Genomic DNA, 72,089 nt, shown 5'->3' on the forward strand with positions numbered 1-72,089 from the left:
TGGAGGGTTCGAGCCCCGTGTAGGGCTCTGTGCTGACAGTTCAGAGCCGGGAGCCTGCTTGGATTGTGTCTGGCCCTCCCCTGCTCATACTCCCTCCCTCAAAAGTAAATAAACATCAAAGAGAATCTAAACAAAGCCGAAATACACTCTGATTTTGTTTTGTTTTTGTTTTCGAATGAATAAGTGCACAGGCTGTGAGGGTCCCCGGAAAGAGCAGGCTGAAGCAGAAACAGCCATGCACTTTCCCACATCCCTGGATCTGTGCTCCTCCTTCCCCGCCTTCTTCATGTTCTGTGTAAAAGAAAGTTTTTAAATACTTTAAGTTCCTTGGGCACTTAATAGTTATCCTGTTGTGATAATTAATGCAATCGAACTATCCAAGTTGAGTACACAAGTCTTCTCAGAATTTTAATCAGTAAAATATATCTTGAATAATCTCTGTCCATAATACATCACGTGTAGTACGTAATGCTACATATAATATATGATGTTATATAAAATACAATATTTTTGTTATTATATGGAATACAAAAATAAAATGTAGCATATGTTCCCAAATACAAACTCAAACCGGAGGAATTGGTAAAAGATGAGAAAATGAAAATAAAGTCATCAAAAATTATTTTTTAAATGTTTACTTATTTATTTTGAGAGAGAGAGAGAGGGAGACAGCAGGAGGGGCAGAAAGAGAGGGAGAGAGAGAGTCCCAGGCAGGCTCTGCATTGTCAGCGTAGAGCCCGATGGAGGGCCTGAACTCGAGCTGCGAGATCATGGCCTGAGCTGAAACCAAGAGTCAGATACTTAATCGACTAAGCCAGCCAGGCGCCCCAAGTCACACAAAATTCTTATTAGAAAAATAAATAAATAATCCCTATCTTTAATGAATCAGAAGTGAACTTAGTAATTTCTATAATTATTTTTATCAAATAATTGGAGAAGGTATACAGGAACATGTTTAATTAGATAGCAACTCTACTAAACAAGGTTACCTATCTAATTATTGCAATTCATAGAAAAATATCCTCATTTTAAATTATATTTAATGGTAAGTTCACCTAGTGCCTAGAGCAACATAATGGAATATAAATAATTCTGCACCATTTTTCAAGAACATGATGTCTTCGCTTCAGCCCGGACGTTAGATTTCCGTATGACTTGGCCATAATTGTAAATTAGGTTGTTACTGTTTCCTTGTGTGTGTTTGCGTGTGTGTGTGTGTGTGTGTGTGTGTGTGTGTGTCTGCGCGTTGAGACTCCCTGACTCCTTAGGGATGTGGATAAACTTGAACTAAGTCTCTAATAATTTCCTGGAATCCCTGCACCTCTCTGACTCCACGTTTGCATTTCTATTGGGCTATTCCACCGGCACAAAGTCCTAGATTTGTGACTTTGTATTCAGTTAGGAAACTATATTTCTTGGGAAATCCTAACACCGTCCTCATTTCTCAGAGTAACAACTTTCCTGACACCGTGAGGACGCAGCGAGTAGGAGCACAAGGTTCCTTTCCTATCTGCCCTGCGCCCATTGTGCCTCTGTGTCCCCCAACACTTGCTCTGGTGCAATTCTTCGGCCACTCAGAGGCTCCTGAAAAGTGTGGAGTCCTGCCTCAGACCGTGACGCCTTCTTGCAAGGGCTGTGGCACTGGTGGCTCACCCTTCTTAACTTCGTTGGGATTCTTGCGATGCACTTTCCCCCAAATTCGTACTTTAAAATAAATTATTTTAGGGGCACCTGAGTGGCTCAGTCACTTAAGGATCCAACTCTTGGTTTCAGCTCAGGTCACAATCTCATGGTTTGTGAGTTCAAGCCCCGCATAGGGCTCTGCGCTGACAGTAGAGAGCCTGCTTGGGATTCTCTCTCTCTCCCTCTCTCTGGCCCTGCTGTAGTCTCTCCCTCTCTCTTTCTCAAAATATATACATAAACTGGCAAAATAATTTCAATCACTACGAGTGGATTTGCCTGAAAAATGAACACTTAAACAACTGCAAAGTCTTGAGCATTACCTTTTCTTCTTCCTCTTCTTCCCCTTCCTCTTCTTCTTCTTCTTCTTATTCCATGGAGGTATTTGTGAAGGATAAGTTTGGAGTCATCATTTCGTATGGTCTGTACTGAAGATTCTGGAGCCAGGCCTGGATGTGTGCGCTCGTCTGTATTCCTTTTCTGACACGAACTCCACGAGTTTAAGAAAGGTCGCATCTGTGGTTTAGGTTTTTCTTCTATACGATGTGGATGACGGAATATCTTACAGGGCTGCTATACGGCAGTTAGTTACAGCATGAAAAGCACCTCGTGAGATACCTGTCACATATCAAGCACGACGGAAGTGTGAACTCGAGTTTGACAGGGTCATAAACTAGCCGTCAGAAACATTAAACTTTGTGGCTGATCACAAAGTTGTTGCATGCGGCATGTTTCTTAAGGGCTGTTACCTCCCTCAGCCCCAAAGAGTTGCGCCTGATTTTATGCACTCGTAAAGCCTTTTGGGTTTTGTTTCTCTTTCCAGTAAAATTAAGGAGTAAATACTCTTTTCTTTTGTTATTCCCTTGAATCTAAGACCACGTTATGCACAGAAATCGTTGGAGATGGTGAGCGAATGAGACTATGTTTGTTCCTGCCATTCCCATAAGTTTACCTCTTTCAGTTCCTCCTTTATATCTGAAGTCTCGATGTCATCTATAAAATCTAGATTTCTAGGGGCGCCTGGGTGGCTCAGTCGGTTGAGCGTCCGACTTCGGCTCAGGTCATGATCTCACGGTCTGTGGGTTCGAGCCCCGCGTCGGGCTCTGTGCTGAGGCTCAGAGCCTGTGCTCAGAGCCTGGAGCCTGCTTCGGATTCTGTGTCTCCCTCTCTCTCTGACCCTCCCGGGTTCATGCTCTGTCTCTCTCTGTCTCAAAAATAAACATTAAAAAAATAATAAAATAAAATAAAATCTAGATTTCTATATCCAACTAGGGGCTTAATTCTACCTAGCTTTCTCAAAGACAGCTTGAAATTGACATTGACTACATTCCATCCTCCTCTATTACCAATTTACCTCCTCAAAGGAAAGAAGGAATCCCCTAGAACAAGATCTTTTTCCTTTACTTCACGTCTAGCTCAGTGCCGAATTGCATTGTGTCTTCTGCTAATGATTCTATTGTGAAGCTTTTCATGAAATTGTGTGGTGACCGGGGTGACAGAATAAGAATCACCTGGAATTTCAACTGTTAAACAAACCATGTATATTTGCATTTATGTTTGTATTGCATAAAAATTAGGTTGCTTTAAAATTTATTTTGCCAAAATATTGTGTTGTATGTTCCCCATGTATTATTAACTATTATTTTAAAAACACTTTCCTTTCGGGTATACATGCAATTTATGTTTATTGTAAAAATATAGGGGAGCCTGGGTGGCTTAGTCGGTTAAGTGTCTGACTCTTGATTTCGGCTCAGGTCACGATCTCACAGTTGTAAGAGGGAGCCCTGCATCAGGCTCTGTGCTGGGTGTAGAGGCTGCTTCAGATTCTCTCCCTCCCCCCCTGCACTCCCCCACTCATGCTTGCTAAATAAATAAATGCCATACAATATACTTTAAAGAATAAAATTACAATTTACCCATTAGCCCAAAGGTAATGATGATTAAAATCTTGGGATACGTTATCCAGTTTTACAAATGCACATATATTAACATAGTTATAGCTTTCTACATATGCCTATCTATGCGCAAAATCGTGACCCTGGAGGTGATCCCACCAGAATTGTGGGCCTCACGGATGGTTGACCCTCTGTGGGAAAATAAGAAGTCAGGTGAGGCTGCTCTATAAAGGTCAAAAGCCACTTACTTGTATCATCTCTCTATGTAATGCGTCCCAGTGGTTAATAGTGTTAATTTTTAGTAAATATTTCCTTATCTCTTATATAAATTCCCCAAATTAGAAGTTAAGTTTATTACCTGTGTTTTCAGTCCTTTGTAAGTATGCAAAACTGATGCTCACCACATCTTTCACAGAAGTTGTTCACTTATTTAAAAGCCATTATCATGTTCCTCTCAGCTGTCTAATGTTCATAGAACCTTACCTTATAGCCCCATGTGCCTCTGTCTTTAATCAATAGGGTTTTCCTGCAAATTCACTATGTTTTTTTAAAATTTTTTATGTCTTTATTTTATTTTGAGACAGAGAGACAGAGTGCAAACAGGGGGTGGGGCAGAGAGAGAGGGAGACACAGAATCCAAAGCAGGCTCCAGGCTCTGTGCTGTCAGCACAGGGCCCGACGTGGGGCTCGAACCCAGGACCTGAGATCATGACCTGAGCTGAAGTTGGACGCTGAACCGACTGAGCCACCCAGGCGCCCCTGCAAATTCACTATCTAATTAACGTATGGAATTCCATAGGGGACCCAGTACTCTGCTAAGAGCTTGACCCATACAAAATATTTGATTCCTTAACTGCAGAGGGAAAGAATGTCAAACCTTAGAGGAAGTTGAGATTTGCTGCCTTGCTGTTGCATAGGACAGCATTCAAACCTCTCTGCCTCAGGACAAACGATGGGTACTCACGGGCACTTTCAGTGGATAAGGACAGAGACAAAGATGTTGAAAAAGGATACACTGTTCTGCATTTACATTTTGGGGTGTGGCTAGCAGGCACCCAGTACAGTCCCAAATTAATCCTACCCAGTGATTCACAGAGGTCCTGTCCTTACCTGTCAACTTTCCTTTGAAAGATAAATGAACACATGATAAATGAATAAATAGTGAATAAAGCATCTCCTCATCATTAATCATACTAAAAATAGTGGCAGGCATAGTAGATGTTGTTTTGGATAGGAGCCAGATCACAAAAATGGCACTGAAGATTTAGCTTCTTAAATATTTCCTTATATTGTCAAACATAACTTTTAGAAATGAAATTTATACTCACCTAGCCTTCAGAAACTTTAGTGACAGAAATAATGCTGAGAAATTCTTATGTTAAGACGTGATAATTTGACAGTGAATCAATAAACTATTATGGTATTTGATCCTAAGTTTTATAAGATACATAAATATACAAATATACAATATATCTACATATATATCTCCAAGAAAGTAAATATCTGATTAAAGAAAGAAAGAAGTGTCCTAGGAAATCTGTTTCTAAGCCAAAGCTCTTTTGTATTTTTTAAGGTGCCTGATTTTAAAACCTTCTATAGATCCTCAATTTGTTAAAACAAGGCAACTTTTATGTTCCCTTATGCATATTAAGAATATGTGTTATCTTGAAGAAAGGGATTTTTTTTTCTCAAAGCCAAGCCTACACTGGATTGTTTTCCAATGTCTTTTCATAGTTCTACATCAGACATACTATCCAAGCTCAAGTTTAGGAAAGGGAAGCTTCCCTATTCCCGACTTCCCCCTATGTCTCATTGGGTATTGGTAGGTGATAATGTCTGAAGTAAACTGTAGGAAGTATTAGTCACTACCACTGACTAAAACAGAGAAAAATACTATTTGGGATCGGAGGGATGAACAGTTTTGTCCAGCCAGCCCTCTTTTGCCCACAGAGAGAACGGGAGAATCCCAACAGGGGGAAACACTGGTCAGACAGGACCGCGGAGAAGCCACCTAGCGTTCCTTGGTTGCTCAGCCTTCCTTTCCCCCATATAATGTAACGTGGCTGTATGACAGAGTAGCCACCTTATTCAATTCCAGAGATCCGATGACCTGATGGTGTGCATTTCTCTTAGCGTGGCTCAAGAATGAATGTAACTGCTTCGAAAAATGACTCGGACCATGTAATATAGAGAAGACAAAATACCTACAATGAAAACTGCCAGTTACCAAAGGCGAGCGGGGGAAATAACATATTCTGTAGCCACAATTTGCTGAAACGTGGTAACAAAGCGTTGATGCCCTGGTATGCAATCAAGCGATTCCTTTTGTACCAGATCTGTCTGTCCCTGGATTATCCCCCACATGTGCCCCCAGAGTAAATTGGGGGCACTTTCTCCTTTATGAAATACACTGTGAGAGAGATTTGACTCCCTCAAGTCAGGTTTAGAGGACTCAGGGATTTCTCTTGGAAGCTGGCTTCCAACCACACACTCTGGGTTTACACTGCCTGGGTTTCTGGGGTCTTAGCCCTCCTTGTGTAGCGCTAAAGCTATTCCGCAGCCCGTCTGCATACGTCCCCCTATCAACAAGTCCTTTTTTTTTTTTTAACATTTAAATTGTTCTTAAAGATCAAAAGAAACACTATAATTCATTGCATGTCGAAATCGTACGAAGCTCAAATTTCAGCGTCTCTAGAAAGTTTTATTGGAACACGGTCAAGGTCAGTCACCTGCTTACCATCTATGGCTGCTCTCTCACCACGGGGCAGAAAGGAGTTCCTTGCGACACAGCCCTACCGCCACAAAAGTCCCAACCATTTACTGTCTGCCTCTTGACAAAAACAGCTTATCACTCCTGCCCTAGATGCCAGCGTGGGGCTTCCTGCCATTTAACAGCTGTTTTTTAGACTTCTGTTTATCTCCATAGCCCTCGTCTTATGCACTAATACTGGAAAAGCAACAAACCAACCAACCAACAACAACAAAACCTGTCTTCTAAAGAACTGGGGCATTTCATTTACCACCAGAAGACATCTCAGTAGGTTTCCTTCTCTTCTTTTAGTTTACATATTTATTTGGAGAGAGAGAGAGAGAGAGAGAGAGAGAGAGAATGAACCTCAAACAGACTCTGCACCACCAGCACAGAACCTGATGCGCGCTTGAACTCAGGCACCTTGAGATCATGACCCGAGCTAAAACCAAGAGTGGGACCCTTAACCGACTGAGCCGCCCAGGGGTCCCTCAGTAGGTTTGTTTTTGTTTTTGTTTTTGTTTTTGTTTTTGTTTTTGTTTTCCCCACGCAGAGAGGGGACAGGATAGACAAGTGACAGCAGTCTGGTAAGTCCTTAGCTTCTCCTTGGTCCTAAGATCTTCCCTGTTTTCCCGCCTCTAGGCACTAATGAGGGAGGAGGGTTCACTGTTCCTTTTAACCAAGCTCATCATTATATAAAGCTTAGCCATCCTGGATCTCACCCAGATCAAAAGGCTTCTTTTATCATGACTGTATTGTATTTTTTTTCTCTTTGCTTTCAGATATGTCGACATAGATGGACCATAGCTTCTCTGCTGTAAAACTTCATTAAATGTTGCAAGAAGCAGTCAACATATTTCAAAGTATTGACATAATGTGACCAAGTCTCCCAAAGCTTCACATTTGGTATGCGAAAATATGAGTCTCGAGTCACTGCAGGTGATAACTGCTAACAGTTTTGCTAATGTTTAACAAGCTTGCTAACTTCCCAGTTGAGGACAAATCAAGAATATGCCCTATAACGTGCTTTCACTCAGACCACCTCACATCTCAGTGTCTCTTTTTATTCTTCTTTTTCATGTGCCAACAGTCATATTAGTGTGGAATCCTTGGGCACCAAGTACAGAATCTGAACTCAGGTTAAGCAAAACTATGACTGTATTGGCACATGGAATCCGGAAACCCGGGAGTGGAGTTAGCATTGACTTATGCAAGGATTCAAATGATATGATCAAAATTGTCTCTCCCTTAATACCTCAGTTCTGTATTTTTTAAATGTTGTTTTCGTTTGTATATTAGAAATCTGATTGATTTGCTCCTAATTACCCATCATCAATACCTTGCACCCAAACCAGGTGGAGATGAGTTTCTTCCCCAAAGGGAAAGCATCCAGAAAGAAATAATGTTTTACAAGGCAATTTGGAAGTATGCTTTGAAATTTAAAATAAGCATCCAAACTGAGATTATTGACATCACGTGAATCAGGAAGTGGAGGTGAGAAGAAAATTGCATAGATGCAAGAAGGTCTAAAAAGAGATGATCACTCTTGAGTATAAATTAAATAAATTTCCATTAGTGGGAATTGTCAAATGGATACATTTAATAAAAAATGGCACTCTCAAAATATGAGTACGAAGCAGGCACTTAAAATATGTATTTACGTATTTAAATTAGGTATAATTATGTAGAGTAAAAATAATTACAGTATAATATCTACAGGTTGCTATTATTTATTTATGTACAACAAATTATATATTTCTGAGTTATATATGTATTTTAAGGCAAAGAAAATGGTAGCAGATACTAAAAAATGATAATGTTAATTTTCTCAAGGATACCATTTTGGCATTTTTGTCTTAGGCTTGTCTCTGAAGTCAAAGCTATTATGACAATGATGTATTCATGCATAAGCTATGCAATTAAAATAAATAACTCTTTAAAATTACAAATTATACATTACAAATTAGGGATTTTATTTCTGGAAAATCTGAGAAAATCTCTCAAAAATTACTGGGACCTGAGATTTCATTACAATGCCTGGTTGTAAATTTCATATCTATAAAATCAATAAGTTTCTCTACAAAAAGTACAAATAAAAGGTTGGAAGATAGGAAGTTCATGAAGTTCAAATTTATAATAGCAATGAAAAAGAAATAATACCTGAAATAAAATGAAATGAAAGTTATGGACCTATATAGGGAAAATCATAAACTGCTCCTTAGGTACCAGACAAAAGGTCAACAAAATGTGAAAAATATTCACAACATATGTAATAAAAGGGAAACGCCTTACAATAGATCGAGGTCTTACAAGTCAATACATAAAAGACCCCTATGTGTTCCTTTAAAAATGACATTCGAAGGGCACCTGGGTGGCTCAGTCGGTTGAGTGTCCAACTTCAGCGCAGGTCATGATCTCACGGTTCTGAGTTTGAACTCCGAATCGGGCTCACTGTTGTCAGCCCAGGGCTCACTTTGGATCCTCTGTCCCCCTCCGTCTTTGCCCTTCCCACACTGGCGATCTCTCTTTCTTAAAAATAAATGTTTAAAAAATGATATTAACCCCCCAAAATAATAAATAAGTGCTCTAGACACGTGTGAAAATATGCACAATTATACGGACTAATAAGTGACATTCAAAGAAGAGCATAGAAGTTCCCAGGTGGTTTTACAGATCAAAATGTTTATAACTCTTGAAAGAACGCAAAAACAATATGGCAGTGCACTGCTGATGTGGACGGACTAGAAACACATCCAACTGCACTGCAGGGAATATTGTAGTAGCCACCATCATTTCAGTCACACGGTTCCAAAACCCAGTTGTTCTATTGCCGGGAATCTATTCTAAAGATATACTCACAACAGTATAAAAGCAAAGTATTTTCTGACACATTATTTGTGATAGAAACAATCAGGAAACCCTCCAACATCTATCAACATAGCATTGGATAAATAAGTTATGCACATCAAGGCAACAATATTTAGAATGAAATTAAGCTACAGGTAGCACAAGGTAGAGTGTGTGTGTGTGTGTGTGTGTGTGTGTGTGTGTGAGAGAGAGAGAGAGAGAGAGAGAGAGAGAGGGAGAGAGAGAGAGGGAGGCCTTTGAAAAGATGAATAAGAAATTCCAGAGTGCCTCAGAATTGTGTCATTGGTGAGGTACGGGAGTAAAATTATATGTGTCATTTTATAACCATTTGCGGTATTTGGAAAAAATGAATTTTAAAATGCATACTGAAAACAGGAGTGCCTGGGTGGCTCAGTCAGTTAAGCGTCTCACCGCGGCCCAGGTCATGATCTTGCGGTTCATGGTCCGAGCCCCGTGTCTGGTTCTGTGCTGACATCTCAGAGCTTGGGAGCTTGGAGCCTTCTTCAGATTCTGTGTCTCCGTCTCCCTCTGCCCCTCCCTGACTCATGCCCTGTCTCTCACTCTCTTTCTCTCCCTCTCTCTCTTTCTCTCTCCCACTCAAAAATAAATAAACTTTAAAATGCTTACCAAAAACCTTTTAGTTTACGTAGCAAGATTATTGTCAACGTGGGATTATAAAATTTGAGGGGTTCAATTATTCACTATCTGTAAATTAAAATGGTCAGAATTGGGGCGCCTGGGTGGCGCAGTCGGTTAAGCGTCCGACTTCAGCCAGGTCACGATCTCGCGCTCCGTGAGTTCGAGCCCCGCGTCGGGCTCTGGGCTGATGGCTCAGAGCCTGGAGCCTGTTTCCAATTCTGTGTCTCCCTCTCTCTCTGCCCCTCCCCCGTTCATGCTCTGTCTCTCTCTGTCCCAAAAATAAATAAATGTTGAAAAAAAAAATTTTTTTAAAAAATAAAATGGTCAGAATTATTTTCTAAAGAGAATTCTGGCCAGGCTTCCAGACTTATTCTCGCATCTTAATTTTAATAAGACATTATTATTCTTGTGATCAGTTCCACTATCACATAGGAAAACAACATATTAGATGCCCATTAAGAGCACAGATTTAGGACTCAAACAAACCTGGATTTATTTCTATGTTTACTAGATGTGTGACCTCTGTCTATATAATATATAAGAGAATCAGTTTTTCACCTATAAATTAAAAACACAGAACTTCATCTCAGGGAGCTCTCACGCAGGAATCAATGATTCAATATATGTACAACACTTATCATGGCATCCGACGGCACACGTATTCAAAAATGGGTATTAATATTCTTCATTGGAGTTTTTACACTTAACGTTGAACTCTGACCACTAAACCTCAAGAACTTGAAAGATGATAAACATCTCATGCTCATTGATGCTAATTTAGCTTTCAGTAAGTCAGCTGAAACAGCGATAATTCTAGAAAGCTCTTGACAATACGTGTGCTTTATTTATTCCTTGAAATGCGCCACGGAGGTAATTCAAGGATCTCCACTGGAGAATCAAAGAAAATGACTGGGAATAGTAACACACGAACTTTCACCACTGCAGTGTTTTTTATTTGCTTTATGTATCGCAGTAACTTTTATTAGAAAAAAATGTTCTATCAGAAAAAATGGAAACTTTGGGGGAAAAACATTTTTATATTTACCTTGATTAAATCACAGAAGCAGAAAGATGGCTACTTAACATTCGCATCTCCTGCACTTATTCCAGAAGCTTACATTGAGAGATGCTCTAAAAACAGATGTTTTTGACTTCAGTAAACACTGTATAATTTATGGGGGTCCTTGAAAGAAACTCTGTCGTGTCTCATGATAGCAATAGCCCTATATTGAAGGGATGCTGTAAAATCAGATGCTTCCAAATCAGGAATAACTTTGGAGCTCGTGAGTTACGGACATAGTGACTTGTATGATGGACACCACTTCCTTCTCCAGGTTGGCTTCTAGAGAGCAGAAAGCCAACTTCATGGCCTGCTCACAGCAAACGTGAAAGGATTTCACAAATTGATTTTTGTATTAGTCTCATTTGGGGATCCATTTTATGAGTCCCTAACTTTGTATATGTCTTCTCTTTCCCGCCTGCTTCTATTCTAGGATACCTTAATGCATTTTATGTATCTATAGTTTCAACAAATATTCATCGATCTTCTACTAATGGGCCAAGACCAGGAATGGGCGCTAGGAATGGGGTGGATTACAAAGTATGTGACCTTGCCAATAGGAAATGTATTTTCCATGTCCGCTTCCTTTAAAAGGCAATATACTAATTAATTAGCTAATAAAAACTGGTCTTGGTAGAAAGGGCGGTAAATCCGTATCCGGAATAAGTGCCCATTTCAGGGAGGAAGAACCACGGTGATCCCTTGATGGAAAAGGTCTGACAGAATCATCCTGCCAACCAGAGGCCGGCCTGAAGGCATGGAGGCAGACCTAAGGCAGCGATCCCTTCCATCCGCCCACGAGGGGCCTCCAGCCCTGGCTGGAGTCAGATCAACTCTGGAGATGGGAATGATGTGATTGCGTGAACACTTAGCATCCGAGCACCCTGCCAGCTTTGTCCATAACCCATTGTGGAGGCATGACTGCACAAAGATGCTGACTCACAGCCATCAAGGGCATCTTGTCTAGCAGATATTTGGGAGCCTGACCCCACCCTCTCCTGGCCTGCTCAGCCTCTGCTGAGAAATCCACTTACAGCCTAAGGGGGGGATTCCATTGTATGTGAGGAATGTTTTTTTTTGTGTGTGTGTGTGTGTGTGTGTGTGTGTGTGTGTGTGTGTGTGTGTGTTTCACTTGCTGCTTTTAAGGTTTTCTCTTTGTCTTTGATTTTAGGCGTTTTATAATATGTCTTGGAGAAGATGGTTTGGGGTTGAAACTGTTTGGAAACCTGTGAGTTTCATGGATTTGCACATCCAAATCTCTCCAGATTTGGGAAGCTCTCAGCCATTATGCCTTTAAATAGCCTTCTGACACTTTCTCCTGATTTTCTCCTTTTGGAACTCCAGTAATACCTGGATTGTTTCTTTAAATGGTATCCTGTGGTTCATGTGGTCTTTCTGCAGACCACAGAGTAGCGAGTAGGACCTTTGTTCCTCTGATGTCCTCCGACAGCCCTGGCAACTCTCCTCCCCAAGACCCACTGCCTCCGGATGTGCCTCACTCTACAACTCTCTGGATGAGGCCAGAAAGAAGTGGGCTTCTTTGACAGCACCCGGCACAGCTGGGAAAGCCTGGCGCTCACTCACATGTCACTTTCCCCCATGGGAGAAAGCACAGGTCAGGAAGGTCTCTCCTGGCCCCAAGCCATGTGGACTGTGAGAGAGGTGATCTGGGTAAATGGAACTGTTCCTCTCTCCCTCTATAGTGTTTCCAGTCTTAGGTCTTTCCCGCTCAAACAGTTTGCTGGAACTTCTCCACTGGACTCCCCAACTGCCAGGCAAGTTCTCGTGCCTGTGGGTAATCATCTGAATTGGTGTTAGTCCACCATGTCAAGAGCATTACCACATATCTATATTTTACAGTAAAGCAAGCTGAAATGTATTACTTGTGATACAAATAAGAACTCTGAGATGACCCTTGAGATCCCTATTCCCTGGTGTACCCAGCTATAAAATCCCACCCCCCCCCCCCGCAAATGTAGTTAACACCTGTGAATATACAGCAATATTTATTCCCATGATAATGTTACATACTGTCTCAGCAGACTAAGGTGAGGTATTTTCCTGATGGCCTTGAAAAACCAAGCTGCCCGCCACGTTGTGAGGGACACCATAGTGGGCACTAAATGCAGCCTCTAGGAGCTGACAGGTTGCCAGCCAAGAACACAAGGACCTCAGTCCTACAGCCACAAGGAAATTAATTCTGCTGACAACCAGGGAGCATGGTTGAAGATTTTTCTTTGACTTGAGCCTCCAGAAAAGCACAAAGTTGGTCAACACCTTTATTTTTTTATTTTATTTTATTATTTTACTTTGTATTCATTTTTTTTTTTGAAAGAGAGAGAGAGAGAGAGAGAGAGCAAGTGGGGGAAGGGCAGAAAGAGAGGGAGGCACAGAATCCGAAGCAGGCTCCAGGCTCCGAGCTGTCTGCACAGAGCGCGGCGGGGGGCCCTAACTCACAAACTGTGAGATCATGACCTGAGCCGGAGTCAGATTCTTAATCAACTGAGCCACCCAGGCACCCGAGATCAACACCTTTAGTTAAGCCTTGGGAGGCCCTGGCTCATGGAAATTGGGAGATGATACAGAGTGATGTTTTAAGCCATAGTTTGTTACCAACCAATAGAAAGCTAAAACCCAGCTCATGTATTTTCACATAGGAGGAAGAAAGAATATTCCCTCTTGATGGTGCCATGATACAGCCAATTATCCCGGAAAAGCGAACCAGAAGACAAATGCTGAGCTTAAAGGCACATGTGGACGGAACACACACAAGAGGAAGTGCTAAAAGCGTGGGTGCAAATGCCAGGGACGCAGATACAGACAGTGTGAGTGCGGAATGTGCCCTTCGAAACCACGGAGGCCAGTCTTCTCATTTCACAGCTGCAGGACGGAATAGTTCATTCCATGCCAGAGGCGATGCCAGCCGGGGCAATATGTTAACTGCGGCAGCTCGATGGTGTCCGAATGTCAACCCAGTCTCAGCACCAGCTCTGTTCCCGCTGCCCGGAAAGAGCTGAAGACGAATTACTTCCTCCCTGTCTTTGTTATTTACTCTCATGCCTTTCCTTCAAGTTAGAAGAGTGAGAGCAAACAAATACAAAGACTTCTACACTATGAACCCAGGGGTCTTTGTATTTTCCTCTGATCTTAATACCATTAATACATGCCGCTAAATCTGTCACTTAATATCAAAGGATAGCTCGGATATACACGTTGCGAGACCCCTGCATTAAACGAATCGTGATAATATTGTTTATCCTCTGCGAATTCCATCTAAGAATATTGTTTTGGCTTCCTTGATTATACTGGCATGAAACGTCAAGTAGCTTCTTGAAAACGTTATTGAAGAAATTAACGCAGGTTTACCAGGAATAAGTCTCATTTTCCATCAGTCACATCAGGCCAGATCTAAGTGAGAATTTCCTATTCATTTCAAAGAGAAATACCAACCGTGATCATTTCTATGTGGCTCTAAATAAGACATGCACATTATCATTAAGAGTCTGAAATCAAAAGGATAAGATCTAAAGTCATGTTGGAGCAGGGTTGTGAATAATGAAACATATAAGCATGATGAATATTTTTAATTTGATATCATGAAACGGGAGATCAAATCAAACGTTATCCAATTAAAAGCAGTCATTCTAGTTTTTTTATGATGAAGGAAAGAACCTCTCCAAACCTCTCCAGCATCTTGCCTGACTCATTGACATAGGCAACGATTTCACGTCTTACTGACACTGGAAATTTGAACGATTGAAGTCCTGATGTATTTTTAGAAATAAAAAATGTCCCTGGAATAAAACCTCACAGCTTCATAATATTTGTATGTCCTTGGGAAAACAAATGTTCTAGACAGAACTAATAAAAGTACTAAAAATAGACCAAACTATCGAAAGGACAAAAATCAGCCAGTATCAGCAAAATATTCTTGCTGTGTGTGCTCAAAGTAATGTCTATTTGTCCTCAGCAACACTGGCAAAGCCATTACATAAAAAATAATTAGGGAAATCTAAGTGGGGAAAACATCTGCTAAAAATATTTACTATAAAATAAGGATGAGGATTCTATACAAGTAAGGAATGCGCAAACATTATCATTTGATATTATTTATTTTACTTTTCCTAACCAATGACACAATATTTACCAACATTAACAGTTTTCACGCTGATAAAGGGGTTGATAAAGGGGTTTTCACCCTGATATTTCTATGTTAGAAAATCAACCGCAGAAACAAACCATCACACTACCCCACAGTCTTAATTTCTATTTACGACAGAAAACAAGAGGCACGTTGATTTTTTTTAGCCGCAAAGGTAGAGAAGAAATGAATAGAAAGCAATTATGCATGTTGGGACAGCCTAAGTAAGGTATGAAAACTGACTAACTTTTTTTTTCTCAATTCCTATGATCTCTTGTCCGGCTAAACAAGAGAAAAGGAAGACAGCATACATGGTGTCTGCCAGAGTTGAATAATCCAGGAAAAAGGTCCTGCTGTTCAGAGCTTTCTAGAAAGTGCTTACATATCTACCAGAGTCAGGACCACAAGCCAGAGGGAGGGGCACAACCCACGAGGGACAGGAACTGAACAGCAGTGTGACATCAATGGACCTTGGGTCTAGTCCTGACCTACAACTTCAGAATTCATGATTGATGGATATCATGACTTTGTTAAATTAACTTTTGTTAAGTGGAGCACAGGGAGCCAGATGGTGAGCTGCGATTCAACGAAGGACCACCGAGAAATTGAAATAGAGAAGTTAGTTACTCATAGGTCCTCGAGGATTGACACGGCACCCCTTAAGGAACCACACCTGGAGGTCAAGACGGGGCACAGGTGGAGAGCAACAGGGACTGAAGCACGTGCCTTTGTTAGGGTCCACGGGTGGAGTCCTGTGAGGTTCCTGAGCTGAGGAACGATGGATCGATTCAGACCATGAAGAGCAGAGTTTGGGTAAGCAAGCCCACAGGGGTCTTAACTAAGGAGTGCACAAGGCAAAGGCCCTGGAAGGAAGGGAAGGTTGTCGATGCCAGGGCTGTTGAGAAGTCATGGCAGGAGGTGCAGGCGTGACTCGGTCGATTGAGTATCCCGACTCTTGATTTCAGCTCAGGTCATGATCCCAGAGTCCTGGGATCAGCTCTGTGCTGAGTTGGGAGCCTGCCTGAGATTCTCTCTCTCTCTCTGCCCCTCTTCTCCACTCATGCACTTTCTTTCTCTCTCTCTCTCTCTGTCTCTCATTAAAAAAGAAGGAGAAGAAGTCATGGCAAGAACTTACATTTGCTTGTGACTCTGCAGGCTGCTGCTATTTTAAGGACCTGCAAGCTGCTTGGCCAAATAAAATGGACAAGGGGGCAGGAATGTCATGGAGAAGCTTAGGTAAACTCTTCACGAGAGAGCACCTCCCTGGCTGGTGTCATTAGAGTTCTGGGTCCTAAGCTTTAAAGTTGCAGCTATACATGTGACAGAAATTGATGCATTGGTTTTCTGGGGCTACCATAACAACTTCCAGAAACTACGTGGTTTAAAACAGCAGGAATTTATTCTCTTACAGTCCTGGAGACCAGAAGTCTGAAATCAAGGCATCAGTAGGATTAATTCTTTCTGAATGCTGCGAGGAGCAATCTGTTCCATGCCTATTAGCTCCTGGTGGTTTCATGGCCATCCTTGGCATTCCTTGGCTTGTAGATGCATCGCTACCTTCTCACATGGTATCCTGTTCTCTGTGTGTCTTCATCCAGCCCTTTTGTAAGCACCACTGTCCTTAGATTTAGGGCTCACCCAACCCAGTACGACTTTTCTTAAGCATCACCTCTGCAAAGACTCTATATCTAAATAAGGTCACATTCTGAGGTCCCAGATGGACCTGAATTTGGGAGAGACACTATTTGGCCCAAGAGAGTTTTCTGGCCCTTCAAAACTTCAAATTAATTTAGAACTAATTCTGAATCCAAAATCACATCTAAATGTCAACTCAAAAAATTCCAAATCTCATCATCTAAATCATTTAAATCAAGTATGGGAGAGACTCTGGATATGATCCACCCTAAAGAAATACTTTCTCCATCTGTAGACGCATGAAACTCGAAAATGAGTTATCTCCTTCCAAACTGTCACAACGGGACAGGTATAGGATACATATTCCCATTCAGTAAGTGAGGAAACGCAAAAATAAATAAATAAATAAATAAATAAATAAATAAATAAATAAATAAAGGAGTCACTCATACAAAGCAAGTCTAAAACTCAGCAGGGCAATTTTCTCCGGGTTTCAAGGCCTGATAGTGATTCCCTGTGGCTTGATCTGCCCACTGGGCCCATGAAACCCCAATCAGACTCTGCTCTGGGTTCAAGAAAGTCCTGCTCCCAGGCCCCTGAGAAGGCTGCTTCCTTTATTTCATCCTCTTTCCCTTACAGTCCAAGCTGGAAGTGGTTTTGCTGATTCACCATTTAAACATCGTGTTGGTCTGTGATATCAAGGGAGTTCCACAAGATAGATCCTTCTTTGGTAACCTCATCTCTATTCTTGGCTTCTGCTGTGGTGGTTGATTGGATCTGTGAGTCAGAAACCTACTCTGTTTAGCAAAAGTCTGTCCAACCTTGATGTTCTCCCTAAAGCATGCTTTCTCCTTTTTTTTTTCAATACAGCTAGACTGAGAATTTTCCAAATCATCAAGTTCTGGTTCCTTCTTGCCTATCATATCTTTCCTCAGTTTTTCCCACCTCCTCACAGTTTACTATAAGCACCAAGGAGAAATTAAGCCACACCTTCCATATTATGCTTGAAAATCTCCTCAGCTAAGTATCCAAGTTCATTAAGTATCAGTTCTATTTTCCACCCAATAGTAGAAGACAATTTATCTAAGTTCTCTGCCCCTTTATCATAAGGATCACCTTTCATTCAGTGTCTGATAGCATACCCTTCATTTCTTTTTAAGATCTCACCAGAAGCACCTTTAATGATTCTATTTGTTCGTGACAGTGTATGGATTCTCTAGCCGGGTGACACTTTCTCTATTGTCCGCTTCACTTCCTTCTAAGTCATCACCAGATGTGTCTTTATCTTCCATGTCTCTACCAACAGTCTGTGAGGTTTTTTTTATGCACCTAAAAATTCTTCCAATGTTTACCCATACTGCAATTGAACAGCCACTCCCACATTTATAGGTATTTGTTACCACAGCATCCCACTTCCTGATACTAAAAATCTACTAGTTTCCTTGGAGTGTCATAGTGAATTACCATACACTAGTGGCTTAAAACAACCTAAATTTACTCTCTCACAGTTCTGTTACTAGGGGTTCAAAATCAATATGTTGACAGGGTCAGGGACACCTACCTGGGTGGTTCAGTGGGTTAAGCATCTGACTCTTGATCTCAGCTTGGGTCATGATGTCACAGTTCATGAGTTCAAGCCCCACCCAGAGCTCAGAGCCTGCTTGGGATTCTGTCTCTTCCCCTCCCTTGCTCTCTCTCTCACTCTCTCAAAATAAATAAGTAAACTTAAAATAATAAATATTTATTAAATATATTAAATATTAAATCTTTCCAAAAAAATATGTTGACAGGGTTAGTACCTTCAGGACCCACAGGAATAATCTGTTTACATTTCTCTCTCATCTTCTGGTCACATCCAACAATTCTTAGACCTCTATCTTCACATGCCTTCTTCCCATGAGTATGTCTCTTCCCAAGACTTTCTCATAAGGACAATGTTCATTAGATTTTAGGGCCCACCCTTCTGGCATGACCTCATCTTAACATAGATAATCACATCTACAATTATTCAAAGCAGTACCATTGACATTCAGCACGCTTATGGCCCCTCAGAGTTTGGGCTGTGGACTTACCAACCTCTTCACTGTTGCTACTAGGGACATGGAATCGAGCCTTTTGAATGAGTTCTGCTGTGGGCAAGAATCTTCAGCCTGTGAATGGATCATCTTAAATATTTGACTATAGTAAGTTTCTGAGGAACACTGATTTACAGGAGGCCAGAGGGCTGAGAATCCAACATGCTGGAGTCATAGACAAGTGAATTATTCCACCCTTCCCCTATAGATGGAGCGTCATCATCTCTCATTTCGTGAAAATCAATCAAGTTGTAAAATCACACTCACTAATATTTTCCCAAATCTGAAATACATACATACATACATATATACATAAATAAATAAATAAATAAATAAATAAAGTATTACAAAAATTATGGTAATTTTAAAAAATAAATGTTTTCATGGCTAATGGAAGAAAGATAGAAATATGAGACCAAAGTACTGTATTGATTAATCATCTCACGTGTAACATTTGTGGTGTGTATGGGGATGCATGTATGCGTAGATGAGTGTTAAAATTAATGAGGTTTGACAATTATTTTTATTACCTAACCAAAATTGTCTGAAGTTAGAATAAGTATAGTTATACCAATGATTAGATCACCTTCTAAACCATGGTGTGTTGGGAAGAAAATTTGAAGAATATCATTTTAATAAGGAGAGAAGATTCATCATCTATTTTGATGGTCTTGTTTAGTTCATCTCTTCTGCTGATATACTAGAGGGTCAGGTATCTGGTGGCCCCGGTCCGTGGCATCGGAGCATTTGATGACAACTCCCACTATTGATAGTTATTTATCACGTACTAATCATGAGTGAATAATCATGTATCATGTATTGGGATTTGGTGATGAGGAGAGGGATACATACACAATCTCTGTATGGATAACCCTGGAGACATGATATTTGTGACTAATTAAACAAATAAATAAATAAAATACGTTATTATTAAACTTGTACTTTCGAGTGATGGGTTTAAAAGGAACTATCATGGGAAACAACCTTCAGTTCCCAGATTTAATTTATTTCCATTGTAAATGTGAGATCCTGCCTTCCATTTTATAGACCCATGAGAGCTTCTCAGCGAAAGCCGGTTAGCAGGAGCCAAAAGGGAAGGTCTTTTATTAAACCAAATCACTTAATTACCTCTCCCAACCTGGGGTCATTATGAGCTAGACAGACAGCAAACTTAATGAGAAAGACGGCGAATATGCTTCGAAGGTGCATTCAGGTCAACTTCCCAGGTAAAGTGATTCATTTCCATAAAGACTGAGGATTAATTGAATAGGAAGAAAGCATTACGAAGTGGACAATTTCCAGGATTTTTGAGTGGTGTGAAAAGTGTAACTTTATTATTATATGAAACTACGACTTCATTATTGTCTTCAGAATAACGTATTTTGAACGTGACACGTTATCAGAATATTTGACATACTCATGTTCTTATCAAAATACTTTCTAATAATTATCTCTGATTCCCTACCTAAGTATGTTACTTATGATTTATTTACTTTAGCTCAATTTGAGCTATATCACATATAGTTATGTATGCGGTGTGTGTGTGTGTGTGTGTATGTGTGTGTACCAGAAAATAAGCTAGTATCAGGGTACGAATCCTACATTTAAGATCTTTTTTCAGAAAAAAGAATTTTCAACAAAAGGTAGTAAGCACATCATCTAGTAGGTATTCATTAAATCATAGAATATACAGAGTATGCTATCAATAAGCTTGTGATTCTTAGCATGATAAATACTGCAACTCGTTAGTGTTAAATAACTATATTATTGAAAAACATTTTGGCATTCTTAAGAATCTATAATAATTATTTACATCTGACATCTGAAGAATGGTTACTGAATATTCCCAACCTAATTTTACCCTTGGATTGATGAATAAATTTCAGTGATAAATTCCAAACGATACATACAAATGTTTTCTTAATAACAAAATAATTATAGCTTTTAGGAAAAACATAGAAAATGGCAGAAATACATGGATCATAGATACATAGATATACATTTAGAGAGATATCCATGCACTCTAAGTATAATATTACTTGTTAAAGTGTTTATTTTTAAGTACTTAGCGCTATACGATGTTTGTAGACTGGGCTCAGACTTGCTCCAGATATCATCCCTAGCATCACATAAAATAGCGTCGACTCATTTATTGGTTAATTTTCAAATAAGCCAATCTATACCCACTTTTTAATATTATGCTTTTATACCAAAGCCTTGCCGCCTTGAATTTTATTAAGCTTATTTTTTTTCATCGTAATTCTAGTGTAATTAATCTACAGTGTTATATATTAGTTTCAGGTGTACAACATAGTGATTCAACATTACCCCGTGCTCATCACCACGAGTATACTCCTAATCCCCTTCATCTATTTCACCCACCCCCTGCCCAACTCCCCTCTGGCAACCATCTGTCTGTTCCCTATAGTTAAAGAGTCTGGTTTTTGGTTTGCCTCTTCCCCCCCACCCCTTTGTTCATTTGTCGTGTTTCTTTAATTCCACTTTTAAAGAATCAATACCATTGGGGCTCCTGGGTGGCTTAGTCAGTTAAGCATCCGACTTTGGCTCAGGTCATGATCTCTCGGTTTGTGGGTCCAAGCCCCACATCGGGTTCTGTGCGGACAGCTCGGAGCCTGGAGCCTGCTTCGGATTCTGTGTCTCCCTCTCTCTCTGCCCCTCCCCTGCTCACAGTCTGTCTCTCTCTGTCTCTCAAGAATAAATAAACGTTAAAAAAAAAAAGAATCAATACCATCCACAGTTTTAAGTAAACATGGACACACACACACACACACACACACACACACACACATGCACTCCTACACGCACTTTTCTTGCTTTGTCGCACGTATAAAGAGGAACACACCTAACGAGAGACAGATAGAGAAAACCGAGACACGTGCTATTGGTACGCGTGTGCATGGATAGATGGATGTGTGTATCATACACTTGGTAGAAGTCTGTGTCCTAGATTTCTCGTCCCCCTCGTCACAGCCCTCCCCTTCCCCTGAAACGCTCCACCTTGCTCTGTAGCAAATGCTCCATGCAACCCCCTCTCCACACCACGTCCTGATCCTCTGGGGTGACCCAGTTCTTCCTGTGGGTTTACTGCACTCCCTCAGGCAGAGTTACTGAGCCTCTCCTCTGTGGTCAATTAGCATTTTGTTCTGCCTTATCTCGCATCACTAACAGTATTTTCACACAATGGACCCTGTATATGTCTGTTTACACTGCTAAACTACCGATTTCTTTAGAAGAAAAAGATCACGTACCTCATTTTATCTTTATAACCAGCAGTTTGAGAGATAATTGGTAGCTGCTGGACACAAGCTTCGTTGAAAGTATGCATAGAGAAATTGTGTTGTGCGTGGTTTTGGTTCTCCTAGTGAAATGTAGAACGTACACGATGGTATCATTGTCCATAACAGAATTAATTGACCAAGCTAAATACACGATGGATCGTTATCATTTCTTTGCAGCCAGTGTGGCCTGGAGCCAAGGAATGGACTGTTTCATCAGATGCGGCTACTGACTTGAAGTCAACCTGAGTAACCAGCAGATAAAAAGGTCCTGTATTCACTACCCATTAAAAAATTATTATCCAAGTGTGAATCACAGATTGCAGGTAAGTAGTGCTTTTTCAATATATTATTTAGGTCACCCTAGATTGTGGGAAAACACCGTACAATATACAACAGGAGCTCTCCAGACTCTCCCTCGGAAATCCCAAAGTTGGCAAGTAAGATTTATCACCCAGGGAGGTCGCATCTCCTAGTTTCGGATGAAGGTAAGCCTCGGTTTAATGTTTGGCTCCACCAAGCGCCAGCCGAGTGACCTTGTGTACGCGACTTACCTTCTCTCAGCCATGGGTTCTTTAAATCAAACACAAGTACAACAACGCCTGCTTCAAAACTGTGCAGGGAAGAACCCAAGTTTTTATGGGCACCCGGCGTAATGCTACCGCGTTGAATAGATTTTCTAAAAACTCCCTATCTGCTATTTAAAAAGAAATTCCCTTGGGTCGCCTGGGTGGCGCAGTCGGTTAAGCGTCCGACTTCAGCCAGGTCACGATCTCGTGGTCGGTGAGTTCGAGCCCCGCGTCAGGCTCTGGGCTGATGGCTCGCAGCCTGGAGCCTGTTTCCGATTCTGTGTCTCCCTCTCTCTCTGCCCCTCCCCCGTTCATGCTCTGTCTCTCTCTGTCCCAAAAAAAATAAATAAACGTTGAAAAAAAATAAAAAAAAATAATAAAAAGAAATTCCCTTAATCTGAGAAATGTTTTTGTATCGAGGTCTAAATGCGGATTCCTCTGGTCGTGAAGACGTTTCTGATGGTTTCAGAGAAACTCTTGGCAGGGCGATGCACTCCTGCACTGTGTTATCACAATAGGAAAACACTGGATGCACAAAATTAAAGTTCAGGTTAATCAAAATATTGCTTGACAAAGCAAATAATTGAATTGCACTTACAGTGCACTGTGGTAGACAGTAATTAACATGCAGCATCTCCGACATTTGAGTACAACTTCCAATTTCCATTTTAACATCATAGAATGCTGTCTACACATTTTTTAATGGTGCCCATGATAATAATATATTCTCTTTTTAATCATATTCCACGTTGCACGAAATGAAGCTTGCAATTTTCCCAGGTGCTTACCAAATTACTACTGCAAGCTAATTCTCAACCCCCAAGTTAGGAGTTTCAACAGAGAGCACATTAACAGCCTGCTTATGTCCTTCCTGTACAACAGAAGGTAAGTTAATATGTGCCTCAATTATATCCAGTTTGTGCATTTATAGCACCCTGCGGGCAGCAGTAAGAAAGCTGTAAATGTACTTATCCTGCTTTTTTAATGGTCTACTATATTACAGTAGAGAAAGACTAGAAAAGTAGAAAGGAGCAGAGGAAAAGAAGTATAAGGTGCTAGCGAAAGACATAGAAAAAAACACGTATGACGGGGGCTCAACAAGAAATGCCTAATAAGATCGTGGATTTCAAAGATTTTCAACTACATTTCTATGTGTATTGATATACACATTTAATACATGAAATGTACATATATATGCCCTATGCTTCATTTTATACATCTTTGTTTAGTTTGACCAAATGATCAAGAGTATCTCACTTGCCAATAATAGTCTACAAAATCAAATCACGTAAGAAAGATGTATTGTCTCTACCAAGAAATAGACCTTAGGACGCTCGTAACTTCTGTAGGCCTATCCATGAATCCCTATAAATTCAAGATCAACCTGTTTCCCTTCGCTTCTCAATCACCTTAAGCAGCTAGGCTGATTTGCTATAAGGAGTTTGAATTTACAAATTAGAGGTCAAAAATACTGAAAACATTGTCCCGCATATGCGTATGAGTCATGAATTTACAGATCTACGAGATGACTTAGAAACCTATTCAGAAATGACAAGTTAAGAACAACAGTTTCTCCATCTTTCCTCTGGAATTCATATTTAGTGATCTTATCGACACAGTGAAATTTCAAAACCAAGCAGATAGAAAGGCCATGTAAGTAATCTATGTTCCGAACCCTTTTCTGTTTTCATTACGTAATACAATAGGAAATAAAAATTAAATGTAATTCACAAAACTTAACACATTTTTTAAATGCTAGCCTTGTATATCTTAGGATACAACTGATGACGAGAGTTTCTAAGTTAAAAATACAGAACACACATAAAGCTTTGATCACATTCTCTTCGTTATTGTATTTCCAAGATGATGAAAAACATTAAAATTGTTTGCCAAAGATAATTAATTAATTTTTAAATTTTCTACGACCACATGAAAACTAGGTGCCAAAGAAATAATACTCCAAGCACTCAGCATTTAACTGCTTCTCCTGCTCACACAACTTTTGTGGGTTCCTTTTTCTTCTCTTTTGTGTACATTTGATGGAAATTGACACAATTTGAAAACCTCTCTTTTCTATTAGCTTACGAGTATTTTCCAATCCTGATGTTGAGCAGGGACAAGGCAAAACTATCGCCCTTCCTTACTTTGTTTATGAACTCAGTACTTGTTACTTATGACCTCTGAAATTTTATTGACTTGAGCAGCTCTCCGGGATAGGAATTGAGAGCACAGTATATAACAGTGGTGCCCACTGAACCAAAGATGTGCCTGATGTACTTGAGAGGTCAAACCACTTCCTGATTCCCAGTAGATATTGGGTCAAATTATAAGGCATGTAAGTAACAGACTTTCTGGGTTCACTGGGAACTTAGAAGTTATTTCTGTCTCTGTTGTTCTCTTCAGTTTTTGTTAAGTCATGAAAGACTGTTATTTCTGAATTACTTATTTCTAAATCTAAGAGATTAATTACTCTCTCCTTAAAACTCTCCTATGGCCCACCATTACATTAAAGTGAAGATCAAATATTTGCATGGATACGTGCATAAATTTCTATTTTTGCCTTTCTTTCTGGACACATACTCTTGTCACTGTCCAACACAAACCTTACAGGTTCGCCACACTGAATGCCATATAGTCTCCCTTCTACATCCTTGTCCCTCATTCATACCCTTATGAAAACATCACTGGTCTGTTTCAGTGACTCCTCTTATGCACAACAGGTTTCTCCATCTAGAAGATTCTCAGGTATGTTTTAAGTCCAGCTAAGGTGCTGACTTCTTAGTAAATTTCCCCTTGATGCATTCTCAAAGCAAAGCTCTTTATTCTTTGTGTGTAACTTCTTTCACTGAATATGATTGCTAAATTGAACATTTGTCCCCAAAACTAGAGTGTGCCATATTTTCTCTTTGTCCTCAGGCAGGGAGCCTTGAGCAACAAAAAGCGATCAATATGGACATGAATGTGGTGTAAGCATCTTCAACAACTGCAAGCCATTATTGCCTAGGACACATAAGCTTTAAAGTCTAATTCGCTCCTATGCATATGTGGTCTTTAAACATCACGTGCGTAGTTCAATCTTTATGGTTGTTAAAATAAGTGGAAATTACCCAAGCTGATGATGGTTGTTGGAAAATCAACCAGCGCGTGAAGAAAACCCGAGAAAGCCAGGACGGAAGCCTCCCCCGCATGTGCACCTGTGAGAAGGAAGATGGTGCTGTGACAGGAATGCTTCCCATGCCTCGTCTGTGCTTTATGGGATGTTTCCATATCGAGGAACTGTCATCCACAAATCTTAGGTACTATTGATTTGTCAACATATATGAGATACAGCAATATGAGAATTGACCTATATGCAGTGGGCCATCTACATTCCAAAAGACAAATAGGTATCAAAAACACACTTTACATCTGTGAAAAACCTTCACGCTCGCTATATGCCCCCATGGAGGTAATCACTAAGACCCCTTTTAAATAAAGAACTCCATTAACAATTCATTGAACGTTGAGATGCCAATCAGGTACTTTTGCAACTCCTTGAGTTAAATCAAAGGTTTTGTTTTTTCGTTTAAGAAAATTGTAGGCGCACGTAGGGTTGCTAGGTACTATTTCTCTGTTGCTGGCATCTGTTTTGACTTATAGGTGCCCAACCTTTGCTGGATGTTAAATATCGACTATCAATTACACGGTTATCTACAGGCATGTTTTTTTCCTACATATAGGTTGAAACAAATGGATTTCCCCTCTAGGGTAAAATGCAGGCCTGACTCAAAATTTCCAAGAGAAGAGCACATCATTAACTAGCATTTAAAGCCTAGCATAGAGTTTCCCATACTTTCTCAGTTCAAGGTGCTCTTAAGTGTATCAGTATTTTTTTTATGGCAACCCTCAGCCCAAGTAAATACTTAATAGGTCCATTATTAAGTAGGTAGGTCTAAACAACTTAACAATCATTTATATGGTAGCTATTTGAAAAAATAACAATACCCGTGGGTCAAAGAAAAAAAAATAGTGTTAATTCATGCTTAAGCCACCACAGTTAAAGACTCATGGGATGTGTATGCCTGATGGGTCCAGCACAACACCTTAAATCATGGAATCAGATTAGGCACCCACCTTTCCAGCTTCAACTGACTTTCCCATACTGCAACATAGCAACCACCAAAAACTCATGTGCACCAAAAAGACATCGTTGAAAGGAGAATTGCACAATGGAATACTACTCAGGTACGTAAAAGAATGAAATCTTGCCATTTGCAACAACACGGATGGAACTGGAGGGTATTATGCTCAGTGAAATAAGTCAGAAAAAGACAGGTATCACATGATTCCACTCATATGTGGAATTTGAGAAACTTAACAGATGATCGCAGTTGAAGAGTGTGAAAAATAAGATAAAAACAGAGAGGGACACAAACCATAAGAGACTCGTAAATAACAGAGAACAAACTGAGGTTGAGGGGGTTGGGGGGTGGGAGGTGGATGGGTGGGGAAATGGGTGACGGGCATCGAGGAGGGCACTTGTTGGGATGAGCACTGGGTGTTGTATGTAAGAGATGAATCACTGGGTCCTACTCCTGAAGCCAAGATTACACTGTATGTTAACTAACTTGAGAATAAATTAAAAAATAATATAAAATATATACCAATTTCAAAAAAAGTGTGTTTTCTAGCTAGTAATTTGTGCTGTGTCCAACAGGTGTACCTGGCTTGTCCCCCAAAATTTAAAGTAGGTCTGTAGCCCCGTGAGTTTGTGGCAGGATCCCTCAGAACATTTTCCCCCTTTGGGCAGCCATGAATCTGTGACACTTTTTATCCATCTAATACGTATTTATCAAATAAGTATTTGCAGTATGATAGATTACATTATTCTAGCAATATTTGCTACTTACCCCCATCGGGCCTAGTCTTGTGGGAGAATTATACTTCCCCCCCAAGTCATACTGAGATTGGTCATGACACTTGCTTTTGGCAATAAAACGCGTGTGTAAAATGACTTTTACTTCCAGTCAGAGCTTTGATTCCACCTGATTCTGACATGACCTCTGCCATGACATGGCATGTTCTAGATAGGACCTCTACCTTCAACCTTAGGAAGACCCAGGGCAAAACCATAGCCAGCCTTCAATCCATGTGAACACGAGTGTATACTAACTTTAATTTTGCAAGTTACTAAAATTTGGGGGCAATTTATCACTATAACTTAACTTAACCAAAGCTAATTAGCTTAACCAAAGCTAATTTCAATCATCAAGAGATTTTCAATTAATACCTACTAAGACTTACTCCCGCATTTTCAGATTTTAGAAAAGCAATGTAATGAACAGATAGAATATTTATTTTCCTTCGTTTCCACCAGATTTTTCCTCTGTTTTTCAATTTAAAAATGCTCGAATACATTGTTTCCATAGAACACGGAATCGATATTGTCATCAGGTTTCATAAATATATTATATATGCATACACGTACGCATGTGCGTTTAGATGAATCATCCAAACGCTGGTCTATTTGCCAATTTATTCAACAGACGTTACTGAGAACGTACTCTACAACCAGGAAAACATTTTCAAACGTTTCTTTTTATCCAACTATGGCAGAAGTGACTGCACATACCCTGTGTATACAGTGCCCTGTATATAAAGGCACCTATATTAAGGTTTTGGGAAAGTTATTCTCTACAGGTAAACTTGCTTTCTGTTTCGGATGATAAAAATGGCTTCACAGTTCTCATCTCTGTGTCATCTCAAATGCTTGCTTTTATTACTTACACACATCCAGTTCTGTAAATGTGCTGAACTGAACTCACTAATTTTTACCTTAGCTGTCAAAAATACAGATGAGAATTTATTCGTTTAATAAGCTTGCTATCTATTCACTCTGTTGGTATCTCGAGATTTCTTCTTTTACATTTTCTTTCTTTGTGTTAAGGCAATGCCAATATTTTGGAAGAAGACACAATATAAATTATATACAAACTGTGACTCTTTTTTAGAATCGTTATCTCCTTCAGCCAGGTCATTACCAGCTAAGAACCTGTATTATTTGTTGCATTCTACGTACCTGAGTGATGCAAAATTCTTGGCGAACACAACACCACGGCAATAACAAAGTAAAGTAATAAAAAGCGATAATGTAATAATCCTTTTGTGCAACACTCCTCTCCTTCCTCCACCTAATTTACAAACTTTACAAAGTGAAGGCCACCCATATAAGCCCGGCCTGTGTGACACAAGGCCACATACCGTGACACTAAGTAAATGCTTTTCTCTAGAATCTTCCTGTAAATTTGACTTTTAAAATGAAATCGAATTTAAATAATAGGAAATGCAATATTCCTATTATTTCCATTTTCCCTAATTTGGAAGCAGGACTTATTTTCACTCGCTTCTAAAAAACCTTTAATGGAGACTAAGCTTTTGTACCGGGGCTGAATGTAACTGGAGAGGCAGACTCAGCGGAGAAATGCCACTCTCTATCAGTGTCCCACTTTCAATTCTGACTATAAATAAATCATATTCACAAAAAACGTTCTCTGACTAAAAAATTATTTTGGGGGCGCCTGGGTGACTCAGCCAGTTAAGCGTCCGGCTCTTGATTTCGGCTCAGGCCAGGACCTCACTGGGTTCCCTGGATCGAGCCCCGGGTCGGGCTCTGCGCTGACACACGGAACCGCCTTAGGATTCTCTGTCTCTTCTTCCCTCTCTCTGCCCCTTCCCCACTTACACACTCTCTCAAAATAAAGAAATAAACTTAAAAATTGTTTTATAGTACTGAGATATAAAGTAGAACCAGAAATCTAAGGGAAATAATAAAGACACACACGTGGGCACATATACGTATATGTGCAATGCAAAGAAATTTGTGAGTACATAGAAATTAAGCAAATCAATTTTTTTTCATATCATCAGTTTTGTTTCCAACCATATCTGGGTGGAGGAAATACAATTTTGTTGGTGCAAAGGAAGGATAACAGAGGAGGAGCATGAAGCATTGTGTAACTTATATTAACGAAAGACTTGTACTTTCCGAAGAGGAAAATATGTCTTCTGTAATATCTCAATCCTCTTTTTTTTTCTTTTTCTTTTCTTTTTTTCATAGCTGGCTAGTTATACTGCAGAGGAAAGAAAAAAAAAAATGTGAAACCACCAAATTTCCCACACAAGGCAATAGCCTCAGTCAACCTTAGCCATATTGCTAACCTCCTATATATCTTGCTTCCTTTGTGAGGATTGATTCTTTACTTGTGATATCACGATAATTTCTAAACTTATAATAAGATAGCATGACGGCAGTCTAAAGAATGAATAGATAATATAGCATAAGGAAGCTCTAAATGGAATGATTTTTCAGGGTTTCCTGGGAGATGTCAGCACTAGGTCTTTAAAATAGCATTTTATAATGTCAAAAAAGAGGTTTTTTTTCCCCCCACACTAGTTTTGTCATAGAGTGGCATTAAAAAACAAATTAAAAATGTATGCCGAGCTCGAAAATACTTTTGAATAGCAATTATGTCACTTAGGTGTACCTGCCCATCCATCTGCTTGTCAGAAACCAAACAATGTATTCTTTTAAAGACTCGTCTTTGGATTTCTGCCTCAGGTGCTTACGAAATAATCGCTGACGTTTGAGGATGTGTGCGTTATTTAGGTAATGAAGATGTTAACTCGAAAAAATTCTTCCTACTAAAACGGTTCATGACGATTTTGACGCAACTGAGGTTTTGTTACCATTGGTTTCTATAAATTTAATCCGCATCTACGGTTCATTGTTTGGTTTTCCTATACCATGGAGATACTGGGCATGTTATCAGAATTATCAGAATAAACGACTAGAAATCTAAATCAACATCTGCACCCTAAATGACTCGGTGGGATGACACACGGCTCGAAATATTTCTTAATATTAGAAACCCAGCAAAGGAGACATCAAATTTGTCAGCAGAACTGCAGAGATGACTCTATCAATAACCCATGGCACTTTTGTATTCCCCATCTGAGGCTATTATACAGCTTTGGATGATAGCCCACTTCAACTTCATCATATGATCCGCTGGGACAGAAACTCATAACTGGCTTTCAACACAGAGCCTTCATATAAAAGGTAATAACCACAGCCAGTCAGTATAGAGAGGGATTATAGGAATGCAGCAATGTAACCGAAGTTGGGGGAAAAGCAGTTTGACATAAACCTGACAAAAACAGGCCCAGAAGGACGACTTCTTAAATGTTAAAAGCAAAAAAGAAATGGGCATCTTTGAAACACATGCTTTGGAGAGTTTGAAAATGGCGTTCTTTGAGGAGCTCTGGCGACTCGCGTTGAAACGACCTGTACGATCCCCACACGCCTCCCCAAACACACACACACATGCACGATCACCGGGGATGAGATGAAAAGTTCTCCTCCAACTGTGCCACCGGCCTGGTCACTGGGTCCATCCACTGTTTCTAAATACACAATTTACAAGACCCACCTCTCAGCATTACATTTCGTTGCCTTCGGGATCTCTCCAGAGAAGCTCCAGGCAGTGGTTAAGTCATTGTTGGCTCAGTGGCTTGTACCAGTCATGAGGGCTGATGGTTAAATTGCAGGAATTTTGTGAGCTAGTTATTAAGTACAGATATCACCAAACAATAAGATATGCAAACTTACAATTAAATACATTATACCCAAACAAAGGCAAGGTGCAAAAATCCTCACTGCTTAATGTTTTAAACCCATTTTGCTATTAAGTATACTCTTGGAGCTTCTGATAAATATCTTATGTGTTTTGGGGATTGACTGAAATGACACCCCAGGGTTTATGACTATCAACTTAGGGACCAAAACAATAGCACTTGTGAGTCACTGGCTCTACTCTGCGACAATAAGGGGTGAAAATGTGTCTATGCCCATAGAACCACTCTATGACCTAATACATACATCACTGCCCTTGGGGAACGATGTAAGGAACCACCTACATGAGGCACAGACCACATGAATCAGCCAGGCATGCAGATGACCACTGGTTGTATTTTCAAAGAACGCTTCTAGTAATTATTGACAAAACCAGATGGAATTCATGTGAAACAGAAAAGAAGGCTTGCTTCAATACCAAATAGACACCCAAATGTTAAGCTTGCAGAATTTAATAAGCCAGCTTTAATTAAAAGCTAAAGGGTAGCTTTCTCAGGAGTTGATAAATAATTTGAATTAGTGTTAGTAGATTGACAGTATTAAAAATGGCCTGGAGACTTTGGTAGCATCTCTAGTCCTTAGAAAGATAAATGTTTATTTATTCAAGCACCGTGTGATATTTTGAAATATCACAAGAACAGAAAGTACATTTGGCATTTTTGCTAGTCTAGTCTATGATTTAACAATCATAGTAAATTACTTTCTTATGTTTGATAACTTTGTTTCACTACAGTTATATTCACATAGTTCACGTTAATAACCATTATGATTATTAAAAAATATATTAGCCCTTTGCCATCTGTAAATACACAAGTCAAATGACTACCGGCCATCATTAAGAAGAAATGTAAAGTTGAATGTGAAACCATAGTACTCGGATTTGTAATACACTTTTTGCAGAATTTAAAAAAAAAATCATAATTGTTTACCAAACTAGACTACAAAAGTATTTAAGATAATACTAGGGCTAGAAACAGTTTTTCTGTTTATATGATTTTCATATGGCTTGTATTTTAAGTGCACCACAAAAGATATATTCTTGTGACAGTTAAATAAAACATTGTATCTATGGTGTTTGCTACAAAGTTATTACATCCGAACTGAAAAATGACAGCAATTTAAAACATGCTTTCTGCTAGACCAAATGCTTTGTATAAGTAATCACGAGGTAAAAAAAAAAAAAAAAAAAAAAAAAAAAAAATTGGCTATAAAGGTAGGTAGTGACAATTATTGCCTGAATGTTCACACATTGTTCTTTTGTTTAAATAAGCTGTACTCCTCCCTTACTTGAAAAACAAACTGGCTACATGACTAATGATATGCTACACACACACACACACACACACACACACGCTAAATTTTAAAAGCATTTCGTTCAAAATGCAAATTTCAGGATACGATAATCCTTTGTGAACTTCAGATTAGAACAATAAAGGGGCAGTCAATCCTTCCTGAGTTCTTTGAGGAATGTATGTTTCTGGTTCGTTGGTCAGTTTTTTCACTTCTACTGGGATGTGTCTTATTCACATTTCAAGATCACACAAAAATATTTGAGAACCAATGAAAATAATTACTTAGGTAGGAAAGCTAATATGAAAATAGGTATGAAATACTTGTTTCCTTTGTTCACTTTTTTTTTTTATTTGAGAGAGAGAGAGAAAGCGAATGAGCAGGGCAGAGGGGAGGAGGGAGAGAGAGAGAAAGAGAGAGAGAGAGAGAGAGAGAGAGAGAGAGACTTAAGCAGGCTCAATGCTCAGTGCAGAACCCCATGTGGGGCTCAATCCCATTACCCTGGGATCATGACCTGAGCCAAAATCAAGTCTGACTCTCAACAAACTAAGCCACCCAGGCGTTTCTCTGTTCTTCACTTTTGTGGAAAAAAGACTTTAATTGAAATAAATAACTTTCTATCAATCTCTCAGGTTGAGTTCAGTGGATATTCCTGGTATGTCTATTCCATATTCTCTACCTCACAGCCCTAGGTGAAAGCTGGCTGAGAGCCAAGAACTATCCCTCCCTTCCATTTTCTCACCAGCCTTTTCCAGAAAGCAATTAAATACTTATTTTTAAGAATCTCTTATCAATACTGTAGCCATAGAAAGAAGAGATAATTCTATCTGAAATCAAATTTTAAATATTTTCAGATAAGTTACATGGTAAGAATTTATATTGGTCTCCTAATAAAAGTAATGTTTTTCCATAGTTAAAATGAGGATCTGTTCGAGATCCTCTTTTCCAGAGAAAAGTGTCTGAAATTGGGGAGACCATTAAGAGCAGAAACCTCCTCAAAGCTAAAATAACAAATAATGAAGATAGTGACAAGTGTGTATTAAATTGCAAATTCCTGGACAGGCCATCCAATTTATTTTCCCTGCAAGATGTTAATCTGTTTAATTCACATGCAAGAGACAGGTAAATTGGTGACTCTGTTTTCTATATCATAGTTAAGAGAGAGGCCAGGTAAGAAAAAATAATAGATAAAAAATAATGGTTGCTTCAGCAAAAGCAGAGTGAATTTGCCAAATTCTGCCGGGCCTGGCTTGGAGCGGTGGTCACAAAGGAACTCAGGAGTTTATTTAATAAGAGTGCTTTCATCTTTATTTATTTCTATTTATTCTATTCTATTCTATTTATTTCATCCCAACAGCACGAGACATGGTGTAGGAACCGAGGGAAGAGGGTTTGATAAACTTCCACCTTCCTTTCTGTCTTGTGCGATTTCACTGGAAATCACATTAGGAACAAATGTAGACAGGTCTCTCTCTCTCTCTCTCTCTCTCTCTCTCTGTGGGAAAAGCCAATGGTTTAAATTCTGTGGTTACACAAAGTAAGAAAGATTCATTTCATAATCTACTGGCTTTGAATAACTTTGAAATTCCAAGTGTTTCTCAAGTGTGAACATCCGGCCCCGGAGGCTGAAGACAAAGCCCAGGCGACAAGTCGCGTCCAAGTTCAGCCGGTGCGCACAGACCACGGGCCGCGGGTCTGCTCCGCCAGCCCCCTCACCTGTGCTCACTTCGTTGGATTTGTAGCGTTAAATAAGTATTTTCTTTTCTATGATCTTCTAAAGCGCCATATGTATTTCAGTACGTATAATTGTGCTTAAATCCACAATTTGTCTGATTACAAATTGGTGCAGACCACTCAATACTCCTGGATGCTCAAATAAATAGCTGCATAAAATCTGCCTCTTTTGTTATGCTACCAAAAAAAGAAACAAATCAGTCACACATATCCTGAAAATACCAGTAACACAAGAAAAATGGAGGATATTTGTTCATTTGTTTGATCAGAGGAAGGAAACTAAAAAAGAATTTACATCTATATTAACAAACATCTGTTGGGTAGCAAAGAAAAATGTGTGTGATTTTTTTCTGTAAAAAAAAATTTTAATGTTTTGTTTATTTTTGAGACGGAGAGAGAGACACAGCACGAGCAGCAGAGGGAGAGAGACAGACAGGGAGACACAGAATCCGAAGCAGGCTCCAGGCTCCAAGCTGTCGGCACAGAGCCTGACGAGGGGCTCTTACCCATGAACCATGAGATCATTTACCTGAGTCAAAGTCTGACGCTTAACCAACTGAGTCACCCAGGCGCCCAATGTCTTTTTTTATTGAAAGTATTTTTCTAGCTGTTGTGGATTTTCCATTTATGTATAACATTAAATCATAACAAACCAATAAATAGTCCCATTCACTAAATGAGTAAAAGACACTTCAAAGTAGAATATTTTATTCTAATGTCTATATTTTCTTTTTTTTTCAAGATTGGCCTTTACAAATCCATGTTGAATTGTGAATATCTATATAGCAAAAATAGTTTTTTAAAGTTTTTTTAATGTTTATGTATTTTTGAGAGACAGAGAGAGAGACAGACAGACAGACAGACAGTGCTAGTGGGAAAGGGGCAGAGAGACAGGGAGACACAGAATCTGAAGCAGGTTCCAGGCTCCGAGCTGTCAGCACAGAGCCTGACGTGGGGCTCAATCTCACGGACTGTGAGATCATGACCTGAGCCGAAGTCGGACGCTTCACCGACTGAGCCACCCAGGTGCCCCAACAAAAATACTTTTGATTAGAGATCAATATGCAAAAAGGAAGTGAGACATTAAATACACGTAAGCATCCATTCTACCAGTGCCAAGAGAAAATTACGACCTTCTTAAAACAAATTATGATAGCTAACTGGTCAATGACAAATAACACAAATCCTTCAAAAGTATTTCTCATCTTGTGATCTTCTCAAGAGCATTTTCCTATTTATCTGCCATTCCTTGTAACAATCGTACATAGAAATTCAGTTCACGATTATATATTTAGATGCTTAGAAATAATGGCAAACCAATAGTAGGGCACGCACCACATTCTTATCTTGTCCTCCTAAATACCCGTTCCTACTAAAAAGAACCAGGAATCCTTGTAAGAAAGATCAGCTCCAGAGCTGACACACACACAAACACACACACACACACACACACACACACACACACACACACACAAATTCAAGAGGAGATTTGTATCTGTCAGAGAACACAAATGTGTTCAAAGGATGTGCAATTGTGAAATTGACACCCCAACCTAACTTGCCCACATCTCCTAAGTTTGAGCATGCAAATATGTAATAAGATTCTGCCATAACCTGTGGATAAAAGAATCCATGTGTCCATATTGATATCAAGAGTTTGATAGCTTGATAAGAAAGGGAATATTAATAGAGTTCCAAATTATCTTCTTATAAAACACTTGTTTAATTACAAGGGAGAAACAGAGTAACTTCTCAGCGAAGGTGCCTCATAGAAACCACCTTCAACAAACTGTCAAAATGGCACCAACAAGTACCAGAACAAAAGGACATCTCCTGTGACAAGTGCACGGCACCATGCCTCCACTATTGCTGCTAAGAAGCTTAACGGAAATCCAATCACAAGAGCGCATCTGAGGAACCGGAGCGGAGTGACGTTCTACTTTTTTATTTTTTTTAATGTTTCTTTCTTTTTGAGAGACAGAGACATAGCAGGGGAGGGCCAGAGAGAGAGGGAGACACAGAATCTGAAGCAGGCTCCAGGCTCTGAGTTGTCAGCACAGAGCCCGACGCGAGGCTCGAACTCACAAACTGTGGGATCGTGACCTGAGCCGAAGTCAGATGCTTAACTGACTGAGCCACCCAGGTGCCCCTGGAGTGACATTCTAAAAAGTGGCTGACCTCTAATTTTGAAGATGTCAAGGTCATGAAGTCAAGGAACGGCCAAAGAGCCTTCCAATCTGAGGGAGCCTGAAAAGCAATGGCAAGTAAATGCAGAATTTGATTCTGAACTTGTTCCTTTGCTAAGAAAGACATGGTGGTAAAATTGGTTAAACTTGAATGAGACACGAGGATTAGGTGTCACATCAATGTTAATTTCCTAATGGCGATGGTTGAACTGTGCTCGTTTAAGAAAATGCCCTGGTTTGTAGGATATATGCAATAAATTGGTTGAGAGTGACAGGGCATCAGTGGGCAAATTACTCTCAAACTGTTCAGGGAAATTTTGTTTTTGTAGTGAAGATTCGTTTTTCTGTAGTTTCTTGTTTGTTCCAAAATTTAAAAATCATTTAAAAATTTGAATAATGATTTGGTACGACTAGTATATACCAGCAGTATACATTCAATGACAAACAACAACAACAACAACAACAAGCATTCAATTCCTCATCTTCTAAAACCTAATGGGGAAAAAAGCAATAAAAATATATGCTACAGAGAAAGATAAGGAAAGTAGCATTATTTTCAGATGAGATTTAAAACATCTCTGGAAAACTGAAAAATGATAGAAGGGTACCCACTGCAACACGGGTCACTGCTAAGCTCGTTGGTGGAGCCCTGGACGTAGACGTTTGGAAAGCCCTGGGACTCGGAAATCCCAGCTACAAATTCGTATTAAAACAAACACCCAACATCAACAGAACTTTAGGCTGCAAACTCATTTAAATGGAAAGTCTGGACGTTAAGCAGCCACACAAATTTCTAGTCCAACATACAAAATCAAAGAACATTTCCTAAAAAAAAAATAGAAATAAATATTGGACATGAAAGCCCTTCGTGTTCTGGATTTAGGGATCACGTGTCAGAATGGCTGCATTCTCACAAAGTGCTCTGAAAGGGTGATTGCCAAGTGCTTACAGAACTCACAAGCAGCTCATCATCCAGTCTTCAGTAGGAAACGTCAGATCCACAGTGCCAGAGCTTTGAGCCAAGCATCCAACAGGAGATAAAGGGATAAATCAACAAAACAAGTAAACAAATAAGTGGATTCATAGATAAATTCAGGAATTGAAGGAAAACACCCACTATTCACAGACTACAGGATAGCATGATAAACGAACACGAAAAATAAGCAGAGATACCTGGAGACTAAAAACATGATGGCCAAAATTGTGTTGGATTTTTAGCTTAGACTGGATTAAAATATTGAAAAACATGTCCCATAACCTTAGAAGAGAGAGATATCAATAAAAAAAAAAAATGTACCAGGACATAGAAAACCAATCTCCAACAATGTCTATAGGAAATCAATGAGTAGCAACAACAAAATAAAATAAGAATAAGAGGAAAGGACATGAAGGATCTGTCTAAACCAAAAAAGAAAACAAAAAACAAAAAAAAATTTAGCGCCCATTGTCATAAAACCTAGAGCAAAGGGAAAATTCTAGAAGCTTTCAGAAAGAAAACAGTACAACAGCAATGGATGTAACCAATGACCAAAAAAGACGTGGGTCCGGTCAGATGGGTGTCAACTTTTGCACCAGCAAGAAGGTGTGCTAAACCACAGCGAATACGTTCCCCCACTTTCATGAGGAAAAATGTAACCAACCTACAACTGTGTGCTCAGCCACACTATCGAACTAATGTCAATGTAGACTACAAGATTTCAGGCATACATACGTGAAGGATTCTTAACACGTGTCATTTCTAAGGAAGTTCAGTGAGGGTAGGGTAAAGCAAAATCAAGGATAGCGATGGCAAAAGAGGAAAATACTGGTCCCCAGGCACAGTTGAATAAACATCAGAAATGCAGGGAGAAGGAGTTTAAGGATAACAATGCAGTAGGAGAACTCACAGGGTAAAAAGAAAAAAAAAAGTCTGTGGGAGAAGAAAACAGCAAGTATTGCAGAAAAAATAATTGCAAAAGAAAAAAGTATAATGCGATAATAGCACATGACTCACCCCTGCAGCCAATGGTACTGACAATAAAACAGACTGTGGGTGTTTTGAATTTTAGTTCCAAGAATCTACCTGTGGCCAAATCATAAAATCAATCGTGGTTTCGTAATAAAATGTAGATAGCGTTCCCTGTGGCATCACAGAACCACACGTGGAAACAAGTAAAGCGGAAGGTTACAGTCAGGGGGAGAGCTGGCACACTTAGCACTTTGTTGTACACAATCAAGAGACGCTAGGTGCACAGGTACAGGTGATATATCATGAGGTCCAAAGTTGCAACGTATCATTTAAAATCACGATCAACACAGGAGCCATAACCGGAGATACTGATATCGTGCATCGTTAGTTTTACATCATAAGTTTCTAACAGGCTAATCACTTACCATTTCTTCTGTCTCTAGCATATGAGGAAGTCTACGCAAGAAGTATACGCAATATCTTTACACAATATCTTTAAATACAGATATTTAAAGATGGATGTTATTTAGACCTATTGAGTTTTCCAGAAGACACATGAACACCACTAAGTTTTTACAATGTGATTGCATCTCGAACGACTGGGGGTTGTAAAGAAAGTATGTTTTCTTTTCTCGGTAGGCTGTTTGTCCTTGTTTTTCGGTGTGTGCAGGGACTTGTGGATCCCCAAATCCTGGCTTCGAACGTGTGTCAAAAGCACAATATTTGGAAAGATTTAGCAGTTAATCTCTGGAGAGTTTCCTCATACCAGTCACATGAAAGAGACAGTAATACTCTGGGTTTTGCCATTTTCATGTGGCACAATCTATGCACCTTATATATGCTGTCCGTGTCATATGGAATTAATGTTGATTTTAGAGCAATGATTTATTTCCTGTATCCTTTGAGATCGGAAACCTGTCTGAAAATTATAAGAGTGGTAAAAGCCCTATTGCATCATGCGGGTGTTCAAAGTCGGCTCCTGGAGTAGGTAATTAAGGCTTATCTCCAATCCTCAAACCATCTTTAAAGAGGCAAGCTGTAAATGTGCCAAAACTCTGCAAAACGTAGCACAAATGTAACGCAGCATTGCAGTTTGATCGCTGAGAACTAGGAATGCCCCTTCCCTGCAGGAACTCTATGCGGGTAAACAACGTTTATCCCCCATTCCAGCACGGAAGTTTAAAAATTTAGACTCCTCTTCCACATTGCACACAGCACACAGTCGCACGGCAATATGAATCCTGCCGAAAGGAGCCAGCTGCCATACAGACATCAATAGTGTGGGGTTACATTAGAAAATTAAAATATCTTCTAAAAAGTGAGCTCGAGGATCACTTAGTTATTCAAGGCTAATCTCTCTCCCCGATCAACTTCAAAGGCCCCGAAAGGAGAGGCACATTCAACGAGGTAGGGCAAGCATGTCTCGGGGGGTGGACAGGAGAAAAGGGGTGAGCCTGAATTATTTCTGCAGCCTTCTGGCCTAAGGGTTGTCCCGATTTGTAGTGTTAAAAATTAGAAATCCACGCCAGATCATGTTTTAGTTTTCTAAACATGTCTTAGGACCAACAGTGTATGAGTCTCACTACAACATCTGGATGCAATCTCAGTCACTCTCCATATACAACTGTTTTGTCTTCTTAAGTCCCCAGTGGAAGCTCTCCCAGAATGGTGAACGCTCAGGTCGGATAAACCAAACCTGACAGAGTCATATCATGTGTTACAATAAAACATGATTCAGTGGTCACCTAGAGACCACGGATTTATTTCTCCAAGGAGGGTCGTCCAGGAGGCTGGATGTCCAAGATCAAGGCACCGGTGATTCAGGGTCTGGTGAGAACCCTCTTCCTGCCTCATAAATGGCGCCTCGTCACAGGGGTACTCACAGGGATGAGGGAACTCTGTGGAGTCTCCTTTCTAAGGGTTAGGATTTCAATAAATCTGTGAGGGCGTCTCGTGCATCAACATGTCTACAAAGCCTTGCTTGTCGCCAGGCACCCCAAAAAGTTTCAAGGAATACATTTTAGAGAAAATGAAATTCTAAAACTGTGTGATGGGAATATGATGACTCAGTTAAGACAATTCATTGTTGCATGCCTTTGAGGGGGAAACTTTAACTTTTTTAATGTTTATTTATTTTTGAGAGAGAGAGAGAGAGAGAGAGAGAGAGCACAAGTGGGAAAGGGGCAGAGAGAGAGGGAGACACAGAATCTGAAGCAGGCTCCCGGCTCTGAGCTGTCAGCACAGAGCCCGACGCAGGGCTTGAACTCACGGAGCGTGAGATCATGACCTGGGCCGAAGGCAGATGCCCAACCGACTGAGCCACCGAGGCGCCCCGAGGGGGAGAATTTAAACTATTCTTAAACTCCACAAAGTTCACATATGTCTTTGCCTATGACATTTTAATTGTTAGAATTTTTAGTAATTGAAGAGATATTCTTTAAATGTTAAGTTGCCTTTTTTCTCTGTTAAAATGACATCACACTGAACACATCTATGCTTTCAAATAGTTAAACCAAAGCTGATGTAAATGACTTGATTTAAGAATAATCGATTTGGAGCTGGCTTCTGTTGGATCACAAAAGCTAATTGTTAAATTTTTAAGAATTTTGTGAGAGCCAGATTTTAAAACATTGAGAGCTTAAAATTGTCTATGGGCCATCACTGTCAGGCTTCCTCCTCACCCCCAAACCATGCCAGTTATTAAACATCTACCGGCACACCTCTGAATAAATTTTGGTTTAACAGAAATATCTAACTATAAAGGAAGTTAAACTTTGCAAGATCCACATCTATCATGTATTCAACAGAAGATGAGCCCGAGGCAAGACTGGGAAAATGGATCTGTATTTGCATTTCTTCCTTTCCTTTGTGTCAGCCCAATTAGGGCAAAACAAGTATTTGTAGGTTTAATAGACCCTAAATGAATTTTTAAATACCAATAATATCAATAAAATACACTAGATTATTTAATCTGCATTTTCTCTTCGCCTTCTATAAAGCCCTACAGTTTTGCAACATCCCAAAGTGATTTGGGGGTGCCTGTGTGGCTCAGTCAGTTGGGGATCCGACTCTGGATTTCAGCTTAGGTCATGATCCCAGAGTCGTGGGACAGAGCACTGAGTCGGGCTCCATGCTGAGTGTGGAGCCTGCTTAAGATTCTCTCTCTCTCTCTCTCTCTCTCTCTCTCTCTCTCTCTCTCTGTTTCTCTCCCTCTGCACCTCTCCCCCACTCATGCTCTCTCTCTCTCTCTCTAAAATAAAAACAAACAAAAAAAAGCGAAGTGATTTGAACTTCACTCCTCTCTCCTCTTCTTGAGTTTTGTAGCCTTAGTGAATTTGGTGGTTTTCCACACTTGCTCTCAATTTTCCAAGCTCTTCCAGAATAAGAACTTACGTGCTCATCCTTTTTCCCTCTCCTTCCTTCCTTCCAGTAACACTTGCATTTGATCTGGCCACATACTCAAATCTCAAATCACCATGGGATATACAATTGTCTGTACAGTGGTTCAAGCACATACGAGGGACCTGTACTTCCAGACGTACCGAATCAGAAATACTACGAGTCAGACCCAGTGGTCTGTCATGTAACGAGCCGTCCAGAAGATTCTGATGCATCCCAAAGTTGAGACCCAGAGCTTTATACTGTACAATTTGTAAGGACAGCGATTATACCCATTGCCCTACAGAGTGCCTGAAATACAACAAGCATAGAGTAAAAGATATTTTTGGATGAATGTATTAACTAATCCTCTAAAAAATCTCGGTTCTAAAATACTCTGCACACACACAAAGAAATCTGCAAATTGCTATTATGCCCCTGAGACCACTCTCCCCAGAAAGCCTTGCCTTTCAGTATCACATGGATTGATTCCTTTTCAAGTCCTCATTTCCTCTGAAAAGGTATTGGGAAAACCAGTCAATGCTGAGCAAAGTGCTTCAGGATGCTGGCTTCAAAGCGCACAGAGTGGAGGGGAGCACAGCGATGTTATTTTCACACTGATCCTCTTAGAAAAAAGGACATTTCAGCTTCGATGGTTGGTCTTCTTTTCGGAGCCCTGCAGCAGATTTTTTTTTTTCTTAAAGAAAGATGGATAAGCAGTAGAAGGAATTGAGACTGGGATCCAGACTGTAAGAGTGAGGGAGAAAAAAAAAATCAAAAGGTTGATATGAAAGAAGAGCTCTCTAACAGCAGCTTTCATCTTAGACGTCTCCCAAACAGCTTCCACTTGGAGGCCAGCATGCCACAGGTGTGCCCACATGGGCAGGTAAGAGAAAGAAAGACTGCCAGGCTGCGGCGAATTCTGGTCCGTCGTGCGTTCACCCCAAGGCGCCCTTCTGCATATGGTGTGTACCTCCCTGCGCACAAGTGGTTAGCCGGTGCTTTTCAAGAACATGAAAGATCTCACAGAACCAAAGGGCTGTAAGATGTGGAACAAGCCTAACAAGGCCGCCTCGGCAATGGTTAGTAAGAACGCCTTCAGGAAGGCTTTTGTGTTTACCGAAAGAAATGGATAAATACCTTGTGTTTTCATGATTCGTCACTGGGCGTTATAGAGAGTTACCAGAATTGTTCCAAACTAGAAATGAGAGAAAAAAAAAAATCTTAACACCAGGGGGAAATGGAAAGATCAGTGAATTCACCCAATATGATGATGTTAATGGAAATAACAGGGATAGTAGTAACTCTGTACCTGGTGGGTTATGGCAGAATATAGGTATATTTCCAAGAGACAAAGGCAAAACCAAATTTTGATTTCCTAGTTCACATTGTGAAGGCCAGCTAAAGACTTAATATCACAAATGGGTCTTTGTCACTTCAGTTTGTAAATGGTTGTGTCTGTCTGCATAGATGTAAATGACGATGGCTATAATAGTAAATGAAAACGAAATTCTTTTTCAAAATAAAAAAAAAAATTGTCCTCTAATCTACTGACTAGGAATTGTTCATGTAGTTCAATCTTGAAAGAATTCATCTTTAATGCCAGCAAGGAAGACGGATGGTTATTGGAAAATGATGCACATCCCTTGGAGGAATATCCTGGAAAATTCAACGGTTCCATAAGAGCGTATTTGGAATTTGAAAATATGTCACAATAAAACTATTTGACAACTCTCTCAGCCCTCAACATGGTGGCTTTTCCAATGAAATTGTTCCTGTAATTTGGCGAGTAGCAAAGGGTCATAGGAGGTAATTCTTATCATTTCCTTTGGAAAAGTTTTGCCCAAAATAATAATTGTCATTATAACTTCACTTGAAAATTTATTTTCAAAAAATTGGACCTCTTTTTCTTCATTTCTTATCCCTGCAGTTTTATTTTAATGCACATTCTTTCTGAACAGATATATCAACATTTCCTAGGAAAGCATTATATGTAGAGGGGAAAATACAATTACAAATAAGTCCTTAAGATGGCACCAAGCTTACTGTGATGCCAATTATACCTTAATAAAAATTTTAAGAAAAGATGGCACCAAGCTAATGAAATCGACTACTACCAAATGGAGCCGTTATTTGGATAACATATGATATAATTTAAGTGATATTGTTTGTCTTACCTCAAAATATTATTACAGGAAACCCTAAGAGACTAAAAGATTTTGCATAACAACCGGAAGAACCCAACTAGAAATAATTAGCTCTTCCACAAATATCTCAGGTCTATTATTAAACAGGGTTATTTGAAAGGGTTTTATTGTCTCCTCATAGGAGCATAAACTATAACGCCTTACGTCATGGTTCCCTGCTCTTCAGTTTGCTAATGTTGTAAACATCCAAAAAAAATAAAAAAGTTTATGCAGCTGTTTCCCCAAGAAACCTTGGGCAAAGCCACATCGATTTGAGAACACACAGAACATCGTTGTGTTCTATGTTCAGCAACCCCACAAAATCAATGTGTACACTATCCTCATGATCTCAGTCTAGAAATACAGTAATTCTAATGAACACTGATGTATTTTACTTACTTTCTTTCTCCCAGTTTTCTTTTTTTAATTTTTTTAATGTTTATTTTTGATAGAGAGAGAGACAGAGTGTGAGCGGAGGAAGGGCCGAGAGAGGGGAAGACACAATCTGAAGGAGGATCCAGGTTCTGAGCTGTCAGCACAGAGCCCAACGCAGGCTCAAACTCATGGACCACAAGATCATGACCTGAGCCGAAGTCGGACTCCTAACTGACTGAGCCGCCCAGGCGCCCCTACTTTCTCCTGGTTTTCTAACGTGGAGCTACTTTGTCTTTGCCATGAGTGGTAACACATGAACAAAATTATAATAATATATTACTCCTGTTGATGACATCGTATAATGTGCCCTACACACTATTATTTTATCACCATGAGAAACAACCTAGAGTCACAATTCCTGAAGTGAACGGAGTGTCCGAGAGGGCAAAGCTTTAAGCATCGATTCCATTTAAGTGTTTCTTCTCAGCGAAAAGACTCAAGGTGGTTTTCTCTCTCCATGTCCTGTGATACCTATGCACACTCGCAAATGAACCGGCTTACTTGGAAAGGAAAAATGACACTATGTGAGTGTAAAGCATAAAAGAAGACACCCTCCATTGTCACCACGTTCCGTTGGGCCCAATTCGGACAATCGTGAAGAATTCCCCGGGCCCGCACCCTGTCGCTCAGGCCTTTCGCTTCAGTAAGTGCCTGTGTCTTTCTTCACGCCTGCAGAGCCCAGAACAACCCTGGATTATGAGCAAACCCTCCAGATAATCGTCCCATCATTCTTTTTGCTCTATGTGCTTGTTCTTTACATAAAGGTAAATGGCCAACAGATCATATTTCAAGAATGTGTAAATGCCACTAAGAGAAGTAGACCCAAAAGGAGGATCTGCTATACTGAAACACATTGCATACTTTTTCAAGAGTTCAAGCCATATTTATCTACCTGAGGATGCCTCCACAGTCCCAGGTCACACAGGATAGCATGATGAGATGGCTGTGACACTACTAAACCCACGCTTATCCGTGATTCTTTTATCTGATCTCCCACAGTTAAATCTGCCTAGCATATCATCATGCGGAATCACATTTTGTTTCGAGTTACTAGGACTTTTAACTATTAAATTAATTTTGAATCACATTTTCCAAATAGTCTCAGTGAGGGGAATTTTGAGCAGCCCTTTATCAGGTAAATTAAACAACAGCTTGCATACATAGCCCAGTTATACATGCTCACCCATAAATATGAAACATACCCTGCTTAGAATTAATTGACGACAAATAAACGGCGTGGCCGTACTTCCATATCCATTCTCTGCACGGCCAAATCCCTTCAAAAACGGAAACCTTCAAAAGGTCTTCGATTTAAATGATGGGCAATTCCAAGCAACGTTTCTACTCTCTTCGCATTTTTCTAAATCACCTGACTTAAACATGAATAAAACATCAACTACACGCTGATCAAATCATCTGTTGTGAGGTCAACAATCATGCAGTTGAATTTATTAGTCTGTGATCTGAATTATCAAACCACCATTAAAACGGAAATGATACCTGAGTCCATTTGTGGTCCTGGTTTTTACGAGCTGCCATAATGCATCAGGGTCACTGTCATTTGAGCCCAGCCTTTTCCTTCCCAAATTACCACTAAGAGTGCGTTGTGGGTGCCGGTACCCATCTGTAATTTACTTTATAATTTTTGAAATGTGGTAAACCAGACCCGTAGACAGAAATTCTCAAGCAAGGAAAAGAATTTAAGTGGCACGGTAAAGGTACCTTTACTAGGGAAGAAACAAACATATATGTAAAATATATATGTGTGTGTGTGTGTGTGTGTGTGTGTGTGTGTGTGTGTGTGTGTTTTAAATCTTGATCACAGTCTTGCTTTCATTCATTTGGCAAAACAATTTTGATGAATATAACAAATCCCAGTCTATGGAGCACAGACTGTGTGCCAGCACATCCTAGAACATTTTAATTTTTTTCTTTACCACATCCATGCAAGAGCGGAAACACTACTATTTTACAAAACAGGAAGTCAACGTGTAAGAGAGGTTAAATTGGTTATTGCCAAATAGCCATTGGCAGCCAGAACGGGCACTGGAATCCGAGTCCAAACCACAAAGGTGGTTGTGTTTTTCTAATAAGGCTGTCATCACAGAACATGACCGACTGGGTGACTTAAATTTATCTTCTCCCATGTCTGGAGACTGGAAGTCAAAGATCAAGATGCTGGGAGGGTTGGCTGGTTTCTCCTGAAGTTCTCTCCTTGGTTGGCAGGTGGACACCTTCTTGCTGGGTCCTTACGTGGCCTTTCCTCTGTGTGTGAACATCCCTGGTGTCTATACCTGCTTTCAGAACTGGTATTATGAAAATACCAATCGTATTGACTCAGGGCCCCACGTTTATGATCTCCGGTAACCTTAATTACCTCTCTAAAGGCCCTCTCTCCAAATATAGTCACCCTGAGGGACAGGACTTCAACATACAAACTTGGGGTTTTGGAAAGGATGAGGATACAATTCAGGTCATACGGTGCTCTTCCCACGGGGCACAAGCTCTAAGAAAGGAGAGGATTGCTTCCTGGTGTTCCACACCCAACACTGCACTGGGAGCGTCAGATACATAATGCACGAAACGGAGCCTTTGTCATCCAAAAGATCTAAGTGCACCAGAGCAGAATGCATGCAGATAATAATGTGGACAAAATGCTGGGACTGCACTGGCCTGAAGCAACTTCTCATCATCTCGAAGGGGTCAGTCTTGTGCTAATGTCCTGAAACAGGCCCTTCTAACATTTGGGGTGTTTGGATAGACTTGGAAATCATGTATTTATGCTGAAGACTGTATTTACTTAGCCGGCTTATTGGATTGATATCGTGGCTTAGTATGACATCTTCTTCCAATTGCTCCTACAGTTGGCACTGACACTAACGTGGGTTAGGGAGATGCTGTAGGAGATGGGTATTTGTGGCAAAAGTTGAGTGATCAGCTCTCTGGACTGTCTTGTAATGTAAGCTGGTACATTTTCCATGCCACGCTATGCGTTATCAAAGGTCCCTGCTGGCGTTCACAAGTTGAGTCTCCAAGGCCAACCTGAATAACTTTAATGTTCCCCCAAGCTTGGACAAACTTTAGACAGCTTTCTTCCTGATAGAGGCCCTTTACCTCCTTTTTTCTTAGACCATTTACTTTAGAAATAGAATTGCATTTTATAATTGCAAATGATTTCCATGCCACTTTGAAATATACATGTCTCCTTAAAAGTATCTTAAGGACATAAGGAATGTCGCGACATAAGGAATGTCTTTCTCAAGGACCTGAGAACCATCTCTTTGATATAGAAACATCTCAGGAACGTGGTGCCTCTCTGTCTCCTAGCCTCTGTGGGAGAGTAGGGGCCTAACTTCAGTGGGTGCCTTGGTCCAAGTTTTAAAACTACCTCCGGTTTAAAGATTCAGGAAAGCTTATTTTCTTTTACTAAAGTCAATTAGGAAACATGGGTGGCCCATGATCATCCCCACCCCAGTCTTGAAAATTCCCCCAATTTTTGTTTCAGGGGAATTGAGTTTAATCTCTCTCCCCTATTGCTATGGATAGATAGTCTCCTTTGTCTGTTTAACTTTATCTCGTGCAATTTTTACTTGGCAAGGCTAACAGGCTGCTCAAGGCCTGAGACACGCTTAGTTGACTTTTCCCTCCAATCGACAACCTAAGAGAGGAGGGATGCCTCTACAGTGTGCTGCTTTGAGTACTGGAAGGATCTCTACACTAGCATGAGAAAAAATCATTTCTCCTGATTTCCATCACTGCCTGAAACATAGTCAATGCTTCCCTGCACTGGCTTTTCTCATTATTGTTGACCCTCACGTTTTCTTTCTCGTAAACCACTGTTTCCATGACAATTCATAGTTCTCTTAACTCATCTCAACAGCAAAAAATAAGGATGCTTATGGGAGCAGGTGGAAGGGGGTCTATGGGAGCCTAGAATAGTCAGCCTTCGATCTGAGAAATAACATACGGAAAGTTAATGTCTGAAGTAGCAGGGAATGTTCGGACAACTACTGATAGATAATTTAGGGGGACCTCCCTTCCCCCACCCATTATCCTCCTTAACTGTAAGAACAACCTTCTCCGTATTTCTCGAAACAAAACTATTACAGGTTTGTTGTGCAACATCACTGAAGTGATGGAAACTTAGAAGAGCAAACCATTCATTGCACTGCTTGGCACAAGAGGTTTCACACCTGTTATCTTACTTTGCCCTCGCAAGTACCCGGTGGAGCACACGAAGAAACTGTAGCTTACGGCTCACACACTAATTCTAAGACAGAGCTAGGATTCTAACAAGTGCCTGCTGGGCGCCGGAGTTCACGGTGGTGCACGACGCCATGCTGCCTCTTTCTCCTCCCTCCTTCCCCCACCATCACCGGGAAGAGTTTCCACATCAGTGTCTCATAACATTGGTTCTAACGGCAATGCTGTGAGACAGGCTATTACCATCTCCATGGTTATACAAATCAGTTAAAGATCAGAGAAACTGCATCATTTCCCAAAAGTCACAAATGTCAAAAATTGAAAGTGCGTTCATCAGACTCGAATCCAAGTTTGAGACATAACTTAAAAAAGGTTTATCATGATTGGGCACAACAACAAAGAGAACCTGAGTCATGGGCAGGTTAATCTGGAAATAAAGTTCTCAGTGATGCCTTTCGACAAAGATAGCAAATTATATAGAAAAAATATGTAACTGAGCCTTATTATTTTCCTGTAATAATGACTTATTTATTTTAAAATATAATCAATATTTTCATACCAAGCAAGAGAAAATAATCATGGTGAAGGGATGATTTATTTTTTCCCCATAAAATTTGTTAATGTTTATTTATGTTTGAAAGAGAGAGAAGCAGCACAAGCAGGGGAGGGGCAGAGACAGAGGGAGACACAGAATCCACAGAAAGCAGGCTCCAGGCTCCGAGCTGTCAGCACAGAGCCCGGGTGGGGTTCAAACTCATGAACCGTGAGATTGTGACCTGAGCCAAAGTCGGTGCTCAACCGACTGAGCCACTCAGGCGCCGCTAAAGGGATGATTTCTCTATTGTTTCCGCTTTTAATGCTCATTCGTTTTCCTCCCAAAGTTATTTGAATCTCCCTTGCTCGAAAACAAAGATCTTGCCCTATCAGTTGAAATGTCATAACTCAAAGTAGGAAATTTGTTTTAGAAAACATAAAACAATTTTTATGCAGTTAGAGCCCATTAGTTGCATAAACAACAAAATATGTAATGCTGGAAATACACGTATATAAACATGAGTCATTATGTGCTCCAGACCTATTTTGACTCTGGGCACCAAAGGATAGCACAGAAAGATGGAACACATTGCACTCAAACAAGAACGGGAAACAGAGTAAAGAGATGGCCGAAATCTCAAGAGTTCAATTCATTATTCTCATCAGCAGAGTAATATTGGGCAGTACTGTTCATCATTTTTCCATAGTGGCCCCTTCTGTCCTCTGTCTCCCCTCCAGCTCTCCAACCATATCGGATGATTTGCCTAACCTCATGTCCAAGGTTCGCCTACCCTCAGATGCCTCTGGTGAGATTCCTGAAGCTGCTGTTCCCTCCCTTCACATTTGGCGTGCAATCCGCTCTGACTCTTGTCCCTGCCGTCCTGCTGAAATTGTATTTGCCTTGCCAAATCTTGTGGTCAGGTCTTTGTTGATAGAGCACAGAACGTCCAGTCATTGTTTATGCTTGGTCACGCCTCCTTATGCTTGGACACGCTTCTCTGTCTGCTTTGCGGGGTGCCATCTTTCGACTTTCTTCTCGTTTACCTCTTTCCCAGGATGCTTGGAGCTCTTCCTCATGACCCGTGCGTGACACTTTGCTCTATCCTCTTTTCTATGTTCAGCCCCAAGATAATCTTAGTAAGTCCCCTTTCTTTTACCACCCAGATGTGATGATGCTTTCATTTTAGTTTGCGATTTCTTCCATGGGTTCCAGGCTTCCGTATCTCCCCCTCTCCTACCTATGATCTCCTCATGTATGTCAGGCCGGCAGCTTCCATCTAATACAACCAAACATATTGCTCAGTCCCTCTGCCCCATTGCGGATTAGCTTGGTCTGTATCCATTGGAATTCTTTTCTAATATACTGGGCTGAATTACGGAAATTGAGAAGTTGCAAACTAACTTGTCAAGAATTCCGTACAGTCAGGTTTCCCTCTACAACTGAAGGCCTGCCAGCCAGACAGACATGCACGAAGCTTACGTTGGGAGGGGCATTACATGAGGCGTGCCCAGGCGTGGCTCACGACAAAGGATGGGCACATGGCTTTCTGCACTGGTGTGACAGCTTCGTCACCATGGCAGAGGACACTGATTCTAAGGGTGGGCATTTTCCTGTTCAGGTCAGCATGACAAATGATCTTCTAGGCCTTGTGAAGCTTTTCCCAGCTGCCTAATGCCAATTACTAAATCCCTCTCTGCCTAAACCAGCCAGAATGCGTCGGTCATCTGCAACCGAATCCTAGCCGCAATGGTCTCAGAACGCATTCTTCCAATCAGCTTCTTCTCTGCCTCCTCACCCTTCCATGTGGACGTCACTCCTGTTTCTTCCGCGTCCCCGGCCGATCCATCGGGACTCCCTCAAAACGCCGGTACTCTTACCATACCGGTCCCGACTCCCATCTTGCTGCTTCCAGTCCTGACACTTGACACCCTGCTACTTGATATTAGATGGCCAACCAGATTGGTCTTTTAAAAACGTAAATCATATTACATCACTCCCCGGCTCATGTGGTCCTATGCACCCATCCTGAATGAAATCCGATTTTAACCCAATGTGTCATGCTCCAGAAGACGTGGCCCACCTACCTGTCTGACCTCACCCCTTACCACTGGGCCCTAATTTTCTGTCACCCACGTACACCCCGCTTGGTCTTATGGCAAAAACTTTCGTTGCTGTGAAACACCTCTGGATCGGTTTTAGATGGCTTGCAAATTTGAATCATTTGGGCCTCTGCCCGGAAAGACTCTCACAGCCTCCTATTTTAAATGGCAACGCCTATCTCTCCTCCTTCACCATCTATGACTTTATTCTGCCTCATTTCTTCATCTGTCACTAAGGGAAGTTCATAGTTTTGTACTTGCTTATTTGTCTATGTCCCGTCTGCTTCCGCTTGGAACATCAACACCACTAACAGCGTGAATTTTGTCTCTTGTGCCCAACACCTTGCCTTTGACACATAGAACAGTTCTCAGCTTGGGGAGCCTGGGCGGCTCAGTAGGTTAAGTGTCCCACTTTGGCTCAGGTCATGATCTCACAGCTTGTGAGTTTGAGCCTTGTGTCAGGCTCTGTGCTGACAGCTCAGAGCCTGGAGCCTGCTTCTGATTCTGTGCCTCCTTCTCTCTCTGCTACTCCCCCACCCAAACTCTGCCTCTCTCCTTCTCTCAAAAATAAATAAACATTAAAAAATTTTAAGAAAAGAACAGTCTCAGCTTACAGGAAGATTTCAATGACTAAAAGAGCAAAGGAATGAATGATAATTTTTAGTGGTCTGAAAAGAACATATATAATTACTTCCAGAAAGAAAAGCCTGCATCAACCTTTCTCTGACTTGACAAGTAGCTTCTAAACTTCATAGTAATTAATGAAAAGTCATGTTAGTTTCTACCTCACCACATGTAGAAGGAGACTATTCGGACGATGGTTCATAAACTGTAGCAATAGTTGTGTGTGTGTGTGTGTGTGTGTGTGTGTGTGTGTGTGTGGCAAAAGAAATAGAGTAAGAACCAAGACATGTAACATTTAGATGCCAGGCTCTTAAAAAAAAACTTGTAAAACACTCTACAACAAAGAAGAAACCAAGGAATGGAGGAGAGAAGGAGACCATATCACACTCTGAAAGCAAGATTAAATATATTTCATGCGCTTCCAACACGAAGGTTACAGAGTAATGAGGGGCAAGACGACCCCCAAACAGTGAAGGTTGAAAATGGATTTCTGACATGTGAACATCCTTGAAAGTCCTGTAGACGGTGAATGCTGGATGGATTGTAAAATAAAATAGAAGGTGTCTCTTTGCATGCGTACTGACTGCTCTCAGTATTGGCGGCCCCATCTTCGAATGATTTACACTAGCGACTTTTGTAAAACATTTCTCTACAACAGAAATGTTCCTCGTATAATTCCCACATGGAGCAAAGTGGGTTGTATAAAACCCTCCTCCTCTTTTGCTTCTATTCTCTTTCATCGGTTGGCCATTTTTGTCCATGATCATTGCTTTGTGTTTCTTTGTCTTCTAACTTTGTCATGGTTTCAGGGGCCAGCCTGAAAACTCGTAGAAACCGTAGCCAATAAAATAGAAGCTTAGATAAGATTTCAAAACCCCATCTTTCCAATTTTGATAATAATAAGGTATTTTGTGTGCATTACCGTTTATAATTTTCTAAACGCTTTTAACATAAACAATCTCGTTTAAAGCCTCGTTACTACCCTCTCATAGAGTAACTCTAAGACAGATATTATCATTTTTACATGACAGAAACAAAAACTTAGTCACTGAAAGATGTAATCCTCGTTGATTTAGAAAACAAGTCTTTGAGGGTATGTGAACCTATCAATCCTTTACTCGCTCACACAGGGGTTTTTATTTTTCTTTCAACCTTTATTTCAAAATATGAAATTTAAGTTAATGTTAATCTAAGTGTTTCTTTAGGTAAAGAAAGGCTTCTTTAGCAAAGAAAGCAGAATAATTTATTTCAGAACAAACCATTTCCTTTTCAAAATGCATGGAATCTTTTTTATAGCATTATCGTGGAATACTTGATATACACAAAATGCATGTATTTATGACATACAATTTTATGAATTCGGACATAAACATACATCCATGATACCGTCGCCGTAATCAAGACATGTATAGATCAAACTTTCAGTGAAAATATATTTTTAAACTTTAGCCACAAGCCCCTTGGCCTAGTAAGGGCTTAACAAGGCAATGTTGAAAGAATAACGAATCAACAAAAGTTCTACATTTTGGTATCCATCTAATCAGGTAATCTGCCAAACTCAGTAAATTTACATCTTTATCCCAAGCTATCCAGCCATCCTTCTCTCCTCCCACGGCCAACTCCTGTTAAAATATTGTCTTGATTTCAATCCACTTGCCCAGTTTATATCCCACATGGGGCTCACGTGCTCCTTCTTTTGCTAGTTCGTTAGCTAGGGAGCAGATAATGCTCTGAAGAGCCATATACAAGCTTGGGTTGTTGGGGAAGCCCTAGGAATCAAGGCCAAGCAAAACTCACACACAGAGACTTCCTTCTCCTCATCCGCCTGAGAGTTTCTTAGAATAAAATGTATTCTAAAGGAGATTGTTCTGAGAGGCTCGTGTTAGCGGAGACTTTTTCAGACTTGGCTTGTCCATAGATCGTGAACCACATGCCTTCCAAAATAGTCCAAGGTTGGCAGGTCAGGCTGACACAAGGACATCTCTGGCCCAGAAGATTGTATCGATGTTTTCTCGTTGAAATACTGCTCCACTCAGTAGTCAAATGCGGCTCCTCTGTCCACTGTGCAATTTCCATATTGCAATTACGAGAGGCTAGAAAAGTTTCCACCCATTTCCAGCTAGAGCTGTACTTTTGAAGTGTTCTTTCCCGGCCCAACAGTGAACCAACCCCATAGCCTTCAGGGCGCTCTTTTTAATCAGGTTCTTTCCTCAGTGCTGTAGGGGAAATTAAATAGGATGGCCATTAATTAGGGTGGCAGCTAGGCACATTCCCTTAGATGTCATCACCAGGACCTAAGTCTCCATGACAGGTCTACAGCTGAAAAGAAGAGTTAGGCTCTGCTTTTTTTAACACACACACACGCGTGCATGCGCGCGCGCGCACACACACACACAATCTTCATCTTCTATGTAATTATGATGAAGCATTTTCTTACACCTTTTGGTAGGCTGGAGAGGAATGGAATATTTTAGGATCCCTTATAGCTATAGTTAAGAAAGCCCCTCTGGGTACCTCTCTAACCTCCTCCCTCTAACTCTAGACTCCCATGTGTCAAGATTCAGAATAGTTTTTTTTTTTATTATTATTATTTCTGAAACAGTTCTTTAACACTGTACATGCTGCCAGTGAGTTTGGTGAAGGAGAGCTTTTTTTAGATTTTGGAAGCTGACTATGGAGTCCACTGTCCTCCTGACTTGATACTTCCTAGAAGTAACCGAGGGACTGGCCCTATCTCATTTCTTGCCCAAGCTTCCACGTGCCTGTTGAAATCTCTTGCTTTGCAGGGCTGGACTTGACTTTTCACTGACTCTCGAGCCATGACTTCCTCTAGAAAATAGGACCCATTACATCTATTATAAACCAGAGGCTAAATGGGCACATCATCCAAAAAAGTCCCTTTGAGAATAAAAGAATGTAATACTTACTGAAATCACATGATGTAGTTATAACCGCTCTGAGACATTCCTCAGATCAAAATTGCACACAAAACAAACATGCCAGATTATGAAGTTAAACAATAAGGTGATTTTTATTTTTCTGACACTCCATACTCCCTTTGCATAAATCATAACTAAATGTGTAAGATGTAACACAGCGTATAAAATTAGAGTACTATGCAAATAAGCACTTTCTATGATTTGTGAGAGCCATAATAATGGACTATTCTGCAACCAAGTTTCACAAAATTTGGTGTGATTTTTGGTAGCTATCAGTGGAAACAGGAGAAAATCAGCAAAGCCGTGAGATTAGGCAGCACGGCCTGTATGTGATACCTATACTGGAGGCTTAAAATTAAGGCCTAATATTTTGTGTGCTTTGACATCTGGGGAAAACTGGGAAAGCCTCCAATGGCCTAACCACACCTTTCACTGCTCCCACAGTTAAGGACCGCTACCCAACCTTCATCATGAAGACTAACTCAAGACTCATGGCAGTCTTGAATTACCTTCAGGAGCAGGTTGGCTTCCCTGCCAACCCAGAGAATTATTAAAACAAGACAATATTAACCAACCAGGGGCCACCTCACACTCCTGTTATGACCAAGTTTGCCTCCCACAGCTCCTGATGGCTTACTCTGTGCCTGAATGCGGCCTCTGTGTGATCCTACATGCCATGTGATGCCTCCTCTTTCAGGCTGGGAGCATATGTGCCCAACAAACTGTTGTCAGTCTCATCTGTTCAGGGTCATTGTCATGTGCTCAGTCATCCCCTTAACCCTAGGGTAAGTATCCTTCCTTCACCAAAAGGATAAAGAGGAAGCGACCAAAACATATACAGGTCCATATGTGCTTGTAAATTTATATTTCACATATTGTTCTTGCAAACATATTTTTCTCCTTTAAAGGAGAATCTAAAGATCAAAATTTAGAACGTGTTATTAGCTTATGATGCTCTCCTTTGTTCCTAATTTGGATTACACCCCATAAAGCACTTTTTCCCTGTGAAAACTTTGATCACCCCCTTAACAAGAGGATGCATTGTCTCAACATGCACGCCAGCCAAAAGGACCAACAAATAATCTTAAGAATTTCACGATGGATTACATGGTAAGAGATTCAGGAGAACTGTTCTGTTCTAAAAATAATGGAGCCTACTTATAATGACTGATAGGCAGGTAAATTGCAGTGAGTGTTTTACAGAGCTTTTGTTTAAGCAATTCCTGGCAATAAAAGTTGTCTTACCATTGAGTCATGAACTTCATCCTTAGTTCTGTGTGGTACGAACTAATCTAGGGTAAAATGCAAGTAGTCAGGCAGACAAGAATGAGTCTGAGTGCTTTGAAGTATGCCAAAAAATCCCTGTTGTACAAACAGTTCTTCCTTGTGCTGACTTAATGCTTGAAATTCCCGCCATTGTGTTCAATTCTTTTTGAATGATTCATTCAGAAAATCTTTGATAAAAGAAATATATTACTTGGTGTGTTTTTTAAAATGTGAAATTTCAAAGCTAAGTGCAGCATTCCCAGGGAAAGTGATTGAAGATAGAAGCATTTAACGTCAGTCACAAAAAATGAGACGAAAAGGCACCTAGCACTTCTGGCCAGTCTGGGAGTAAAACTTCTGCTTGCCTGTCCCAATGAGGTCAAAATCAAGGACTAGTGATGTCACAAAGGGAAGGCCACTGAAGACAAGTGTCACATTTTTTTTTTTTTTTTTACCTAGGGTACAGTACTTAATTGCTCCTGAGCACTTTTTATTTATTTATTTGTTTATTTTTAATTTTTTTTTCAACGTTTTTATTTATTTATGGGACAGACAGAGACAGAGCATGAACGGGGGAGGGGCAGAGAGAGAGGGAGACACAGAATCGGAAACAGGCTCCAGGCTCCGAGCCATCAGCCCAGAGCCTGACGCGGGGCTTGAACTCACGGACCGTGAGATCGTGACCTGGCTGAAGTCGGACGCTTAACCGACTGCGCCACCCAGGCGCCCCTCCTGAGCACTTTTTAAAATGTATTTAAAGTCACTTTCATTCTAATACATGATAATATTAATCTCATTGAGTTATTTCAATCAAATGAAATAATTTCTATAAGATACATAATACATGGCACCCTTTCTAATAAGTTCTCAATTAACAAGCTATTTTGTGGTTTTGAATATTTACTCGCATTATTCTTAGTTGTGTGAAAACAATGAGCTTTATTTTTCATTCTACGATTTAATCATCCTCATTATCTTCCTATCTCCTCAGGATGAGGGGCAAATCTATATACCATCTATACCTACCTTTATCTATTTAGATTCAGTCTAACCCAGTAATCTTGTTCTTATCCAAAAATTGTAAGTATTTAAAAGCTAAATAGCTTTAGATATTTAATTTGCATAAATGCCCAGACCATCAGCCACATGGCACACTTTGTAACCCCTGCCAATATGGCGTCTCAGTTGATGGGTAGGAGCGTAAGATCTTATGTGATCTCATGGAAGGGTTCCTTGATTTCACCTCTTTTAGTATCTTAGTTCTATTCACGTCAGACTGAAATGAATGACTTCTCGCTCCCTGTGTTTTTCACCCTAAATTTGCAGACTCGTGAGATCTATACTCACACTCTGTAATCTAAACCTCCAGATCTGCCTCTTAAAGGAAAACTTCATTGTTGAGAAATTCCCCTGTACCCAAAAAGCCTGGCTTTCAAAACTCTTAATTCAAAGGCTAAGAGACTCATGTCCATAACTGATACCTCTGGTCCCAGTGGAATGATTCTCTCATTCCCTGTGACTGTAAGTCTCATGACTTAGCCAGAGTGGAGAGCTGAATAAAAACATGGCATGGGAAAAAAATAAAACTAAATGACGACAGACTAACATTTGCATAATTTTCCCTATTACAAATATTAATGCTCATTAAAAATTATAATAGTCACATACACTCCTAAAAAAAAAAAAAATCTAGTTGCTGTAGATAAAAATGATGATTCAATTTGAAAAGCCTCAAGCGACTGTCCTTCAAACCAGCAGCCAAGTGCATTCTGTAACCAAAAACAAAAGAAAACTTTTTAAAAGTCTAGTTGTGTGAATGAATCATAAATTTCTCAGGCCAGATGGTATTAAGTTGTGGCTTGCCAACTGCCTACATCATTTACAGTACTACAGTAAATGAAGTTAGCACTAGCTGGCACTTGGAACGTTCAAGTGTTAATTTGCTAGACGTCCACAATCTTCCTTATGTTTGCTGCATGATTATAGCTGTTTTTATAGGTAGCGTTTGAAAAATGTATTAACATGCTTTTCTGAGACCACAGCCATTTTCACAAGGATCTGGGTCTCTCTTTGGAGATAGACACAAACAAGCAGTAAGTTGCAGAGGGAAAACTCGGGGACCAGGTTTTTGACAACCTGAACTCCGACGGCCACTGTGCTAAGTACTAGCTGTCCACTTAGATCAGTCACGTCAGCCTCTGGACTGTGGTTCACCCTCAGCACAATAAAGATCTTTACTGTCTCAGTGACTCCTTTTAACTTGAATGTTCTGTGAGTCTGGAGTTTTTTTTTTTTTTTTTTTCATCAAAGGTTGATTTTGACTAACGACCAGATGTGCCTCTGAATGTTCTCCCACACTTATTTCTAAGATGTCTTTCCATTTGCTATGTCAAGGGCTCTAGGCCAGTGTTCTTAGCAGTTGGTAAGCGTATCAAGGCATCATTGAGAATTTGGTAAAAGGCTTAGATTCTTTCCCAGAAAAATCTTGCATACCTTTTAGGGGTTTACTACATATATGGAACATTAGAGAATCATAAGAGACAAGACCAAGTTTCTCTGGTCTTCTTGTATATATTGGATATTATTTAAAAGAATCTCCAGCCCCCCCCCCATTAGAAGCTATTATCATATTCACAAGGCTGATAACATTTACATTAATGTTTAATGCAAAATTTTATACTGTGTGTGTCTAATTACACTCTCTTTCTCTCTTTCTCTCTCTCTCTCGTGTGTGCACGTGTGCTTTTTCTCAGGCCAGTTATCAATAGATATCAGCTCTTGGTCAGTGACTATATTCAATGTAACATTTTTTTTCACCCTTGTGATGGTAGATAACATATTTTCTATGTTTATATCCCTGGCCCTGTTAGTAGCATTCTACAAGGTGAATTCTAAACCTGTCATCAGTCTGCAGTCTGAGTACTTTTTTCCCCTTCAGCCATGCAGGGAGCCCAGACTCCGAGATGTGGAATCGTGTGTCCAGTCCCGGGTCACCCTGTCAGAGTGTGACAGTCGGGCTCAGAGCCCAGGCTTACTCCGACCCCAGGGTTTCCTTCTCTCCATCGCGCTATGTATTTCTATTTAAAGAAAACCAACCAAACGATCACTTATATTGGTGCTGTCCTCAGCAGATACCTAGAAAGTGGGTTTGGGATGGGGACAGCCATCTACGTGATTTTAAACCTACCCACTAATTCTGACGCACAACGGAGCTCACTGAACGAGTCCCGGCCATGTCTAAAGAAAAGAAATAAGAAAAGAAGCGTCCAGTTGCACTATGTGTCTATGTGATAAGTTGTTTTACTGAAGGAGAGGCTGTCTTCCTCGTACAATTTCCGAGAACCTGCGGAGTGTCTAGTCTCCTCAGGAATCTTGATTCCCCCACCAGTTTCCTGCTTGCCTCCCTCTGTCACCCATGAAGGTCTGTGGTGAGTGTGCACGTGCGTGTGTTTGTGGTGGGTGCCAGTGAGGAAGAAAACATGGGGCTCCTACACGCACACCTCCCCCTGCCCCGCCCCCCCCCTTCCTTCCCTGTGACTGGGGAAGCATATCTGGTTTCCGAGAGGACAAAAATGTGGTTCGCTTATTATGAGAGGATGAGAGGCTCCATGAATCACCTCCTCGAGCTGTTTTCTTCTCTCAGGGGATTCTTCATGGTGTCTAGGACGGATGCCTTGCTTCAGGCAGAAAGTCTTGTTAGTTCCCCCACAACTACTGGCCTCCTTGACAACTTGTACATCTTCCTAAACTGAATAACAGTAGTTCCCACTTACAAGTAGGCATTGCTTTGTTACTGTTGGATTGCAGCTGGGAATTGAAAAGTCAGACACAATTTAATCATTATCTAAATCTCATACTTATATGTGCCTGTGTTATACCAATACAATCTAATGTGTATGTGGCTTATGTGAGACTGATGCCTTCCATTTAAATCCCATCAATAGAGGCATTATTCTTATTTTTACCCAAGAATTATAGGGCATTTACTCATCAATCCGAGAGGAAGACTCTGGTATTTATCTACATTTTACAGAAGAGGAAACTGAGGCACAAGATGTTCACTGATATGCCCAGGGACATACAGCTAGTAAGTGGTAGGGCTGGAATTCAACCCCCAGGCAGTCTGGCTCCACCAATTTGTGAACTAATCATGAAACAAAGCATATCCCGATGTACCCAGAAAGCTGTGGTTGGCAGAATAATGCTCCACATAAAGCTGTCCACGTCCCAATCCCTAGAATTTGTGAGAATGTTATGTATGTTCCACGGCAAAGAGGAATTAAAGTTGCAGGTAGAACGGAGATTGCTAGCCAGCTGACCTTGAAATAGAGAGATTAACCTGGATCGACATGGTAGGCCTAATGAATCCCAAGGATCCTTATAGAGTGGGAAACGCCGACAACAGAAGCAGAGGTCAGAATAAGGTGGGTCCGTGATACGAGGAATGTGGGCAGCCGCTCAGAGCTGGAAAAGGTGAAAAGATGGGTTCTTCCCTAAAGATTCCAGATGGAATGCAGCCCAGCCATCCCATTTTAGACTCCTGACCTCCAGAAATGTAACATAATAAAGCTGTCTTAAGCCACTAGATTTAGAGTAATTTGTTATAGCAGCAAAAGGAAACTAATACAAAAGAGTTAATTATTTCTAAATGACATTCAAGTTAAGAGTGCAGCCTTCCAAGTTCAGAGTCACCATTTACTAGGTATGTGAACCTCAGGCATCGCTTCAATTCTCTGCATCTCCGTTGGCCTTTCTGTAAAATGGACAAGGCATATTTTCTGCATATGGTTGTTAGGACTGGGTTGCCCCCAGGCAAAAAACAAAATGGTGTCATCGAAACCCCAGGTCTGTTTTTTTTTTTTTTTTGAGTGGAGGTTTCCCTCTGGGATCGCGTGAAAGATGAAAAAGAATAAAGATAGAAGAGAAGATTAAAATATGTTGCCTTGTGTGCTCGTTAAGATAGTACATGCAAAGCGCTGAAATGGGATGTGTACGTAAACAGTAGTGATGATGTTGATGATGTTGAGCAACAGAACACTAGTGTGGGATGTAGGATCGAATCGGAGACATGGATTGTGCATTTGACAGTATCCCTTTTACAGCGAAGTGCTCTGGAGGTAGACTTGACTTCAAATCCAGCTCCACGACCCACGAGCTATGATTTAGGCAAATGTATTCAAGTGTTAAACCTTCTAGAAATTCCACGCCTGTAGAGTCTGGGGGCGGTCTAGTTGCGTTGGCATAAGTAGAATGCCTGGACTATAGTAGGCACTCGTGAAATGTCCCGTGCAGGACTATCACTCACTCTTTGCTCCGTGCTGCAGTTAACTGGTAGATAGCCTTCGAAAAGCTCCAGCAACTGTCCATCCCCTTTTGAGGAATGGGATCGTTTTGGAGTCTTCCACTGTTGGCCAAATCCATCGTGGCTCTTACGAATGGGTTCCATGTGGTGTGTCTTCAGAAATACTGAATATCTAGTAGTTCCGAGAATCAAAATAATGTGTAGTGATTCTGCCCCAAAGAGAGCTAAGTCTAAATCAATAGCTGGGAAATAATAGCAGCGATAAAGTACTGGAATTTGAGGTTGCAATGAAAAGTGACAGCCATTGCGGGCCCATTGCATATCTATCAATAGCTCGCCTCATTAATACAGTCAGCGGATATCGATTTCAGGGAGAGCGATTATATGCTAAACTGACAAGTGCGTAACTGATTCTGCTGGGGCAGGAGAAGAAGAACGAAAATCAACTACCAATCAACCCCTGCAGCACTTTGCTGACTGCCTTTCTGATGAGTACTGAACCCTTGGTATCAAGTTCACCTTGCTTGGCTTAGTGACTTACAACGGAAAAGGAAAGGAAATGTGAGTTCAGGAAAATATCAAAACGAATAGGTCCTCCTTTGCTTTATTTTCCTAATATTTTGATGCTGTTTTATATTTTCATATTTTCTAACAAGCTAATATAATGTAAAGAATCCTGATAATTATGTTGGCAAATGTCTCCAGTTCTTCAGTTTCATTTGGTGCTAATGAATCCACTAAATGACTCGTCTGCCGATTGTAACTGGAATTGCAACAAATTTTTCTGTTCAGAATATTCACTTATAAAATGTTCATTTCACTTATGACACCTAGTAAGCATGTCCTCAGGGACCTGAGAAGATATCTCTGTAATCATTATCATTTGAAGGCATGAAGTATAATAGTGATACAGAAATGGCATAATATTACCTTTTAGCAAAAGGGTTAGTTTGGCTAACACGTCTGTCTGTCTGTTTGAATCCTAGTTGTGCTCTTCAATAGTACCAGACCCCACTTTAAACTAAGCTCATAATAATAAATATTTTTTATGTGTTTAAGTATGAAATACCATGCTCTGTGCTCACTAGATCAACTGCCTGCTTTCAGAGGACTTATTCCTCTGAGGACTTAATCGTGTATGATGCATGTGCGTGTATGCGTGTAATGGGAGTGGTAATATTTGTACTAACATGTTTGTGTGATGGGGGTGGGAACGAACGTCCCTTTATTGCTAATGATTGGCGTGACAAAAACCACCAAAAATAACCGTCAACCTTGAGCTTTTGAAATACGGTTGAATCAAGAGGAATTTATGAGATCTTAATCCCGGAAATTACTTGTGTTTGTAAAAATGATAAAGAAAATTAGTAAGAATAATTGGGAAGTCAATATTGCTGATGATTAGCCCTTGTCGGGAACTTACAACGATTTTCTCTTGCGTGGGTTTAATTGCCTTTAGGAAAAGATTTCTACTTATTAATATGGATTTAAAGTCCGCTCTCTGCGGGAATTAAGAGCGTCTATCATAAAGGGCGCATGCGCGTTTGCTCTGTAAATTTCAGCAGGACACAAAGCAAACCAACTCTGGGTTACAGAATGAAAACACCAAAAGGCTTAGGCTACTTAAGGGTCAGAATCTATGAGAAACCGCAGAGATCAACTATGAAGAAAGGCAGGGAAGCCCAGAGAACCCTGTTCCCTGGGATTCTAATTCCCTACCATCTGGTAGGGGCCTTCATGCTTTTTATTTTTTTAATCCCTTAGTTGAGGTCTGACTAACCTTGTTTATTGTGTACAACTTGATGAAGTTGGAGATACATGTACATCTGTGGTTTCGACTAGAGCCTAGAATCACAGAACAGATGGATTGGAACCAGATGTGCATACAAATTTTAGCAGCCCACGGAGGACCAAGGAGGAGCTGGGTCTGTCTATACCCAGAAAGAAGCCACCGCTGGACCTGGAAGACAGAACACAGGTCCTCAGGCCAGTGCACGTAGGCATGCGCGGGAGGGGGGGGGGGGGTGGGGGGGGGGGGAGTCCAGCCAAGTGTCATCTCCACCTAGCTCTGGCTGGTTGCTAGTGAATCACATGTCAATGGGAAGACCCGCAGCAGAGAAACCGTATCCTCTCAGACCCTAACATATCCAATTTATATTTTTTTTCATGCTTTCCTTACAAATAAAAATGTAAGTAAATATATTCCAAGGCTTAAAAGAAACTGAGCATTCAAAACACTAAAAAAAAAAAAAAGTGATTAATACCTAGACCATCCAAATATGAAAATGCTAAGTCCTGAAAGACTGATAGATAGTAAAATAATCATGCCATGTGTTAGGATGTGCAGAACAGACACAGCACCTAAGATAAACTGGAGTGAGTGACGGATGCAATTTTTTTTTTTAATGTTTATTTATTTTTGAGACAGAGACAGAGTATGAGCAAGGGAGGGACAGAGAAAGAGGGAGACACAGAATCCGAAGCAGGCTCCAGGCTCCGAGCTGTGAGCACAGAGCCCTAGGCAGGGCTCGAACTCACGAACTGTGAGATCAAGACCTGAGCTGAAGTCCGCCGCTTAACCAACTGAGCCATCCAGGTGTCCCCCTTTTTTTTTTTAATTTTTTTAAAAGTTTATTTATTTTTGAGACAGCCCATGCAATTCTTATGGAAATGAGTGTTAAGCAATAAACTTGAGTTCACATTGCTTGTGTTAAATAATCTATCTTTATGTTGTAAAAGAATTTACATTTTTTGCTGAAGTTCCTATTCCACTATTGCATTCTCATATGTGTCTGTCTTTTTTCTCTTTTTTAAAAGTTTTTTAATGTTTATTTATTTTTGAGAGAGAGAGAGACAGAGTGTGAGCGGGGGAGAGCCAGAGAGAGAGGGAGACACAGAATCTAAAGCAGGTGTCAGGCTCTGAGCTGTCAGCACAGAACCCGATGTGGGGCTCGAACCCACAAACAGTGAGATTGTAACCTGAGTTGAAGTCGGATGCTTAACTGACTGAGCCACCCAGGCACCCCTTTTCGTTTTAATTTTTGAAGACACAATGTCTGTCACATGTACTATACAAATGATTCATGTTCATTACAAAAATTTCAAGAAATACAAATTAGAAAAAGGAGAGGAAAAATGTCTCAAGTATCCACACTCAGAACATTTAGTGTACATGTTCCTACATGTGATTTCATGTCCATATAAAGGTAAAAGGAACGAAGAACTGAATGATAGAGGGATGGGAAGCTAATTAAACTGATGGACAGACAGATTAGATTGATTAGCCAGTTATGGTGCCACACATAAAAATAAAGTTTATCTTAATGAAATGCATTTTTCTTCAAATTGAATGACTTTATAAAGCCAGTTAAAAAAAGAAATTAGACTATAATGGGAAAAGTTGTTGAATTTTGTCCATTGGCATCATTATCTTAAGACACATGATATCTTGGTACGCCTGGGTGGCTCAGTCAGTTAGGCATATGACTTTGGCTCAGGTCATGATCTGACAGTTTCATGAGTTCAAGCCCCACCTCAGGCTCTGCACTGACGTTGTGGAGCCTGCTTGGGATTCTCTTTCTTCTCCCTCTCTCTCTGCTCCTCCCCCACTCATGCTTGTCTCTGTCTCTCAATAAATAAACTTAAAAAAAAATGAAAAAGAAAAAGAATTATGAAACCTTATACTTACCTATATTTAAGAAAAGCAATCAGAAAAAGTCTTTATGAAGGTTTGGTCATAATGTTTTTATTTTAAACTATGTGTAATTTAAATTATACCTTATGCATTATATTTAAATTATATGAATGATAAAAGACTTAGCACACTGATTTCCCTTCCTATCTCTTAAATATACTGATTATACTTCTGCCTTTTGAAAATATATGGCCTTTATATTGTGTTATGTGGCTATGATTCCTACAATTAGTCTTTGTTAACTATGTTAAAAAAAAAATTCAATAATCCTCACGCGTTCCTTTCCATACCTTTTGTACTCCTCAATTATTTTTATTTACCTCTGTTAATTCCAAATGGTCTACTAGATTTATTTTTCAATTTTCATGTCTCTCCTAAGATGTGTGTATAGTTTTTGATTCATTGAGTTGTCAATCATATGTGTAAATACAGATTTTTTTTTTTTACTTTGAATTCATTCTCAGATATCACCCTTTCCTTCAGAAATTTTCCCACCATATTATTCGTTTCTTCTGGAATTGTGTGTTACTGTAGACAATATCAACCATTTATTCATTCAATAGATGAACGAATGCCTATTTATCGAGTAACTACTATAGGCTAGACACTAATCTAGGAGCAGGAGTGAACAATAAGGGTCAAAATCTCTGTCTTTGCAGAGATCACTTCCTAGAGGAGAAAAACAAAAATATATATGAGTAGAAATAATCCTAGTTTGAATCAAACACGTAAGGCACTGGCTCCTTTCTTCTGGCCCCTCAAACTGGACGCGGCCATGGTTCTTAACATGGCTAAAGGGGCTAAGAGGGGGCCAGAAGAGGAGCCATGTGGGCAGGAAATCACAGGCAATCCATTCCCAGCAAAAGGCACAACTCCAGTTCCCACACCCCCTTTATTCTCCCAGTCCACCTTCTTTGATCAAGTGAATTTCGGCCATCTAAGCAGACTGGACGAATTGTCGCTTCTGTCCTGCAATGCCCAGACCATGATAGGCCCCAGAATCTTTCCTCCCGTAGTGAAGTTGAAGCTTCAAGTGCCGTCAGGGGGCAACAAACTGCAAGTGAGACCCAGAAAGATTTGAAGACCCTGAAGGAGAGGCAATAATAAGTGTTGAAGAGTTTGAGAAAGTGGGTCCCCCATACATTGTTCGTGGGAATATAAAATGGTACGGTGATTTTGGAAAATGATGAACATAGAGTTACCATTTATGACTTAGCAATTTCACTTGTAGGCATCTGCCCAGGAAAAAAAACAAAAATATATACCCACACAACAATTTGTACACAGATGTTTGTAGCAGCATGACCCCTACTAGCCAAAAAGTGGGAACAACCTCAAGTCTATCACCTGATGTATAGGGAAACAAAAGGGCTCACACACTACAACTGAGATGAGCCTTGAAGATGTTCTGCTAAGTGAAGCCAGTCACCAAAGACCACATGTGATAGGATTCTATTTATATGAACGTTCCCTTTACTTTCTTATTTTAACCCAAATCTACACCTCCCTTAAGGATACAGTTTCTCCATCAATAATTGTATGTAGAAGCTGTTTATCTATTTATTTATTTTTGGAAACACCTTTTTTTTTTTTTTTACCCACTGGGCTTCTTTTCTTTCTTTGTCATTGCCACTTCCAGATCCTTGTCCCTCCACCATTCCTAATAATACCTAGATTGGATCTCCTGCCGTGAAACCGCATCACATCCTATCCATCTTTGGCTCAAATACTTTACCCCCGATTAGTATCTTCCTCCTCAAATTTAGTATAATTAATTAATACATTAACAAACAAAAATAGCCCTCTAGACTTCTAATTTAATTATAGTGTCTCCTATGCCAAGAGGTTCCCTTGGAGGGGGGGATGATGGGGGACGGCTGGCTTCTCCTTTCCTCCCAAATGACTGAAATAGTTGAAGACAAAGCTTGGTCATTACTGGACTGTCCCTTATTACTAGACTATTGTGGGTAGCACAGACATCTGACACAACTGGTATTTCCAGAATATTTCTTTGTTGCGATAGCTGACATCTGTCTGACATTATGGGATTGAAAGTAAGAATGTCAGCTGTCCGTTCACATTCCACAGGGACAAGACAGCAAGAGCTACGTAAGCCATTGTCATTTTCTCTTAACTGAAAAGAGACATGGTATTGGAAGGATAAGAGGTATCTTTTTTCTTTCATTTTTAGTTCTTACTAAAAGTCAAGTGCTTTTCTAGACTTGAAAATATTATCTCATCTAATCCTCACAACATACTAATTATGTAGCTAACACGATATCTATTTCAGAGATGAGTTAACTTAGATGCAGATTAAGGAAAATACCAGGTACAACTACCAAGAAACCAGTGGAGCTGAGATTTAGAGACAGACCGACTACAGGCTGGTTCCAGAGACCTTCTCCATCTTAACTGTGCACTGCCCCACCTGTCCACCAACGGGAGGATGAGAAGGCCTGTAGCTTCTCAGCTTTACCAAGGAAGGAATTCTTCTCTGAGTAAACCAAAAGCTGCAGAGATCATAAAATGCAGTGACGGGAAAGAGTATTTCTAATATATCACTTGCATCTTATGGTTGGGTTTTCCAGAGTTCTCTTGATTCCTACATTTATATTTCTGGGATCTGCTAATAAGCGGTAGATTTATAGAAGTTAGAAACCATGACTCTGCGTAGATTCTGATACATTGAAGTGCTTTTGGTGGTTTTGTGATGCCATTGTACTTATGGATTGATGCCGAAGAAGGTCGTAGTGGGCAGACACCCAACTGGCAATGGTCTCACAGGCAGACGATAGGAAACCCTGCTTCTACTTTTCTGCAAACTTGTGAGTGATGCATCTCAACGTGAACGGACGTCTGAATGTTACTGGCTCTGACCAACACACATCTCAGGACAACTTGCTCTCTCCCTATCTCCCAAGTCATCCTCATTTCCTTCTCCTCTTTGCAATATGGTAAGCTAAGAGTGAAGGACCAGCTTCGCACAAACCACAGAAATATTCGTGAGGGATGCCGCAATGGGCTGTAGCTACCAGATCAGTCATCACAAACACCAAAGGCGGGTGTACACACAGCAGTCTTCTTGCACAGGTGTTGAGACCAGAGGTCATCAAGCCATTTTAGTCAGAAGTCTGTACCACTGGTTGGTTGAGTTAGGTTCTGAGCGGTTCTTTCATCTCAGGTCTGTCCACTGACACACCGCTGGCTAACATCCAACCAAAGCAAGGCCTGTGTGAAACTTGGTTGGACCCTCTCTCTCATCACATCTGGGCTTTGCTCCTCACCTCTCCATCATGTCTACCTGAACTTGCTTCTAGGCTTGTGTTCCTCTCTCTGGGCACACAGATAGGGGCTCCACTTCGGTCTTTACAAGGCTGAGTACTTTTTTTTTTACACTCTCCCTCCGATTTAGAGGAAAGCGAAGAGAGGAAACCAGGATATTTGAAGTACTAAATGCACTGGGTATTAGTAATGCAAGTTAGTACATGATGCAATTGGCCCAATGAATTCCCGTACGTGCTTACAATAAAATTCTAATTTTTTTTCGACTGTGAGTGAGACATGTCTGTTGTTTGTGTGCATGTTTAGCTAAAGAAATCGTCCTTGTTCTTTGACGTCACACAAAGTGGAAGTTTGAAAGTGGAAGTTGAAACTAATTGAAAGACCTCAACATTAGCTCTAGAATTCCTATGACTTGGCTTTAGAGGTCGGTTGTATCTGGATTAATAATTTAATCATATTGTGAAAATGTCTTATACATCGTTATTTATGATAATCGGCTAGCATTAGAATTATATCAACTAGTCTGAAGTAAACACGTTTTCTAAGCTGACAGCCTCACATCGCAAAATAATTGATCAGACCACAAACATGATTTGTATAGTTATAATTAAAAGACAAAAAAACAAATTAAGATGTTCTTTCCTTTTGAAGTGGTATACCACAGAAATGCTTTAATGGTAAGTAAATAGACAATTCCTATTTGTCCGTTCTGGAAAGGTAAATTTTCTAAAAGTTGATTAGTAATTTGAGTCTCATATGTCTACAGAAAATGTACAGGGTCCACGCAAAGTAATGCCCAGGGATTGATCTAAGTATTCCTCAAGCTACACAAAATCATATCAATCTTTTGGAGTAATGTCAAATTTATGCTGATTTACAGGTACTACGAGGAGTTTATTAGATTTTATAAATGGCTCTCACAGGAGTTATACACTGCTCTTCAAGAACAATGCATATTTTCTTTTGCAATAAGAGCAAAATCCACTCTTGGCTTAAAAAATAAAGCCTCATAACAGAACTTAAATTAGGACTATAAATGTGCTTTCCATACATTTCATTCTGGGTATGATTTTTAACTTAAATCCTAAACCTGGAATCATGTGGCTGATTTTTGAAATATTTAATATTACATTGTAGGCTAACTACTTAGTAATAAAGACTGACAGCATTCCTGTGAGAAAACTCTAATTACATTGGGTTGATTGCCAAAGAAATTCCTCCACAAGTAAAGCCACTTTATTGATAATGTTATGTAAATTGCCACAAGGAAAGTAGCAATCTAAAGGCTATGCTTCCATTGTTACCTCAACGTGTGTGAACAAAAGAGCTTATAATTGTCTTGCCTAATAAACTTAACACAAAGTCAGTGACATGTATTTTGTGATTTTTACACTTGACAAGAGCTATAAAGTACTGTGTAAAATCCAATCAATTCAGTTAATTAAATGAAAAAGAAAGAATAAAAGAGTTAAATTATTCCCTGAATGAATTTGCTCTTTTACTTGTAAGTTACTTTTTATGCAGTCAAAATGGATAAACCTTTGTGTAGACTTTGTCTTCACCTGTCATTACTTCCATACCTCAGCTATCGAATGTGACATTGTATGAATCAGTTTCAGCATATATTGCAAGAAATATACCCTTGTTCTTTAAAAAAAAAGGTTTATCTTGTTTCACCTAAGTTCTTAAAATGCTTGAGGGCATGGTCATCATCACCTATGGCAGGAACTAAATGTTCTCCAACAAGGTATTTATTTGTGCTCCATTTACAACATGATAAAAAGTTTCCTAATTTCTAATTAACCTATAGGAGGAATTAAGACTTCCTATATGATAAAGTATGTACCTATCGTTATGAATTACCATGAAAAAAGTTAGCAAAGCTCTTGAATATTGATAGTCACCGTTTCCTCTGTGATAATCACTCCAATTCTCAGTCCTTCCTGAGTCAAATCAAGGAGAGACGTTAGGTAGGTCCAGCCAGTTCTCGAAGGGGAAAATCTCCAGCATTATCAGTTACTACCAGGACTCTCTGAAAGTAAGGATAAACCTGTGTGAAAGAGAGGCACAGTCAGAGCTCTGAATGTTCCAGAGCAATTCAACTTCTCTTCCAAACGACACGTCCCAGGTTTTCTGCCAGCAATGGCTAGAACAAAGTTTAGACTCTCCACAATGGAAACCACCAGCACCTGGAGCCCACGTGAGTTGGTATGATGGACCTTGGGACTAAGCCAGAGCGAAATTGATTTCAGACTGAAAGACAGTAGGAAGTTTTCCTTTTTCAGATCAATCATCATGTTTGGCGCACTGTATAATTTCAATAGTTCCAGTCAGAAACCATGTAATGGGATGCTAGAAATATTCATTCAACAGCGTATACAAATAAATCTACACCCTCTCCTGCTTTGTGCCCACTAATCTGAATCATCAGCTTTTCTGAGCTCTTACAATGAAAAAAAAAAAAAAAAAAAAGTCTTCAGGCTCAGAAATGGCAGGGGGATAACTTATAGGAAGTTACAGAATCAAGAAAGGCTTTTAACCAGAAATGGCAAGATCAAAGGTTAGGCACTTAAGGACTGGAAACCAGTAATTTCCTGAGCCTGCATCCCAGACTCCCAGAAATTAGTAGGACACTGAATTTCCTTTTCAATCTTCTTTTATCTATGTATCTATCTATGTATCTATGTATCTATTTAATTTTCTAATGTTCATTTGTTTTTCGAGAGAGAAAGACTGTGAGTGGGGAAGGGGCAGAGAGAGAGGGAGACACAGAATCCGAAGCAGGCTCTAGGCTCTGAGCTGTGAGCACAGAGCCTGTCGCGGGGCTCAAACGCACAGACAGTGAGATCATGACCTGAGCCGAAGTCGGATGGTCAACCTACTGAGCCACCCAGGCACCCCTCCGTTTCAATCTTCTTTAATGAAAGTTTAATTACTCTATTTTGGTGCATCTGACATCTGCCTGCAAAATATGAAAATATCGCAATGTGCCATATTTGAGAAACGTCTTTGTGGATTACTCTGAGACCACCGGCTGCCAATGGGAGGGAGAGTTTTTGCAAACAAACAAAACATAAAATCGGCTTATTCAAAAACCTGAGGACTAAAATTAATGATCACTCTGCCTCATTTTTTATTAAACTTTAAGAGAAGATTCATGATTTTGTTTACATCATTCTTGTATAGTTTATGGGTCCAGACAAAGGCATAATGACAGGTATCCACCATTATAGTGTTACAGAGGAGTTTCACTGACCTAAAAATCATCTGTGCTCCGTCTACTTATCCCTCACCTCCCTAACCCAGCCCTGGCAACCACTGATCTTATTGTCTCCATAGTTTTGCCTTTTTCACAATGCCATGTAGTGGAAGTCATACAGTATGTAGACTTCTCAGAGTGGTTTCTTTCACTTAGCGACATGCATTTCAGGCCATGTCTTTTCACGGCTTGATAGCTCATTGTTCATTTTCAACACCGTTTACTATTCCATTGTCTGGATAAACTACCATTTATTTATCCATTCACCTACTGGAAAACAGCTTGGTTGCTTCCAAGATTTGGCATGAATAAGGCTGCTACAAACCTCTGTGCAGGCATGTGTACAGATGTAAGTTAGCAACTCCTTTGGATCAATACCAAGGACTGGAACTGCCAGATCACATGCTCTGACAGTTGTGTAAGAAACTGTTAAAACTCTCTTCCAAGGTGG

Source organism: Puma concolor, chromosome D3, assembly GCF_028749965.1.
Source record: "Puma concolor isolate L17-30 chromosome D3, mPumCon1.1.hap2, whole genome shotgun sequence".
NCBI lineage: Eukaryota > Metazoa > Chordata > Mammalia > Carnivora > Felidae > Puma > Puma concolor.